The 56,218-nt window shown below is 46.2% G+C and overlaps 1 protein-coding gene and 1 long non-coding RNA gene across 4 annotated transcripts; one reads left to right on the top strand and one right to left on the bottom strand.

Moving 5' to 3' along the window:
- Window positions 1–5,900: 5,900 nt before the first annotated feature.
- On the bottom strand, window positions 5,901–41,992 carry Clrn1 (clarin 1). 3 transcript variants are annotated; one of them, XM_040754391.1, is made up of 3 exons: window positions 41,740–41,992; window positions 19,595–19,774; window positions 5,901–6,506 (listed from the first exon to the last, which is right to left on the bottom strand). In XM_040754391.1, exons 1-3 carry the CDS (start codon window positions 41,990–41,992, stop codon window positions 6,241–6,243), a joined length of 699 nt encoding a protein of 232 aa, XP_040610325.1. In that variant the 3' UTR covers window positions 5,901–6,240. The 3 variants fall into 3 exon arrangements, with proteins under 3 accessions (XP_040610325.1, XP_040610327.1, XP_040610326.1); XM_040754393.1 differs by lacking the exon at window positions 41,740–41,992 and adding an exon at window positions 27,196–27,428; XM_040754392.1 differs by lacking the exon at window positions 19,595–19,774.
- Window positions 41,943–52,096, top strand: LOC121143168. The gene is made up of 2 exons (XR_005880309.1): window positions 41,943–42,070; window positions 51,632–52,096. It is a non-coding gene; the product is annotated as an uncharacterized LOC121143168 (long non-coding RNA).
- Window positions 52,097–56,218: the final 4,122 nt, after the last annotated feature.

Below are 56,218 nucleotides of genomic sequence, written 5' to 3'. Positions count from 1 at the left end.
GTCAGCCACTATCCTTAGTTGTGGAGGGAGATTTCATAACTCTTTTCTTGTATCCTTGACTCTAAAGCCAAAACCACGTGGTGGCAGCTGCCAACATCTAGTGCTATCTGAGGCTAGAACACGGCCTCCTCATTAAGATACATTTCCTTCAGCTCTGGTTTTGATGGTTCCCTTCACTGCCATCATCCCTTGGCTGTCCTGACCTGTAACTCATGGAATAGACCAAGCTGGCCTTGAACTTTGAAATCTGCCTGTTTGTTTTTTTTCCTTCCCCGAGTGCTGGGATTAAAGGTGGCCACCACCACACTTGGCCCTAAACTTTTCTTTAATTCCTTTTTTACAAGTTGGAAGCTTGACTGGGTGGGGTCTTACCCTGAGGCCACCAACTTCCTTTATTCCATTGAGCGCCAGGTCTGTCCGTCTCCTTGAACACGGGACTCAGCCCCTTTGCATTCCCTGGGTCTCTCTTCATCCCCAGCTACGCTCCTTTTCATTACAGATCTGTGCAAGTGTGACCACCAAGCAACACGGTCAGCGCCTGGGATTGAAAGCATGGACTTCCATTCACCAAGGCTGAACTGTCTACAGCTGCTGCTGAGTGCCAGATCTACCAACAGTAGAGACCAACACTCACCCCCAGACATGACGTCATTCCTCTGGGTAACCAGCCAGAGACCTGGTGGCTGGTCAACTACACTGAACTACTTCCTCCATGGAAAGAATAAAGCTCTGTCCTTACTGGAGTAGATACTTATTCTGTTTGCCTTTCTGGCATGTAATGCTTTTGTCAAAACCACCATCTGTGGACTTCCAGAAAGACTTACTGACTGTTGTGGTATTCCACACGGTATTGTTTCTGACCAAGGAACTCACTTCACAGCCAGAGACGTGTAACAGTGGAATCCACTGGCCTTACCGTGTTCCCTACTACCTTGCAGCAGCTGGCCTGACAGGGAAGTGGAATGGCTTCTGAAGACACAGTCACAGCACCAGTTAGGTGGTGGCAGCCTGCAGGCCTGGGGCAGGGTTCTCCACAAGGTGGTATGTTCTTTAAAATCAGCATCCAATATATGGTATGGTTTCTCTCATAGCCAGGATCCATGGGCTCAGGAATCAAAGGGTGGGAAAGGGAATAATTTCACTCACTATCACCCCTAGTGACACACCACAAAAAATTTTTGTTTCCTGTTTCCATGATCTTACATTCTGCGGGCTTAGAAGTTTTGGTCCCAGAGCGGGGAGCACTCTGGCCAGGAGCCACAACAAGCATTTCATGGAACTGGAAGCTCACACTTCCCCCTGGCCGCTTGGGTTTCTGATGCCGGTAAACCAACAGACTAAGAAAGGAATAACAGTGTTAAGAGGGATGATTGACCCAGATTGCCATGCAGATATCGGATTGCTTCTCCACAATGGCGGCAAGAAAGATTATGTCTGGAGTGCAGGAAATCCCTTAGGGTGTCTCTTGGTGCTACCGTGTTCTGTTATTGGAGTCAATGGGAGACAACTGCAGCCTAATCCAGGCAGAATGACAAACGGCACAGACCCATCGGGAATGGAGGTATGGGCCACTCTCTAGCAAAAGAGCCAAGATTAGTTGAGGTGCTTTATGAAGATGAAGAAAATACTGGATGGGTAGTAAAGGAAGGTGCCCCTCAACATGACACATACAAGGATGTCAACTGACATGAGTTTTTCTGTCATGTTTTGTTAGAATACATTTGTACAAATATTTGTATTTTCTTTCCTCAATTCATCATGTGATATAACACCAATTAAGAGGATACCAATGATTATCATATCTAAGTTTGAGATACTAAAAGAATGGCCCACCTATTCTAAATTTATAATGTATTTGAGGTTGCATGAGGGATAGTTATATGATGTTAGGTATAATTGCAATCTGGTTAAATATGTAGTACATTTGCGATTTTCCCATGGGACAGTTACATCATGGATAGACATAATTATAACGTGATTATTGTTTTCATTTGGGAATTAATCATAACACAAGGAAATACGATTTTGTGTCCAGTTGGCAAGGAGTGAATTTGTGATTGCAACTCTTGGTTGTCAACTCAAGTACATCTTGAACTAACTCAAACCCCAAAATGCTTCCTCTTGCCTAGCTATCAAGTGCATTCCTTCACTGGTATTGAGCCTGCTTCTTTATTATTTCAGTGATTGCAGAAGACCAGTTGAGGCAGCCAGCCTCATGAGCTGAACAATTACTGGATTCTTTGACCTACTGTGCATAGGCAGCCATATTGGATTAGCTAGTGTGTGTGTGTGTGTGTGTGTGTGTGTGTGTGTGTGTGTGAATGTGTGCACAGGGCCGCACATGAGAGAGAGAGAGAGAGAGAGAGAGAGAGAGAGAGAGAGAGAGAGAGAGAGAGATTCATTCTAAATTCTGTTACTCTAGAGAACCCTGACTAATACACCAGGTGTCCCGTGGACTAGTTTCAAACAAGTGAAGGAAGAAGTTGAGAAGTCAGGTGATAGCCAGTGTGAGAGGAAGAGTCTGGGCATAAACATAGCTTCTGTCTCACTTTATCAAGCTGGTTCACTTTTAATTAAGTTCCCAAGAGAAAGATCTGTATTTCAGAGGGAATGCAGTCTCTGTGACCCTTGGAACTGATTTAAGTGCAGTCAGGAGGCCTGCTCTCACCTGTCAGGCAGGGCATGTCACTGAAGCTCCGTCAATACCTCAGGAGCCATTTGACTCATCGGAGTCAGCGTCACCATGTTCCTCTGAGTGTTGCATGGAGCTGTAGCACTGGGAAGGACTGGTGTTGTTGAAATGTAGGCCCAAAATAGTACCACTCTTTCAAAATCCCAAGGCCTTGTCAATGGTGGAATGAGACAGAAATCAAAGAAAATGGAAGGGTCAAATGGCAGGAGAGTGACCCAGTCCAGGGATGTTAGCCATTGTTAGAAACAAAGTTTTAGAGCTCAGCCTTCCTGACAGCATGGTTCCAGAGCCGTATCAGTCCCAATGAACACACAGGAGGCTATATTAATCATAAAGCTGTTGGCCATTTGCTTGGTTTCTTACTGGCTATCTCTGACTTAAGTATTTAATCCATAATGGCTAATTTAAGTATTTCTCTTACCGGAGGAAAGGGTCCGGACCTCTTACGCCTATGGCGGCTACATCATGTCTGCCTGTGTTTCTCTTTCCCAGAATCCTCCTCGACTCCTAGCCCCACCTATCTTGCTTCCCTATTGGCCAACAGTGCTTTATTGACATATACACAGGACTCAGGGAGGTTAGCCATTGTTAGAAACTGTCAATTCTCTGGAGCAGAAAGGACTGAGACTAGCAGAGATTAATTCAAGAAAAAATTACCAAGTGCCTCATACAGGCTCTGGGATTCTGAACTGGCTACAAGTTGATACATTCGAACGTCTAGGTTACATTGTATTATATGTGGTGACTTAGTTCTGAGTAGATGTTGTATAGGGGCAAGGTTTGGATTTGATAAGGTGTATCACATCTTTTTCTAAAAAAAAATAGTGACCCCCCAAAAAAGTACTAAAGCAATTTACAAGGGTGTGGTTCATAAACATAATATAAGCCAGCAAGAGAGAAGAATAGAAGACAGAATAGGCCTGGTGGCTCAGGCTGTGATCCCAGTTGAAGAAACTGAGGCAAACATGATAATGAATGAATGGTGAATAATAAAGAGGCCAAGGGCTCAGAGTGGGGTTAAGAATGAAATTAGTCCTTCGTATACAAAGTGCACCCTTGCAATCCTAAACCCCGGCTTTGCATCTTCAGTTACTAAGATAGAGTGGAACTCATTCATTACCGCAAGCAGTGGCTGTGAGAGCAGTTATCTGGGAAAAGTAACCCTGGAAGTAACCTAGTCATACTGGACCCTCATTCTGCTCACCCGGGACCCTTTCCTAGATACTTACCGATACCTTCTCCCGGGCAGTGGCACAGTCTTCATATTTGCTATCTGGTAACCATGAGGTGGGTGGGTCCTAATCTTGGCAGGATGCTTGCCAGCCCAGGGCCAGCAGGGGGCCCTGAGTCCTCATGAGAATTCTGGCCACCAACTATGAGAGGCCTAGCTCAGCAAAAATGAGTGCCAGCTTCAAGGCCTTTGATCCCTACAAAGGAGCAGACGAAAGAGTTTCACGCCAGGCTCCCCGGTCTCAAGGCCACCTCAGGCATTCATTTCATCTGTTGGAAGAGGGGGCAAACAGAGAGTGTGAACTGTGTTTACACTGATTGTGTGTGTGTGTGTGTGAGAGAGAGGGGGGGGGATTTTCATGAACACTCTGGTGCCTTTAAGGCCTGGTTCCTGCTCCTGTCCAGGCAGAGGAACTACCGCTAATCAGTCTGTGAGATTCTCATTAGATTTCTGTGCCTGTCCCAAGCCTTCCTTTTAAAGAACAGAGAGCAAGCAAACACTTGTTTTCTAGCAATAACTGCCCCCCCCCAGAAACCCAACTTGGTGCTACAGGACTTTTTCCAGGCCTCTGAGCTAGGAAGGGGGGAAGGAGATCCTTGGGGGGGAGGGGGCATTCACTCCATCCTCCAACCCTGAGGTACCCCCCACCCCCACGCGTGCTCCTGTGTGCACACGCACACACACACACACACACACACACACACACACACACAACTTCCCCTCCTAATACAGCTTTGTGCTTAAGGGTTTCAGCTGATGAATCCCAGACTTTTTTGCATTACTAGCCCATCACCAAAGCAAGCACCTGCTCCTGGACAGACTTGCTGGAGGACATACTTTCAGGTGTGGTGAATTAAGGTACAAGGACTCCGTCATGAAAACACGGAGTGTGTTCCGATGTCTGTGCATGAACAACACTCAACCACCAGAGCTGGTTATTTCAGGCGTACAGTAGCTCTTTCCTTGTAGAATATTCCAAGATGAAAGTGTGTGTGGGGGTCGTGGAGGCTAGAGATCAACTTGGGTGTCTTTCTCAATCACCCGACCTTACTTTGGGGTCTCTCGATGATCTCAGAGCTCACGGATGAGGCTTGACTGGCTAGCCACTGAGCACCTAGATCTCTGCCTTCTCAGTGCTGGGATCACAGGCCTGCGCCATGGGGCTTTTCTGTGCTGGGGACCTGAACTCAGGCGCTCTTGCTTCTGAGGCCAGCACTCTTACCTGAGCCTCTTCCTAGCTCCCAGGTTTCTTTTACTGAGCGTTTCCAACCCCTTTATGAGCCCTCGTGTTTGTAGCCCCGGCACAGTGGCATCTTCTCTGTTCTTTGCTCTCTCCTGAACAAAGGCCACTTTCAGGTTCACTTTGCAGCCTTTGGTCACCAGCAGATTAATTTGGCAGATAAGTCAAGGGAAAATAATCTTCTTGGACCATGCTTCATGACGGCCGTGGCACACTGATACCACCTCAGTCCTGGGTTTATGTGCCTTTCATAATCTGGAGTTCATTAGTGCTGAAGACAGTAAGCTAGAAACAGTCTCTAGGGGGTCACTCTCACCAAGTGGTCATTTTTCACCTGCTTGTGTGGTTGCAGCAAGGCAGCATTCAGATGCAGAAGGGAAGAACATTTGACCTGGCCTCCCTCCCTCCCTCCTTCCCTCCCTCCCTTCCTCTCTCCCTCCCCCTTCCCTCCCTCCCTTCCTCTCTCCCTCCCCCTTCCCTCCCTCCCTTCCTCTCTCCCTCCCTCCTTCCCTCCCTCCTTCCCTCCCTCCCTCCCTCCTTGTCCCCCCTTCCTTCATTCCTTTCCTAGCTGGTTTGCTTGCTTATAATGATTTTCTAGTTTTGACATCACAATAACAAACACCACGCCTTAAACAAACTTTTACCATGAACCCTTTCAAAGATTCAGTGTGTTGTCACTTTAGGACATCAGTTTTATCTCTGTTTTCTGGAATCTGTGACAGCAAATGCGTGGACGATTAGAAATAGCGTCTGTTTTATTAAAATATGTTCCGAATGCCTGTGGAGTTCTCCTTGGCAGGCCGTGTGTCTTACCCTTCAGTGAGTACATCTGTCCATTGCCCGCCGCCTCGTGCTACCTGTGCAAGCAGTTTCCCAGCAGGCAAAACAGCTTTCTGAAACCACCCTCTGCCTCCATTATTGTTTTCCCTGCCAGAATCCTTACCACACAGTCTGTAAGCATAACTGGGGGGGGGAGCAGTGCTTGGTGCTTAAGAAGTCTAAACACACTGATGAAATTAACCATAGCTAAATGTGGCCAGAGCACACCCCCTCCCTGACTGAGAAACAATGTGCTTCTCAGTACATTAAGTCTGCAGCCACACTGGCAGTCCCCGTGTCTTTAGATTTCGCAAAGGGGAACTGAAACCCAGCAAGCCGTATCAGGAGCCCGTTCAAAACGTGAACAAAAAAGCAAATGAAAACAACCCAGAACGAGGCGGTGTAGCTTTCGTCTTGCGTTTTGTAGGCGTAGGTCCCTTCTCTAAAGTTTGCGATTTTCTCCGAGAGGTGGTGGATCTTCACTTCGGAGGCAAACAGTATCATGACGAGACAGCCGCAGGAGCCTGCAGCACGAAGAACAAACAGGACAATTAGAACCTGACTGTAGGGGTCAAAGAGGGCATCGAGGAGCAAACCAAAGACTGTACACCACCGCCAGCCTCATTTGTACTCTTCTCCGAAACAATACTGTTGGAAAACTGCAATCCTGAGCTTGAGTCTCCAACCCCGCGCCCGCCTGCCCGCCCACCCGCCGGGTAGCACTTGGGGTGTGACTGTGAATGAGGAAGACTCTGCAGGGAGGGGGGACACTGGTGGCTTGAATACGGCAGCTGGAATCAAGCTGACCTCACTGCAGCCTGGATTGCTGCTGGACACCTTCAAAGCCCAAGGACAAACCCGACTGCCAAGCAGCCTCTGTGGCTTCAAGAGAACGCATTTCTCTGTACCTCACGGGTGATGATGGGATACGTGTCAGTTACGCAAACCCCTATGAAAAGGCCCGGGGCACCCCATAGGAGGGTACCATGACCCCTCCAACAGTCAACTGGCCACCGCTGGCCAGACAAGTACCGGGGCAAAGGTAGCTGTGGATAAAACGTTGGTGACCAAGAGCGTGTCTGCTCTCTCGACAGTCAGATTCAGGTTCTCAGCCTGGCGGGGGCTGCCCTTAACGGAGTCAGTGTGGGTCGGGTGAGATGAGGGTAGAAGTTTCTGCTTCACTCCCTCACAAAACTGAAACGTGGGCGCAGGGTCTTCTGGTCCAGGTGGCATCCGAAACGGAAGCCACGGGGCAGGGGAGAGCTCTCTGGTTAAAGTACTTACTGTATAAGGGTGAAGACAGGGTTCAGATATGCTCCCCTCCGCCCCACAACCCACATAAATGCAGGGTGGGCATGGTGGTTACCCTGTAATTCCAGCTTAGATGGTAAAGACAGGGCCTCCCCAGAGCAAGCTTGCCAACGAGACTGGTCTTATCCATGAGCCTTGGATTTAAAGGGAGAGGCCCTGCCTCAAGGCATAAGATGGAAGCCAGACCAGAGCTGATTCCCATCATCAGCCTGGAGCCTCCACACACGTGGTCATTCAAAAAAACTGGAAGCCATGGAACTATTACAAAACAAGAAAGGCAAAAATCTGGATTGCACACACTTGAAGCCACCAGGCTATCCCTGGGTTCGAGTCTCTAAATTTCAATGTGTGAAGACATTTTGTCTATTTTGCTTATCTCTCTTCTGTGACTTCTGTCACTTATCACTGACTACAGCCCCACATAAAGGGCGTGGCTACATGCTGTGTGAGCCCTCTGCAGAAGAGGGCCACTCCGTTCTAGCTGGGTTCTAGAAGCTGGCCAGGGGTCATCTGTAGTGGCTTGGTTTTGCTCTTTTGGGTCTTTTGGGGGACCCACCACCCAGCTCCCAGATAAATCACACGTGGAGTCTTTTTCTTATGAGTGCCAGGCCTTAGCTTGGCTTGTTTCTAGGCAGCTTTTCTTGTCTTAAATTAACCCATCTGCTTTTTCCCTCTGGGCTTTTATCTTTCTTCTGTATATCTTACTTTCCTTCTTACTCCATGGTCGGCTGGTGGCCCCTGGCATCCTCCTCCCCTTGATCTCTCTTTGCCCCTCTTCGTCCCCCTTTCTCCTTCTATTTACCCCCTTTGCCCCCCAGCCCCGCCTATCCTTGCTCCGGCCTCACTATTGGACATTCAGTGCTTGATTAGACCAATCAGGTGTCTTAGGCGGGCACAGTAACACAGCTTCACAGAGTCTAAACAAGCACAGCTTAAACAAACTCACAGACCTTAACACAACACTCTACCACAGAGAGGAGGCACTCTTCACCATCCAGCCGCCTCTCCGGAAACTGCTGCCCAGCCTCCCTCACACCAAGAAAAACCTTACAGCGTCCAAAACAATAATGAAGTATCTTAATGCCTCAAATAAGATGATTGTCAATTTAGCATAGGACTCTTTTTATTCTTTGATTTGTTGCTTCAGATACTACGGGACAGCGACATAGTGCTCTCAGTTCCTATTCATTCATTCATTCATTCATTCATTATTTTGTTTTTCAGTTAGACATATTGTAAGCCAGGCTCACGGATAGCAATGAAGATCTGGGCTCGAAAGAAAACATAGACGGTCTCTGCTCTCAAAGACAACACTACGAGTTAGGTAGCATAGCAGCGATGAGAAGCTCATTGCGTGAGTGTCACAGCAGGGAATGCATGGCACCGTTGCTGAGGGCATAGGCAGCATCCTCAGAGGTTATCTACAGGAGAAGTTAGCTCACAAAGGGAGGTAGACTGTGTAGGAGGGACCCAGTGAGTGTGAGCACAGGCCCCCATTCCTTCTCCAAAAGCAGGCCTGGATTGCTGCCCAGAGAGAGATGGATAGCCCATTTCGAGGAAAGGGAGCAGGTATGAGTAGGAAGGGGAAGTCATGTTGCTTTGGGATTTCACAGAGACACATCTGCCATCTGATCATGTGCGAGGCTGAGGCAGGAGGATTTCTGAAAAAGAAAAAGAAAAGCTTAAAAAGGCAGGCAGACAGACGAGAGAGAGAGAGAGAGAGAGAGAGAGAGAGAGAGAGAGAGAGAGAGAGAGAGAGAGATCTTCTACCCAGGGCTGGCCCCATCAAACTGGTGCTCATCAAACAACAACACAAATAGGCGGATGGTATCGTTTTCTTGACACTTCACGTCCGCCCGCCTCAGCCTGGCCACTGAGAAGATTCCTTTGTGAGGTTTGTCAGCCAAACTATTTTTGTATTCCAGGCTTCACACCAGAGCTCTCCCCTTGCAAACCATATTATTCCTTTATTGTTAGATGCTAACAAAAAGGCTGAGATGCTGTTTTCTCTTTATCCTTTATTTGAAAATTATAGAGAAAGTGTCATTGCTGTTACCATAAGAGCTTTCTTTGTCTGAGGAGATAGTGAGTTTCAGACAGGAGAGAAACACTATTTCCCCAGTGTCTGAAGGGAAAATTCAAGCTCAGTTTCCTTTTCGAGTTGTTAAGTATTTTAAAGGGATCCTTGGTGAAAGGGACAGCATTTTAGTGAGCTTGCATTCAGAGCCCTCCAGTCAAGTCACCTGCACATCCCGGGACACAAACAGTAACTCATCACGGAGATCACAAGCAACTGGGACCAGAGTCTGCCATCATTAATAGAGCAGTCTGGGGCTCCCCTCGAGATTCCGGGTCTGACCACAGTCAATGCTGTCATCTTGAAGTTGAGCCCCGACAACCTGCCTGCCACTGCTAAAGGGAAACATCTCGGTGTGAACCGGAGATATGGTTGCTTCTCTTTGTCCGTCTCCGCAAGAGGGACGCGCGACCGAGGATAGCTGTTTACGAGTTATCAACCAAAAGATGCAGATGAAGGCTTTCCATTCGCTGTGTGGCCCAGCTGCTTGGGCTGTGGGAAATAGGTGGACCGAGAGGGGAGAGAGATAGTGAGAACAGGGCTTGTCACGTTACCAAAGCGATTCTTGGTCCCAGCAACGAAGGCCCCCACATCCTGTGCCCTGTTTAGAGGGGCGTGGTTTGCTCCTCTTTTGAAAGCCCCTCCTCCCTGACAGCAGGAGATGCTTGAACTCAATAGAGCATATCCACCTGGAGAACGTGCCCGAGTTATGGGCTGGCAACACTGCGGGACCCTGGAGCTCCTGCCCCCGTAGATCCGAGACCATATCCAGGGCTGCATGGTCATGCGGCCAGGGCTAGTCCTCCCAAGAGCTTGTTGGTGGCTGCTGGTACCCACCGCTGAGCACTGTGAGTGTCTCATGAATAGCCATTTGGTGTGCATGGTGTGCAGCTGAATGACACCCCTCAATATATACTCAAAGCCTTTCCTGAGTGAGCCGAAGGCAAACAGGGAAGAGATGTAGACCATGGTGCTTTTGCCACTTACTCCTGTGTGGAGTTCACAGCAGTCAGGATTTCTAAATTGAAACCGTTCCTAGGTCCTTCTGGAGGGATGATTCTTGGGGCAGAAAAAAATCAGCATATTGTATATAACAGTTTGCTTCACTTTAAACTTAGAATTTTGAACGCATGGCGTATGGTTTGTATGCTCACAAATGTCAGAATTAGGCCTGCATGTCTCTCTCCTCTTTTATCCCAGTGAACATCCAATTCCCTAGCTCAGCTGGAGCTACTGGGACAGATCCCCCACGCGTCTGCCCATCTGATCCTCGCTGCTGTACTCAGGACACAGAACGAACCAGGCTTTAGAAGCCCGCTGAGCCGCACTCACAAGCAGGCACAGGGTCCCCATTTGCAGCCCAGTGTCACAATCCACGACCACAGCCGCTTTTCCCTCCATCTGTCTGATGTCCCCACCATCTGGGTGGCGCTGCTGTTTCGTTCCCCGCCTTTAATGGCTTTGATCACTGGGTTAATTTCTGACTGAATAAGATAGCTGAGTTACAGGGCTGTCACACCATGGATGATCAGACATTAGCAAACATTTGTGATGGGCCAGGCGCTGCACGCTAGCGACTGTCTGGCAGCCACCTGCAAGTGCTGAGTTAGGTGTCTGTCCCCTCAGGTCTGACAACACAGGGAATGTAGGGTTTCTGTTGCTGCGACAAAACACCATGACCAAAAATCAGGTTGGAGACTGTCATTAGAGGGAGTCAGAGCAGGAACGCAAGCAGGGCTGGAACCTGAACACCTGAGCTGATGCAGAGGCCATGGAGGAGTGCTGTTTTTGGCTAGCTCCACCTGCCTTTTTATAAAACACAGGACAGGACCGGCAGCCCAGGAATGGCACCACCCACAATGGGCTGGGCCCTTCCCTATTGATAACTAATTGAGAAAATGCCTGGATCTCATGGAGACATTTCTTCTACTGATGACTCTTGCTTGTATCAAGTTGACATAAAAAACAAAACCAAAACCAAAAAACAACCAGTACAATAGGTCACAGCCAGTAAGAAAGTTGCTTTTGCTGTCCTCCTTGGCCCTGAGCTTAACTACGCTTTTGGGTGGGAACACCTGCCAGGGTGTGTGGGCCTTCAGTGCCCTGCGGGATGAGGTCTTCATGGGGGAAGAAATTCTGAAATTATCCCATTAGCACTAAGCTCATATTTTGCAAGATAATGAATTAGAATGCCAGTTCCTTTGACAGTAACAACCAACATCTTCAGGACGAAAACAATTTCTCAAGTCTCTCTTAGGTGGCAAATGGTAGAGGCAGAACGGCAGTCATTTACTTCTTCAGAATATGGAAAGACGCAAAATAAGCGTCATAGGTGGGATGTCGCTCTCCTGTGACTTCACACAGTCTCACTCATTGAAGGTGAAGTCCCAGTAACGATTTCAGTCCCAGGTCGAAGCTTTCTGAGTCCACACTGCTTCAGAGAGCAGCGGTCACCACCTAGAAAGCGTGTCAAGAGACGAGGAAATGGAGCCGACACCAGGAGTGTAATTGGAGGTTATGTAGCAAGCAATTTGGTTAGGTGGTTCGACAGAACAGAGATACGGGCAAAAGAGCGGATGTCAGCTATGCTAAGCTTCCCCTGTCTTCTGTAACAGGTAGCTAAACCACCCATGCTTCCCCAGAGTTCTGCACATGTCATCGTATAGAGTAGGGCCCAGAACTCGCAATGCTTAATGTAAATAGTGTTTTAAAGAAGAGTGCCGTTGTTGCTGGTAGATACAAAGAGCTGGTTTGTTTCCATTCATTATTACAAATAATGTATAGTTACCGCACTGTTTTGGGCATTAAGGATACATGACCAAACCAACCAAGATTTAAGGCAACTTTCCCTCCCAGGCCCTCGGTACAGGGGAGAGAGGCAATAACAAAGTGAGTGAGTACGCTCTGTAGTTGAGCAGAGAAGGAAATAAAGCAGGCAGGAAGGATAGAAAGGTAGAAGGATAGGAGAGCTTATGAAGACACGTGTCCAGTACATCCTGCAGGAAGGTGGGGAGGGCAGGGAGAGAGGGAGAATATGTGGGAGGAAGGGTGTTTCAGACAGGGCAACCGTGTGTGGAAACGGATCCGGTGTGTTAAACAAAGAGAGGAGGAAGCCAAGAGTGGCGGGAGTCAGCCATAGTCGGCCAAGCATTTCCCGGTGCCCACAGCTGGGGATGCTTTGGGGGCTGAGGTAAGGACCTGGGCTCTTGATGCTCAAGCAAACAGAAAGGAGGACATGCTTTCCCAACAGAACAAGAGTCCCAGAAATTCCGAGAGAAAATAAGATGAATACATCCTTGCCTGTGGCCCTCGCCATTGGTGATCAGAAAGCAAATTCTCCTCACAGGGCTGCCCCTCACTTCTCTCCCGCATTTGAAAACAGGTTTCCACGCCCACTGCCATCATGGGGTCTGCCACCGCTTTCTCTTCCCTTGTTCGGTTCTGTTCTGTTCTGTTCTGTTCTGAGGTCTTCGCAGAACCCAATGGGATATCTTCAGTCCCGGCTTTTCCACAGCTAGACATCCCTGAATCTTTCTCAGAGCCCCCCCCAAAAGTCTCCTCCATGAAGACTGAAATAGAAAGAGGTGAAAATTGTTTTCAGTCTTCCAATTGCAGAGTAATATGTCCTACAAGAATTCCACATCGTAGAGAGGCGAGGGTAGCATTAATTCTGAAACCGTGTGTAATGTAAGAATCCTTCTTTTTTTTTTTTTTGCTGTTCTTTATTTTTCTCATCTTCAAGTTTCACATACAAACATGTTTATTTTCATTCTGTGCTATAGCTGTAACCATAATTAATTGGGCCGGTGTTAGGAGCATGCCTTCTAAAGAAAGACACAAATTGTCTCTGTTTTTCTTGCTTGGGGTAACTCCAGACACATGCCATCCATCCAACTGCAGTAAGCCCAGATCTAGGTGCCACAAAGGCCTGAGGAGTGCCATGCCAACCGCAGAGAGTGTCCCTACACCATCAGGGGTTCCTGCCGAAGGTCCCTGGCAAGTCTCCCGCACCCCAGTCTGGCCAAGGCTCTCTCCACTCTCACTTGAGCAGCCCTGAGAATCAAGTACGGGTGAATGCAATGTGCTCAAATATCTATGTGCCTACGTGGGAGCCTGGGGTCCGTCACCTCCTCTGTGGCTCCTTCTTTCTCTCCACCTGGAGCTTGGAAACAACTTCCCATCCTCCCCGGCCCCCCACCCCGTATTAGCAGTCTTTCTCCATTATTTACCCCCAGCTTCTCTCACAGGAGGCCACCTCTATTAGAAGCTCTCTGGTGACTGCTGTCTTGAAACATTCTTCTCCTCGAAGCCTTTGAGCACCACAACTTCCCAGGTTCCCTCCTCTCTGCATTCCTTTGCTAGACCCTTCCTCCTCAACCCCCAAAGCCACTCACCATGCTCTTCAGGGGCTAGCCCTGACCAATTGTTTCCTCAGCACATCCTCCCCGCGAGCGACCCCACCCAGTTTCATTCTACACACTTTCTGTACCCCGGCGACACTTAAACTTAAGTCTTCCATCTAGACCTGTTCTCTGAACTCTAGATTCATACATCCGCTGTCTCCATAACACCTGTGCTTGGATGTCTCAGAGCATCGCAGAACTGACACACCCCAAATGGAACATTTGATTTCTAGAACTAAGTGCCTTGCTCTAAACTGTAACTCTCAGACCCCCCTTTGCCTGTCTACCTTACTGAAGGCCACTGCCAATTATTTCATTGTCTAAGCTACCTGCAAAGTGTTTTGGATCTGCTTTCAGAATTTCTTTTTTTTTTTTAACTCTATCCATCTCCAAGGCAGTAGCATTTTTTTTCAGTCAGGCATTTCTTAAAGAAGTAAATCTATCAGATACCTTAACATTTTCAAAAGCTCGCTGCAATTAAAATCCACTCTAAAATGCTTAACAGAGATTTTTAGCTCCAGTATTAACTACATCATGTGATCTCTCAGGCTCCAATTAAACGTTTTAATTAAAGAACGTGCATTTCTCGCCATCTATCCCTCTGGCTGTGTGAGCTCGCTTTCTGTTCTTCTGCAGAGCTCTCCTTCCCCAGGGGAGGTGGGGGGTGGTCTCGTGTGCTCTTCCCCTGTTGCTTGGGATGCTATCCCAGGGTTCTTAGCAATGCAGCCGCTGGGAGTGGCCCCTTCTCAAAACTTAAAGCCTACCCCTACCCTCATTGTCAGTAACCTGTTTACCACCCTTAGGAGAATGGCCCTGCGGAGTGATTTAGTTATTTGCACACACCTTTGCTTGCCTTTCCCAGCAGACTGCAGGCTCCCCAAAATGAAGACCTCACTGTGGAGTCACCAGCGAGCGCCCTTTACGAGTACTCTGCCTGCGGAGTAAACTAAGTGAGTGCACCTGTGGCACACACGGGCTGCAAATTAAAATCACTTTATTTGAGAAAGCTAAGCCCAAATCCAAACCAGTGCCCAAGCCCCGACCCCATAGCCTCCAGCTTAATTGGCATGGCAGGGAGCCGGCTTCAGGGGTTTTAGAAAAGCTCCTCAGGGGATTCTCCTGACTTGGGTGGGGCCGAATGGACTATGGGGCCCATTAAGTTATTACCTAAATCTTACAATGGGGAAAAAGGCTTCTTAAAAGTAGTTTGTAAATGACTAGAGGAGAAAGAAAATTCAACTGATTTGCAGCAATGATAGTGGCCAGGAATGTCACACAGAGATGGCACTCAAATCACCCTGGAATTTCCAAGGAGTGGAAAGCGGTATGAGGGGTCTTGGGCGGTGAGCATCAGTGGGCTGCTGTGGTGGCGGCAGCCATGGATACGGTTTTTCCCTTTCTGTCTTCTTGGTTCTGAAGAACTGACAAACTCCAGACAGAGAACTGGAAGGAAACATTCTCTCTCTCTCTCTCTCTCTCTCTCTCTCTCTCTCTCTCTCTCTCTCTCTCTCTCTCTCTCTCTCTCTCTGTCTCTCTCTCTCTGTCTGTCTCTCTGTCTCTCTCTCTCTCCTCCCCTCTCCTCTGCTCTCCCTTCCCTCTCTCTCCCTTCCTCATGGCTCTGGACACAAATTGTGGGTCCCCACCTAGCTAGGACATCTGAAAGATGGCCCCATCGTGACTTCAGTGTGGAGAGGAAAGCTGGAGTGAGCGAGGAGGAGAGAGGAAAAGAGGCGGTCCAGGAAGCGCTGGCAGTGTCTGTAAGCACAGACTCCCGAGCTGTGCACAATGGTGAGGAAAAAGGGAAGACCCCAGTGAAGGCAGAAGCCCTGGGGTGTCTCCTAAGGGAGTGTGACTCACCTAAAATCAGTGACCCACAAATGCAGTCGCGGTCTGTGAATATTCATGTTGACTCCCGTATACAGGGTTTGTGATAATAATAATAATAATGATGATGATAAACCAACTCCAAAACCTTACCTTGACACACCAGGGTTTAGAACTGGGGTCTGAATGACTACTACAAATGTAGTTAAACATTTCCCCAACTCTAGGGACTCCTGCGTTCCCCGTATGGATTTAAAGGGAATGAGGTGGCCTATGCTTCAAGGGTGACCTATTTACCCCCAAAGGCCGCCACTTGCCAGTCTGTCTGACCTTCCCTGCGAACGCATGGGCTTTGCAAGGAATTGCTCAGGACACACTCCTGCCTTCTCCCCACCCCCTCTCCCCTCCTTAATTCACCACTCTTTGTCAAATACTGCCTTTGCAAGTAAGGGGTAGCATGAGCCGGGCGCTGATTGTCGTGGTGTGTGTTATTCATGTGTCCAGGTTCTCCTTTGCATCACAGGTGCCTGGAGGCCAGGAGAAGATCTGGGACTTGGATTAAACCCTGCATTCTTGGAGTCATCCTGCTTTCCAGACACTGCTAGTGAGGCTGTCAGTCAGAACTGCCGGTTTGTCTCCAAATGGGCCACCCTTCTGAATGTCACCCAGAGACAGTAGCACTGGGTGCCCCGGGTCTGTTAGGAAGATTCAGCGTCTTCCCGGCAATCAGCTGTCCTGCCCTCTGCTTTGCGAGGCTGGGTCAAGATCTCCAAACTAGTTTTGCCTCGTCAGCTTTTTTAGTTAACCCCTGCTCACAATAGGGAAAGCCTGCTCTTTCCACTGCCGCCACGGGAGCAGCATCCCCCCCCCCCCCCCCATACCCTTGGCAGCAGTTGGGACTTTCGACATCATCATTCCACATTTCCAGAAACCTCGGCTGTGTTCCAAAGGGAGGCAGTGGCAGCCCCTCCAGGTCTGAGACCCAGTGCTCTAAGGAGTCTTTCTAGTTCAGGTGAGTTAAAAAAAAAAGTCTTCAGTGCCTCCCCCAACCCCAGGAACGGTAGGCGCGTCCAGAAATTACCCTCTGAGCGGCCTCAGTGAATTCCCTCTAGCTCCCTGGCTCCCAGCCTGTGTGGGTCAAGACCCCTTGGGGTGGGGGGGCGTCAAACAATCCTTTCATAGGGGTCACCCAAGACCATTAGAAAACACGGATATTTATACTATGATTCATAATGGCAGCAAAAATCAGAGTTATGAAGTAGCAACGAAAATAATTTTATGGTGGGGGCGGGCGGAGAGGGGGTTCCGCCGCAGCAAGAGAACCATACTAAAGGGCCGAAGTACGGGAAGGCAGGACCGCCGCTCTAGCTGCACCTTGGGCTTGCCGCAGAGGGCTTCACCTGCAGGGCAGACCGGATGTGGGTCCACCCCGGCAGCTCCCATGCAGCCACCCTGGGGCTGTGGTCTCAGAGTTTGCTCTGCTGATGGAGCTCCCAGGTGATGTGGGTGCTGTCCACCTGGGGATCCCACCTGAGCCACTGCCCTGCTCTAAGTCTAGAGGGCTCAGAGGTGAAGGGCCCTGGCTGCCCTTCCAGCCGTCCTGAGTTCAATTCCCAGTCACCGCACGGTGGCGGCTCGCAACCGTCTGTAGTGAGATCTGACGCCTCTTCTGGCCTGCAGGTGTTCCCGCAGATAGAGCACTCACACACATGAAATACATCTTGAAAAAAAAATTAAATCTCTGTTGAGATCATTCGTAGATTGTCTACTTCCTGGCTGCTCACAGACCCAACTTGTAGTCTACCAGTGTGGCTTGGGATGCTTAGCGGGTGACATGATCCCCAAATGTTTAACCCGTGGCCTTCCCGGGAGACTGAGGTGCTGTCTCCGCTTGCACATCCCACCTTGAGCTGTACCTTTGTCACCCAGGTCCAAAGCTAGTCCTTCGCCACACTCCTGCCTGCTGCTCTCTGGTACAGGTCCTCCTGCCTCTATGGGCTGCACTGTCAACTTTATCCCAGCAGGGTTCTTATTACTCCCACCTGCGGCATGTAGGCGATCCAGCTAACATCAGCCTTCCAGGCTTGCTTTCCAAAGTCAACAAATGCTTGTGAATTTGTGTTTTTTTTAAAAATATGTACAGAAAACTTCATGCTGGCTGCTTTTGCCAGAGATTAATGAGAACTCACTCCTTGGGCTGCCCTCAAAGAGTACCCATTACTGTAATAAAGTTGTGTTATATATGTATAAGACATGTGGAGGAAGTATTAGCAGAATCCCTACTGGGCAGTGATCCTTTTCGTTGGGTGGATATCTTGGTTAGTAAGGTATGAATGGGGACCACCTTAAGTGTGTGTGTGTGTGTGTGTGTGTGTGTGTGTGTGTGTGTGTGTGTGTGTGTGTGTATACTGTCTTCTGAAACCCACTAGCCCCTGTTGACTACAGGGCTGTTTTCCAGGCAGTCACCTGTACAAGTCCTCGCTGGAGTTGGCTTGTATGGGAGAAGAGAGTAGTGTTAAGAGGAATGAGTCTGTGCTGGCTGTCTCAGAGCTGGCTGCTAAGGGCAACTTCAAAGGAGAAAGAAATTGTCCAACAGGGGCCTTCATTAGATTTTTGGCTGTCATGAGCTGTAATGGCCCAGAAACCAGAAATCATCAATAGAACATAATAGGATGTTGAACTGATCTGTAAGTTTAGAATGGTGTAAAATCAGGGACTTCCTATGGAAAGATAGTCACATATGAATTATGTAAATAGATTTCATTTTCTGTCTTTTTTTCCTCCTTCAAAAAAATAAGTTATAGGCACCTTGTGGCACTGACTAGATTTTACATCTTTTTCATTAACCCAGTGATAAAGTGAAATGTGTTTACCAAAATACCAACATTAGTCTCCATGAAGCACTGACAACCCTGAATACAGTTATTCATCTGTGATGAAAATTTCTTATTTTTCTTATTACAAATAAATAAATGCACACTAGTGGACATTTAGAAATATTGATCACCAGGCCAGGCAGTGGGGGGCGCACACCTTTAATCCCAGTACTCGGGAGGCAGAGGCAGGCAGATCTCACTGAGTTTAAGGCCAGCCTGGTCTACAAATCAAGTTCTAGGACAGCCAGGATTGTTACACAGAGAAACCCTATCTTGAAAAACAAAACAACGAAACAAAAAAGAAAGAAAAGAAATATTGATAACCATGAGCAAAAATAAGACCATCCATAGTTTCAATCCACAGAGATAACTACAGCTAACAAAGTCTCCCCACACATCTCCACAGAGATAACTACAGCTAACAAAGTCTCCCCACACATCTCCACAGAGATGACTACAGCTAACAAAGTCTCCCCACACATCTCCACAGAGATGACTACAGCTAACAAAGTCTCCCCACACATCTCCACAGAGATGACTACAGCTAACAAAGTCTCCCCACACATCTCCACAGAGATGACTACAGCTAACAAAGTCTCCCCACACATCTCCACAGAGATGACTACAGCTAACAAAGTCTCCCCACACATCTCCACAGAGATGACTACAGCTAACAAAGTCTCCCCACACATCTCCACAGAGATGACTACAGCTAACAAAGTCTCCCCACACATCTCCCACACATAAACATAACCCCTATTGGTGTGCAAGTGAGAAAGAGTATATATCTAAATAAGCAATTCCATCAACATATTATGTGTATATTTTCTGTATTCATGGTCCAACAGGTTCATAGTATTTGTAAAATCTTACTGCTGTTTTAATTTTGATACAAACAGCTTCAAAATTATAATGTGAAGACTATATACATCCATATAGACTACTGTAATGTACACAATGAATTCCATATTGTTAGATAGTTATAGTATTTCTCTATTAATTGATGTCATGTATAATACTACAGGAGTATCACTGAATGCATGACATAACTACATTTAGGCAGAGCGTCTTTTGACATGTTGAAAGGCGTTTTGTCTTTGCGGGTAGAATTTTATACTTGCCTGAAATGAAGCTCACGAGATACAGCCCTAAAGGGCCATGTATAGCTTCAAAGGGCTTGCCAAAAGCATTGTACATGAAGAAGGCTGTCCCCACCATGGTTAAGACGACAAGAATCATGGAGAATAGAATGATGTTGACATGGATGCTCACGGGGATGGCTTGGAGCAAATCTGGGAAGACTGAGGATAAACCAAGGATTAGAAGAGTTTTATGATCAGTATTCTGCAGGTGTAGCTTAACATTTAAATCTCCATTCTTTTACACGCTCTCAAAAAATCACTAAAAATCATTTTGATGAATACATTTTTATCCTCACCGTTTTTACAAGAGATTTACACAAAGATTTAAGGATGGGATCATTTCATAGGATTCACCAGTAAAATATGGCACTTGGGGAGTACAGGAAATTCTTCAGTCCTTGATTATATTCAGGTGCTAGATTAATAACTCAAAACTGTACATGTTGATGACCCAAGCTTCAATGACAGTTCTCAACACTTTTAAAACATCTATCTAACCAGGTGGTGGTGGTTGGTGGCGCACACCTTTAGTCCCAGCACTCAGGAGGCAGAGGCAGGCGGATCTCTGTGAGTTCAAGGCCAGTCTGGTCTACAGTGTGAGTTCCAGGACAGCAAGAGCTGTTACACAGAGAAATCCTGTCTCAAAAAACCAAAAAAAGTCTATCTAAATTTTATAATAATATTTAAAATTTGGATGCACCTGGGAGATTTCAATTATCAGGAGGTTTTTATACCACTTTTGTTTGTTATAACATAAAAAGTGGTTCCTAGGCCACAACAATAGTCGAGAATTGGGAATTTTCAATCAGCTTCAATATTTTGATGTAGCACAAAGCCGTGGGAAGATTATTTCTGGTGCGACAAGAAATGTTTTTTTTTTCATTTAGTAAACACGACGAATCTATTTCTAGATCTTGCATTCAGGGCAAGTTATTCTTGTCTGCTCAGGGATGAAAAACCTTACGGATGTCAGCTACGGCGTTGCATCGGCACCCTGGCCTCCTACAAATCTGGGCAGCAAAGGGAAGCGCAGCCCAGACATCTAGCCAGCACCTAACTTACTTACTGAGCACCTACTATGCGTCTGTCACCCATCGCTCTGGGGGCTGGAGCCATAAAACAAGACAAAGACCTAGATGTCTCCCACGGGGCTTAGAACCTGAGTTTGCAGACGACTGGAAAGGGAGCAAGAACTTTCGATTGCTTGTTTCCAAGGTGTTCCCTAAGGTTTCGCCCTTCACATAGGTATCAGCATCACTTCCCCTTTAAGAGGTAGCGTTGTTTCCTCTGCGCCCTTCAAGAGTAACTACATCATGTAGCTTAGCTGTCCTTTACTGTCCTATGATGAAAGACTGCATCTGCTACGTCCAAAACAATTAGTCCTGACCTGCGTGTTAGTCAGGGTGTAGGGAAAGGGAGCCCCTTGTGCACTTCTCTCGGGAGTAAAAAAAAGATGAAGAATGATGTAGAAAGACATCCTTGAGCCTGGGAAATATCTATAAAGCACTGAAACGGCCACACCCTTTAGCTCAACACCGCTCCTTATTTACAGGAGCCTCTCTCAGGCCTATTCAGGCATGTGGGTCCGGTGAAGTATGAGAAGTGTAGTCGCTGCTGAATCTTTGGTGACAGCAAAAGCTTTGGAAGAGTTTGTGTGTCTAACAATAGTGCACCCAATCTCATACAATGGAATTGCACAGAGATCAGAGCAATTCTATAGGAACAGATGTGGAATTATCATCAAAATGTGATGTTAGAGGGAAAGAAACAAACCACATAGAGAGAAACGGGCATTGTCCTGCCTCGGGGGAGAGGGGCGGGGGCAGGAGCGCAGACGGCTGTGTTTATCATGATTGTTTAAGTACTATGCTCTCCTGATTGAATTCTCTAGACAGCTGAGATAGGTATATCATTAAAAACTGAGGCACAATGGGCTGGGGGACACCTCAGTGAGTAAGAACATTTGCTCTGTAAACATGAGGGCCTGAGTTCAAGTCCCCAGAGCCCATGTAAAGAGCAGGGCATAGATGCACATACTAAGCATTGAAAGTCCACGTCACAGTCACTATGCACCTGGAGCCACGCCCAAATGGGTGTGGTCACTAACACAAATACACTGGCAAGGCTAGATGCCACTACACTGGCCAGCCAACCTAGTAAAAATGGTGAGCCTCCCCTCAGAGAAGGAGAGCCCGCATTTTCTTAACCTCTTTCTTTGTTTCTTTCTTTGTTTCCTTCTTTCTTTCCTACATTTATTCTAACAGGGTCTCACTATGTATTCTTAGCTCGTCTGGAACTGGGCCTGGAAATCACTCTGTAGATCAGGATGTCCTCAAACTCACAGCGATCCACCTGCTTTTGGCTCTCGAGTGCTAGGATTGAAGGCCTCTACCACCATGCCAGCAGAGACCCCATCTTAACGGAACAGATGCCAGGGAAGTGAGGATGAAGGCAGTCAGCATCCTTCTCTGGCTTCAGCATCTGCACAGATACTCACACCCATAAAAGCGCCTGTATACACACAAATATACACATGATACACATACAGATACACCTGTATACACACATCCATACACACGATACACACACACAGATACACACACAGAGATACCTGTATGCACACACAGACACACATGATACACGCACAGGATACACACACAGATACACCTGTATGCACACACAGATACACAGACACACACGATACACGCACACACACATGATACACACACAGATACACCTGTATACAAACACAGACACACACACATGAGACACACACAGAGATACACCTGTATACACACACAGAGATACAACTGCGCACACACACACATGAAACACACAGATACACCTGTATACACACACACACCCAGATACACCTGTATACATACACAGAGATACACCTACAACACACACATACACACGGCACTGAGTCTATGAAATGCCCAGGATTTGTAATTAGTGTGCTGGCTATGTGTGTGTTCAGTTCAAACTGACCTCATGTCAGCAACACAGTGGTCCAATCTGCCCTCCTCCCTGGGACATGGACATGTCAGACTTCCAGGGGAAAAGCTGGTCTTCTGCTACCACAACCTACCCTCTGGGGATTCTAATTGTGGAGACAATTCAAGCAACCCACCCTGCTATTCCCACACTTGCTTCAACCAGCTCTTGACTTGTTTCTTTGTTTTTTAACCAGCGGTTATTAAAAGCCAGCTCCTATCCACCTCTCTGGAAGCCTCATTGTGTGGCTAGGGTAGGTGTGTTAATCCTCTTCAAAACTGTAACAGCTGGGTCCGAGAGCCAGACCAGAGCCACGACAGGTTTCTAATGGCCCCTGCCAGTTTACTGGAGGTGGCTGGAGCTAGCAAACAGCTCTCAGGTAGAACCACAGCTCAGGGGCAACCAATCAACAGGCACCCCCTTGACCCTCTGCTGGCTCAGAAGATGACCACAGCCCCCTGTTAACTACAGATGGCTTTCCCTACCCTGCCGCTGAAAAATCCCTAACCACTAGGCATCCCACCAATCAGCCCCCACCAATCAGCCGGAAGACTAATCTTTCCTCCACCAATCAGCCCCTCCCATTAATCTCCCCTCCCTGGAGTACCCCTCACTCCGATTAGAAGGAGCTTTTGACCTTTGAGTAGTCACCACACCACGTGCTACCCCAACATGTTGGAATGAAGTGTTCTTGTTTATTACACACATGTTGTTGGTCTTTTGGGGGGGTGGGCGGGGCTTCTCTCAGACCCTATCAACAACTGACTTGGAACAAACACAGACAGAAGGCTTCACTGGAAATACACTACCACGAAGAGCACTCGGATTCTTGGGAAGGGTTTTAAGATTCCCATCCTGTGAGAAAACGGGAACGAAACCAGGACACGGCCACTCCAAGGTGTGGTTGGGGAGGAGACTACAGCCAGACAACTAGAAGAGTCCAGAGCATGGAGGAAAAGTACCAGAGTGACCACAACCAGTGGTATGAACTGAGCCATGACAGGAGGGGGCCAGGGAGAGTGAGAGAGGAGGAGAGTTGAGCAGGGGGAGAGAGAGAGAGAGAGGAGGAGAGTTGAGCAGGGGGAGAGAGAGAGAGAGGATGAGAGTTGAGCAGGAGAGGACAGAGAACTAAGAGAGAATACCGTGTACTTGGTTGGGTTATATAGGGATCAGAAACCGGAGGAAGGGAAGGGAAACCCATAGGTTGGAGAGTTTGGGGTAGGGGACCCAGTTAGAAGAGCTCACAGGAGCCACAGTCACTGAGTAAGCCTGGAGGACAAGCAGACACTTTGGTATGCTAACAGACAATTGGCCACTTGAGTTTCTTTTGGATCTGCAAATAAACCACCCAGCGGGGTGCAAAGGCTTACATTTTATGAGGTTTCCTATGCTTTGATAATAATAGTCCACCCTCCACGCACCCTACTCATGATTACCAAAGGTTTCCACAAAGTAATTCATGAGTGTTAAGAATAAAAGCCAACAATCACATTGCATTTGCTATACTATCAGATGGTGCATACACTTCACTCTTTTTGTGTTTTGTTTAATTGTGTGTGTGTGTGTGTGTGTGTGTGTGTGTGTGTGTGTGTGTGTGTGTGTAAACCAGAGAACAGTTTTTTGAAAGTTGGCTCTAGCTGCCTGTTTTAGCACTTAACTCCCATCCACTTGGTAACAGCTAACTGAGAGGTTTCTGGAGGCCTGGATGTCTTGTTGGGTTAAGGATAGCTCTTCCTCCATATAGCTAAATATTTGAATATTTTGCTCTATGGTAATATTAACCCTGAAAGAACAGAAGACCACAGGAGACTGTGTGTTTATTTGTTACTCATGCGGCTCTGGAACCAGGCTGGCTGGAAGGCTGCACTCTACATATGGTGTCAGCATGTAGGATCGAATTTCCACGTAGAATGACAAAAGCTTAAAAGGGATTTTAGAAACAAAAGAATGGAGAGAAGCACAGCTTCTTGGTAGCAGCATTTTCTTAGGTTGGTTCTGTTTTGCTAGCAACAAGCAGAGACTCACTCGGCTTGATTAAGGGAATCTTCCTGACTCAGCATAAGCAAAACAAACAAAAACCCAGCAAGGTTCTTTTAAGAGACTCTGCTAATGATTGAAAGATATGTTCTGTTATATATAATTTGAGTATGTTAACGTTAAAACCTTTCTTTTATTTAGACAGAAAAGAGGAGATGATGGGGAAGTCCTGTGTATATGTCAATAAAGCACTGTTGGCCAATAGGGAAACAAGATAGGTAGGACTAGGAGTTGAGGAGGATTCTGGGAAGGAGAAACACAGGGAGTCACAATGTAGCCTCCAGAGGAGTAAAAGGTCCAGACCCTTTCTCCGGTAAGAGAAATACTTGGATTAACCATTATGGGTTAAATACTTTTAAGTCAGAGCTAGCCAGTAAGAAACAAGCAAATGGCCAACAGCTTCATAATTAATATAGCATCCTGTATGTTCATTTGGGACTGATTCGGCTCTGGGACCAGGCTGGCGGGAAGGCTTCACCTCTACAGGAGATGACTTCCTAGTTGCACACTGCCCAGTGTCATTAAAGTGGCCCACTCTTTCATGGCCTGTTCCCAGCTTCAGCCAGGGACAAGCCATATTAACACTGATCAGAAAATGTGTTTTTCACCAGCGCTGGCTCTTCCGCAATGCACAGGCATTGATTTTTAGGTCCTTAGCCTTGGTTTTAAGATAACATTAAAGTTAACATGGGAAAAATATATCCCTTTTTGACTCTGTAAGTTTTTAAATTTTACACTATTATGATTGTTGCCGTTGTGTACATGCCACAGCATGTGTTTGGAGGTCAGAAGACAACTTTGTTGAGCGGATCCCTCCTGTGGGTTCCTGGAATCAAGCTCAGATCTCCAGGCTTGCGCAGCAAACTCCACTGAGCCACCTTGCCAAGCCTCTGCAAGGCTTAACAAATGTATTCAGTTTATAAGACTGCTGCTACAATTAAGATGTTCTACCCACCCCAAACCTTCCCCCATTCTCTTACTCCAACTTCTCAGCTTCTGCAGGTAGAACTCCAGGAAAAAAAAGAAAGCCTCGTGCTCGCTGAAATGAAAGAGCCGTTTACTTAACCACTAGGAATGCAAGGGCCCAGCTAACCCACCATCTTTTCAGCAGGGCTTTAAAAGCTGTAGCCATTTAATAGAAGTGTAAGCTATCTCATTGCTCTAATTAGTGTTTCCCAAATGTCTGATGAGGTGGACTTGGTGAGCTTGCTTTTGATATTTGCGTTGGTTTTGGTGATATGTATGTTCATACTTTTTGTATGTTTTTCATTAGATTGTTTGTGATTGAGCTTTGAATAAGCTTTATGCACTCTGGGTATAAGTTTCTTATCAGACAAGAAAATCAAATATTTTCTCCATGTCTGGAGCCTGTCTCTGTGTCTTTTGAAGAACTATTTTTTTATTTTTATGAAGTCCAGTTTATCAATTCTTTTTCTTTTATGTGTCAGGTTTTAGATGTCAAATCTAATAAGCCTTTGACAATGAAAGGTCGCAAATATTTTCTGATGTTTCTTTCTTGAAATTTGTAGTGTGTGTGTGTGTGTGTGTGTGTGTGTGTGTGTGTGTGTGTATGAAGACAGGGGAAAACCTTGGGTATTGTTTCTCAGGCACTGCCTGCCTATTTTGTATTTTGCAGTAGGTCTCTCTACCCTAGCTGAGAACTCTTCAGTTATGGTAGGTGGGTGTTGTGTGACAAAACTTTTGGTGGGAAAATACAGCACACCTGTGTGTACTCACCTTAGACACACTAAAGTATGGAGACCACCAAAGTCCAACCAATGAGTTGGACAAATGAGTTTTATTGTGGTTACTCACAAGAGTATGGGTGCTGGTTTACTTATAGGAACAGAAATGACTGAAGGACAGCTAGCTGCATCTTTAAAGCCCATCCCAGCATGGGCAACAGCTCAGACGAGTTGGAGAACCTGGAACTCCTGCATAGCCTAGGGGCAGCTCAGCGGGTTGGAGTGTCCTTGCCTAGTGGCTCTGGTACAAACTTCTTTCAGGCCGCAGAGCTGGTTTGTGCTTCTCACAGGTAACTGAACAGAGTCATCTCTGCAGCTTTTATTGCTTACTCTGGAAGGGAGGGGCCTAGTGAAACTTGTCAATTTCAGGAACTTCCTGGAGCTTGTTTGAATTGTTTACCTTCCTACTTAAGGAGCTTTCCTGAAGGGTGCAATGTTCTAGGATACTGATATATATCAGTGGGTTTGCCAGCTGGCCACATATCTGATTGTTTTCCTTTCTCCAACCCAGGGATTATAAACTAAGCCTACCACATCTAGTTTATTTAGTGCATATATTCTGGGGATGAGAGCCAGGTCCTCGCACTTGCATGGAAAGTACTTTGCTGACCTAACCATCTCCCCCAACCCCTTGGTATCTATTTTGAGATTTTTATACACAGCATAGTTTGGGGCCAAGGTTATTTTGCTTGTCTGCACATGGCTGTACCTGGCTGTTCCAGAACCTAGCATGACTCAGATTATCAGTGTTCGCCATTCTGATTCTTAGGAGCTCACCTCAGAGAATGCACAAACACACACCTCTGTGCAGGCGCTGATGTGTCTTCATTCACACTCGCCAACACTGAAGTCAATTAGATAGCCTCAGTGGGCAGATGGCTGAGCAAGGTGTGCATATCCATGTAATAAACTGTAAGTCAGGAACAAAGAGAAGCAGACAGCTGGGGCACACAGTAGCACAGATGGATCTGGAAAGATAACCAGTAACTGGTCTTTGGGCTCACCCTTCTGACAGCAGAATGAAGGCCTCTAAGTTCCTGGAAAGACAGGGTGGGGAAGAAAATCCAGGCTGCAGGACTGACATGCCAAGAAAAGCTGTCATATCCCTGCTCCAGGAGCCCACTGTTTCACAACAGAGCTGGGTAAGTCGTTGGTTAATGATTTGCAATGCGAACACAGAAACAGGGAGGCTCTGTGTATGAAATCTGCTCTCATGCAATCATGCCACAGGGTCTGTGTCCCTTGGATTCCTGTCTCTTGCCCAGATGGGGACACTTCAGGCCTTGAATCTCTGCACACACAAACCTGTGAAGGCCTTTGCAGTCTTCCCTGCTCCTGTCCCTGTCAGGTGTTCCCACCTGACTTTTAATTTGTTTGTTTGTTTGAGACATGGCCTCTATGTAGTGTAGGCTAACCCTTATACCTATTGAGTAACCCAGGCTAGTCTTGAATTCAAAATCATCCTGCTCAGCCTCCCAAATCCTGGAACTACAGGCCTGCGTTAACATACCTAGTGTCCCATATCTAGTGGTACATATCTCTCTAGCTTGAAAAATTTTTATCCTATAGGTAAAGTTGTGTTTTCAATAAATCAAACTGAAAAAGAGATGAAAAGCGTTTGTTTTTTACTAAATGCTACATGTGTTCCTTTATTGCTTGTCACTAATTCATGTTTTATTTGATACCCCCAAATATATGGCTTTCATTCCAATTGCTTCAAAATCTATTTTAGTTCTAGCTGCTGGATTTTTTTGTTGTTGTTGTTATATTTTACTCGGAGCCTTCATTATCCCTTTACTCGATCTGTCATGTTTCTTACTCTGGTAGTTTAAAAACAGGACTTAGTAAATTTAATATGAGTTTATGTATAATATAACATTGCTCAGGAGTGTCAAGTGACTGAAATATAGTGAATCACCAAAGCAAAAGCTGGTGCTGGTGATGCTAACAGACAGGGAGGAAGGGCAAGGTTGAGCCGAGCATCACTCTGGGGTCATGAAGCTTTGGGTCTAATAAAGTTTTGCCTTTACTACCTGTGAGATCTCTAAACATCTCAGCCTCCATATCTGTAAATTCAGATAGTGAAATCAGCAATCTCACAGAGATAGGGTGTGGGGACACCAGACCTTGAACAGAGACCCACTTCCCCTTCGGCCTGGGAGCAGGCAGCTGTGAGATAATGTTTACTGAAAACAATTCAGTGCTATAAAGCTCTTGATAGGGCTCAGATAAGGGCTCGCTCACTGAAAAACCATGACTTTGACACCCCCTACGGGGCTAGATGCTTCTTCATGCTCCCTGCTGTGTCTCCCCCGATTCTGGGACCAGAGATTAAACCACCAGCCAGGAGGGTGAGAAGTCTGGGAGAGTTGTTGGAGAATTGTATGGAGATGGATGGCATCCTTAAAAAGGGAAGCGTTTTTTCTTGGGGAGTTCTCCTAAGCTGACTTGGGAAGCATAAAGTTTTCTTAAAGCAACCAACTGGTCTCTGTGTCATCTATCCCGACCACCTCGCTACATTCTCGGATGCAGGCTGCACAGCAGGTGCGGCAATAGGGAACTGAATAGTGGTTACCAGAGGCTGGGCTGGGGAGAGATTGGTCAATGGAGTTCCAGTTAGGCAGGAGAAGTATGCTCTGTTGCACAGTAGGGTGACTCTGGTTACAAAATTGCATTGCATATTTCAAGGTATCAAAGAGAAGATTCTGAGTGTATCTCCTTACCCTGATTTGATCACTATGACACACACACACACACACACACACACACACACACACACACACACACACGTATTGAGGCACCTCACTGTGCTCAGTGACTATGTACTATTGTGTGTCAAAGGGAAGGACGAAAGAAAAGAAGGAAGGAAGAAATGTCACAGCGCTTATGAAAACTACAAATGAGATTGCTGATGTAGAAGCTCTTTGGGAATGTGCAGTAATTGCCTAAATATTTCTTTAACCTGATGAGAGCAGCAGGAGGGTTGCACTTCTGACAAGAGTGGCATGTGATCACGCAGTGCAGAGTGTCTGCATGCTCTAGTCTGAGGACCAACCCCCCGGGACTGGGCAGGGGCCGTGCGGTGATCGCATTACATGCTTTATGCTGGGACCAAAGCCCCTCCTCCCACTGCAATCCTTGGATTACATGAAATCAACTAAGATGACCTTTCCACTTTGTAGTACAGATTCCTCCCCCCCCCCTTTTTTTTCTCTATCATCAGGTAGGTGGCTGCTGCTATTTTAAAATGCTGGAGTCTTTGCTCCCTCGTTACTTATTTGATACCTGTCACCCACTTTCCTCATCCTCCGACAGACCGATCCCTTTCTTGTTTCTTCTTCCTGTGTGTAAGACTTGGGGCGCTCTTTGCAATGGCTTGTCTGAAATGATCTTCGTATTGATAGCATACTGCTAGAGGGGACCCCTGCGGGACTATTTGGAGGGACGAGGGGCTTTTCAGAGAAGACTAGCAGATGTGAGTCAAAATGGTGGCTCTGTTTCAGCTCAGGCCGTGAGAGAACGTGTCTCAGGTCTTCAGCTAACTTCTGCAAATTAGGTGGCTTCACTGACTCAGCCAGGTTGGGGTGAGCGACCAGAAGCCATTCTAGCAGAGCCGGACGGAGTTGGCTCTTTGGCCCAAGCTACAAGGACCTATTTACATGTAGCTGGTGGGCAGATGTGTGAAGAAAGAATGCCTCCTCTTTCCCAGTGCAGATTTATCCACCAGCTTCATCAAGGGCATGCACAGTTTAATGGCTGGAAGCCAAGGGCCCCAACTTGCTTTTGATCAGAAACATTCCCTAAATGTGGAATGCTAAACATTGCTTCCCGCCCTGTCTGGAACTGAGCTTTGACCTCTCAGACTCACTTGCTGTCACCTGTCCTGGCTGCCATCACTCCAGCAACCCTCAACTAGGAGAGGATATTTCACTCACCCGGGGCAGCTGTTAAACCCACCCATCCCTGCAGCCTCTGCCCCACCGAGCCAGATCCAATAACCCTGGGACAGAGCCTGGCGTCATCAGTTGTTCTAAAGGCTCCCCGGGTGCTGCTGAGCCGCGGTCAGGTTCACAGACCACTGATCTAACAGTTTTGGTCTGGTTGGCCCTCTTGCCTTCATCTGCCAGATGTGAAATGCAGATAATGCCACTTGAGAGACTCTGGGAACAGGGGCGGCCTCTGATCAGGATGTCAGCAACGACAGCAACTTCTGCCCAGACGAAAGCCTCAGAGGCAGAATCAGAGGGTCTGCCTTTCTTCTCAACTTGTCTTTCTCGACATAAAAGTCATTTTTATTTTTAAAGACCGATTGTGCTTCATGGAGCTCAGCCATTCATTTCCTTGAAAGAGAGCAAGAGGAGGAGAGACGGCTTTCTCTCTACAGAAACACTCTTGATCTGACTTTCCCCCCAGCCCATCAGCAGCCAGTCATTATGAAAATCTGACAGAAGAGATGTTCCCTGGCGTAAGCCCCATGCATTCGGTCTTGCTTAGTATCACCACAAGCTCACAGCCAGGTATTGAGCCAAGCTCCTGGTGGCTTGACAGAATGAAATCTGCGACCCTGAACTTCAAAGGCGCCCGGATGGTGTGACAGAGCCTTACCCGACCCACTCTCAGCTGAGGTGCGTCCGCCTGGCTCAAGCCTCCTTGCAGGCAGGTCCACTGGTGAGTCTTAGTCACCCATGGTGGCTTGCAGGGGACAGCTGACGTGACGTAGCGTGTGTCTCTGGTAACAGAGCGCAGCTAACGTCTCTGAATCCACAGGGGTGTGACCGCGCCGGGGCAGTAACTTCTGAGAACGGCTTTGCCACCTTTATGACATGCTGAGGTGGAGCAGAGCACCACCCCTGAATAAATCAGTCCGCCAGGTACCAAGCTTGCTTCTTCAATTCCATCATACCTGTAAAGAAAGTGTATCCCACCTGCCACAACCAGCCTGGGCACTTAGCTGCGTATCTATGGGAAGCAAGGTTTTCCATTGTTTGGTGCCCGGTTTCTTAATATGGGGTCACATGACGGGATGCTGGTGACTTAAAAGGTCTGGCAACAATAAAGAGTTTCTGAATGAGTAGAAATTAATTCAGAGTCACGTGTGTAGCGAACCTGAGGTGTTTCAGGTGGAACTCCAGGTTACACGGCGTGACTTTCCATTTCAGTTTCCGGTCTTCCCAAGGAGCACACCTTTCATGGTACACACGGTTACGTCACACAAGGACAGTGTCCACTGCCTTGGAACACCTGGCCGCAGCCCAGGCTATCTTATGTTACAAATCGCAGTGCTTTCACCGTCCATACAGGGTTTATCTGCTTTAATAAGCACATGACGGCTTAATTATGGGAAGCAAAGTGTTTTTAGTATTCTCCTACCGTCTAAGTGTCAAACTAGTCTTTGGATCGGATTGTGTTAGAATGTTTCATTTTAAAAGTTGCTAGCTGAGTTTCTGACCTGCAAAAGTGTGTGTAACTACATTTTGGCTTGGATTGGGCTTGAGTTTCCGACAATTTCCTGAAATAGCTGTACACATCCTTCCTCCACTTTGTACTACAGGTGTGTACAAAGTAGCAGTCTCAGCAATGACAATCATAAAATCACAATATAGATCAACTTTGAACAATGTTTGAAATGCTCTGTGTCCTGATGTATTAAGTTCAGCCAAGACTTACTCCTTTATGTAAAAATAAATGATCACACCCATCTTATTCTTATGCAAATTTGCTTTCAGCATCAATAAATGACAAAATTATATATGTACCAACTAATTGTTTTAAACTAAGGTTCTTTACGATCCATCATCTGCAAAAACGCTGGAATTGTGTAACTATATTATCTATCTATGTCCCCAGGGTCCAGGATCACACAAAACTCTTTTTTCATCCAAAAGGAATTATGCATAAAATTTTCAAGAAGCCTTAGTAACATATGTGTGATTTTTTATAAAATATGATTATAGCTTTATAAAATACAGATTTTTCTAAGGTACAATGAAATTTTATTTATTTCATTTTTTTTTAAATAAGACTTTAAGCCAGGCATAATGGGTTAATAGGCGCAAGTCTTTAACCCCAGAACTGCTGAGGTAGAGGCAGGCGGATCTCATTGAGTTCCAGACCAACTGTAGTGAGTTCCAGGACAACCAGGTCTACACAGTGAGACCCTGTCTCGGAAACGAAGGAGACTTGCATTTGATGCTCTAAGTCTGTCTTGTTGGCCCTAGTTTTTATCATGAGTCATGATAACTGAGTTGTGAAACTATAGACTCATCAGGGAAGTCTTCCATTTCGCTAATTGCCTTAGTCATTGCTTTAGTTACAGCAATGGGTTAGTGGTCACATCATAAAGACTCCCGTTAGCTAAACAGAGTGTCCTCCGATGTCTTTGCCTTAAACCTAAACTTGTAAACATGTAATTCATAGCTCGAAGACTCGGCTGACCTGTTCAATCTCCATTATCAAGCAGGACTGACTATTTTATCTTCCAAAGGTCAAAAAACCAGCGTCTGGATACTTAGAGATTGAATTAAAGTAAGGAACAGATTTAAGAGTCAGTTCTTGTGAGGTTTCCTCTTTACATTAAAGAAGATGCTGAGTGATCTGAACAGCTGCCCCGTTTGGACCCCAGAACTACAGAAAAACAACCAACACAGGCTAAAACAAAACAAAACAAACAAAACCAAAAGACCAAAAAACTACCCTCTGGGTATTTTTGATGCTCCTCTTACTAAAATATGAGGAAAGAGTCCTGTTTATCATCTGCACATGAACTGGAATTCAGGTCTGTCATATACCGGTTCCTTAGATGATTAGGGGAACTTTTTGTGATCTTCCAGAGCTTCCAGATGCCGTATTTGACCAAGAGAACTAACATGGTCATAGTAGGTAGCTAGATGGGTATTAGGCTTTGAGGACGGACACCTTCCCTCCTAGTAAACTTTGAACACCACCCCGTTTCTCTGAGGATCCTAGAAAGAGAAGCCCTGCTTCAGGATTCAAATCACCATATGAGAAAGTGAACGTGTCTGGCCTTTGCTGAGGCCTACCAAGTGAAAGCTACTTCTTCCTGGCCCTCAGCAGAGGCCTGGTGTTCTGAACTTCTCCAGAGGTATGTCCATTATATACTGCTATCTCCTCCCTTAAGGAAGCAGGGTGTGTCAATCACCACCAGGAAATCTGATTCTACTGAAGACATGCTAAAGGGTTAACTATCTCCCTAATGGGAGAATGCACTTCCCCTTCCAGAAGATGCGAGCATGGTTTCTCTCTTCTTTCTTTCTTTCTTTCTTCCTTCCTTCCTTCCTTCCTTCCTTTCTTTCTCTCTCTCTCTTTCTTCCTCCCTTTCTTTCTTTCAGATAATAGGCCAAAGCACGCTCCTCCCACTGGCACTCTGGTCTTTGTCAGGGTTTCTTTGAAGCTCTGCCCACACTTTCCACCACCCTGGTGCTTGCTCTCTTGAAACCATGACCTTTTCTCCTCTCTCTCTTTCCTCAGGGTAAATGCCAAGATTTATACCTTGCTTGCCCTGCTTTTTCCCCCTAAAATTCTCATAAAACTGACCTTAAATATTAAATCTGGGTTCATAATGAAGCAAAGAAAAATAAAACCACCTGTTTCCTTTCGCTGCCTTTAGTATATTATCCACTCAATAAAAATTAACTGTACTGAACCCCATGTTAAGCTGTTCTGGTTATATCAGTTGCTGTTTAAGAAACTTATCCAGCCAGCTGGTAGAGGTGTACACCTGTGATCCCAGCACTTGGGTCTCCTGCAAGAGCATACAAGTGCTGGGTGACTCACCAGGGTTCCTGCTAAGACATCTATTTAGGATCACGATTCCGTTAACTGACAGGAGCCAGGCACAGAAAGACAAGTGCTCGGTGGTGCCACTCGTATGCAGAATATAAGGAAGTTGGCTCCTGCGGCGGTTTGGATGAGAACAGCCCCCGCAGGCTCATAAGTTTGAATGCTCAGAACCCAGTTGGTGGATCTGTTTAGGAAGGATTAGGAGGTGTGGCCTTCTTGGAGGAGGTGTGTTGCTTGGTGGTTGGTTTTGAGGTTTCGAAAGCCCATGCCGGGCCCAGAGTCTCTTCCTCTCCCTATCTGCTGCCTGTGGATCAGGATATAAAACTCTCAGCTCTAACCCCGGTGCCGCCCCTGCCTGCCTGCTTGCCACCATGACGATGAGGAACTAATCTAACACTGCAACCCAGCCCCAGTTAAATGATTTCTTTAGAAGAGTTGCCTTGGGCATGGTGTCTCTTCACAGCAATAGAACAGTGACTAAGACGGCCCTGGAGGAGAATGGCGGTTACCAGAGGCTGAGAAGAGTGAGGGGTCAATGTCTGTGAGACAGTTAGGTGGGATCAGGAAGCCCCTGTGCTGCTGAAGTAATGATAGATGGAATGATGCCCTGGAGATTGTACAAAGCTCCGAAAGGGATTTGGTAAGTTTTCCCAATACAGAAGTGGCAAATGTTTGGAGAGATGGGTATGGTTATCTCAATTTAAACATCACACATATTAAAGGGCTGGACTGATTCCAGTTCCGGGAGATTCAACTGCATATTCTGATCTCCACAAATACCAGCCATGCACACATGCACATACATGCATTCAGAGAAAGCTCTCATAGATACAAAAAAAGAAAAGTCTAGAAAAGTTACACATATCAAACATCAGTTGGCACTTTAAATATGTACCATTTATAGGTCCTACTTCAAAAATAAATTTTAATCCAGGTGTGGTGGCACACGCCTCTAATCCCAGCCCTTAGGAAGCAGAGGCAGGCAAATCTCTATGAGTATGAGTCCAGCCTGGTCTACATAGCTAAAGATAGTGAATCATTCCTTTATTCTTAGCACTCAGGAAGTAGAGGTCGGCATGTCTCTATGAGTTTGGGGCCAGCCTGGTCTACACAGTGAATTCCAAGCTTGTATAGTGAGACACTGTCCTACCTCACCTCCACAAGGAAAAACAAACAAAAGCAGCAACCCCTCCCCCCACAAAGCATTACCTTGTCATCCAGGCTTTCCTTCCAGCTATTCTGGGACAATAATTGCCCAGCTATTAGTGTGGAGGTGACTCAGAGGGAGGGTAGGCTGGTACCTAGCACTTTTATGCACTGGCCCACATGGCTGAAATTGTGATTCTTAGCAATGCTGGTTCTGTTGGTCTTTTGATAAGGAAATGGGAGAAGGGAGCAGTGACGGTCAGGGGAAGATCGATGTTTGCCTTTTAAAAGGTATTTTCCTGACATTTCTCAGGGTTTACAGAATAGCAGGTAGAACCTCTTCTGGGTAAAGAATACCTTTGAAATGTTAAGCAGACTGATCTTTTTTTGTCGCTTTTAGTATGAGAAATTAGATTGGGGGGGATTCTTCATGGAGGACAGGCTAGGAATCTGCAGAGAAAAACAAAGTAATGCAGGAGCCCCTCCCCCCTCTCAGCCTTCACTGTCCCTTGGCCGGGCTCAGGTGTTTGGGAGATGAGGAGGCAGCTGGCTGTTCTCAGAAACCCAGCAGCCCTGTTGCTGCTGAACTCCAAAGCACCTGTTTCTTCATTGGATCCTTCTTCAGCCTGTCACTTTCAACACACACACACACACACACACACACCATACACAGACAGACACACAGACACACACACACACCATACACAGACACACACACACACACACACACAAAGCCCGAAGAGTGGCCAAAAAAGGCAAGAAAGTCTCCTCAATAGAGACAGGAGCCTGGGTTCTGACACACGCCTCAGAACACTTCATGAGACACAGCCAGAAGAGGGGCTCACAGAACTTGCTACCTCCCAAAACGGTGGCTGAAATCTGCCAGTCAGGGAAGACAGTGACAGAGACTAGACAGGCTGGACACGAGGACCTCTTCCAAACCAGCAGATAACCGAGTACATCATGGAACGTTCGAGTTGAAGGAGATGTTCAGAAACCAGTCCTACCTACATCTCACGACAGAAGAAAAGCATACGGACGCATGGTCAGAGCGCCAAGAGGCTGAGCCTCAGCCCGCAGAGAGTCGTCCAGTCTAGGCTGCTTGATCCAGTAGAGGCACTCATTGATCACGTGTGAGTCCTCCTTTGTGTCACTACTCTCTGCTTCATGCCCCTGTTTGGGGGCAGGGCTTTCTTGAGCAGCACCCACTCCTGGGGATTAACCTCTCTGGGAACAGAGCAGAAATGCACATGCTCATAGTCACACACACGGTAGATGTTGAGAACAGTAGGGGCAAGGTTTAGGAAGGGCAGGAGGCTGCTTGGCCGGGAGAAATCAAAGGTGGCTCCTTCTCACATGTCTGCTCCATTCACTGTTTCAATGGAAAAGAAGGAAGGTGTCTATTTGCCCGACGATTTCACGGGTGAATGAGTCTAGGTAAAAGTGTCTCCAGACTAAAGGACAGGAGGCCTGTGCGTTGCGGGTAAATGGTTCCTTCCTCCCAGCAGGAGGACTTAGACAAGCCACACAGGCTTCTCGCACAGACCCATCTCCTCTTGCCGGCACCCACACAAGCCATGTGCCGAGGAAGGGAGGGAACGGGAAATGTTTCATTAGCAGGGCATTAAAGCCTTCAGCTCTTTCAGGAAAATCATTGGAGAGGGTAGGGAGCCTGGATGGGACGGGTCCGCTGAAGACAAGATGGGCCTCACTTGGAAGAGACAGAGTGCCAACTCTCGTTCATGGTCACAATGACCCCCAAGTCTCAACTATTCTATACCACAATGTGTTCAGGAAGTCACCTCTTGTTCACAGAAGGAATTTAAGCACCCACCCTGTATTCTGGGCCGAATACCTCAGTTGGTACAGGACCTCTGCTTTTCTAAAATATGAAGTACACCAGCTTTGTCGAAGCTTTTATAAATTTCAGTCTCAGTGACCAAATTTAAATGCTTCTCAAAGCATGACTGAAGTTGGGAGCTGAGATACATGACTGATTAAATTCTATTTTTTACATATCAAAAAAACCCAACTCCATATGTTTTACCAGCTCATTGAACTGTGTTGGCAAAGAACAGATCACTATATCTAGGAATGATTGATACTATATGATTCTTGAATATCATATTTTGATAATGTTATGCAGTGTTTCAAACCAACAATATAGGATGCATATACACACATACACAGAGAGAGTCAGACAGACAGACAGACAGACAGACAGACAGACAGATAGATAGCGCTCAAAACTGGCAGTTTCTGTCTTGATGGCTGCATTTGATATCTAAACATTATCATTAAAATTTTATAGACTGTGTCAACCAGTTGTGTTGCCTTCAAAGGCCAACATTCCGTCATTATAATAAATGAAATCATGGTCTGGGCAGCAGTGCTAGTGACCTCCAGCCAATGAACCACTGACCCAGAAGTAGATGAGAATCAGCCAGAGTAAATGAGGCAGAAGTTTTCCCAGCATAACTTTGCATGCTAACGGGGCAGATTCCTGTTATAATTAAAAGAGATAGAATGGTCAGCAGGGAACACTTAAGAGAAACAAACATTACCGTGCTGCCAAACTGCTCTTCTTGCTCATTCTTCCTTCTCGTGTTATACCATAAATATAGGCTTTAAAAGTGACACAAACACTGCACATAAAAATCACACACATAGACTTGTCCAGCACAGCCAATCAAAATGTCATCTAAAATATCGACATTGTCAATAGCCAGTTTATTCAGAGTAAATCTCCATCTAAATCTATTCTGTACAATGAAGCAGCATTAAAACAAGCATTTGAAATGTGGCCAGTCCTAGTTGGGTGTGCTGTGTCAACATGCACTAGAATTCAAAGACTGCACAAGATAAATAGATGTAGAACATTTCAACGATTTTTATATGGATTGTCTGTTATACAATAGTATTCTGGATGTCCTAATTAAAGAAAACAATATATTAAGTGGCTTTCAACTAATTTTTTTCTTTTTGTTTTTATTTCCTAATGTAGCTAGTAGGCCTTACATTGTAACTCTACTGGCCAAAGATGATCTAAGCAAGAAGTCAAGACAGTGGCTTCATGGTATAGCATTAGCTGACCATATACAAGGCCTAGAGTTTAATTCCCAGTACAAGAAAAAAAGTCTAGACAAGCAGAATACAGGTATAAACCCAATAGAATTGAAATATGAATCTATAGCAACTGATGGTTACATGACTACTAGCCACAGAGCTATTGATACTTTGATACGTTATCGTTTCCGTATCTCCTATACAAGAAAGCTTCTCTAAATATCTGCTTGGTAACTTTCTCAAGGAACACCGAGAAAGGGGGATGCCCTGGGAATGGTTGTGTTTAAATTTTTACTTAGGCTGTGGAAACAGCAGAGCAGAATCACACCTCTGCAGTTTCTGGAGACCGTAGGGTTGCTCAGTGGGAGCTTCTATTGAGATGCCAGGGCTAAGCCACTTACTGTCCTATGTTAACAGGACTTCCACTTCTTTTTAGCAAGTTGATGAAACACCATTGACTGGGTACCGATGGTACCTTGAACGATACCATGTGGCCCACACACTACACTGTGATGGGGTAGGAGTGTGAACTTTGTAAGCACAGTGTGTTTAAATGTATTAAAGGGTTTTTTTTTTTTAGAATTCTGTGGGGGTTATTCATTGTACAGTTTTCCTAACTTTCTTTTGAGAGATCCTAACTCAACATTTTTAGACCCCTAGCAACTAGCCCGGCACAGAGTAACTTGTTCTTCTGCCCTCTCCTAAGAAACCAGTGACCTCAAGATAAACTTAAAAGATAACACTCCCTGATCCAGGAACTAGCTCACGACATTCCTGATGCATCAGGTGCCTTGCTCAGTGTTTAGCTGTACAATGCCCCCAAGAATGCTTGCTCCAGATAACCTATAACCTTCCCACTAAGGTATGAGCTATCACCTAACTTCCCCATCCTTTATGGTATTTGCCTAATTTCCCCGTTCTTTATGGTTTTTCCCTTTTAACTCCCCCCCCACTGCAGCTACTGGGGGTCGAACTCCTCTGCCCCTGCGAGGGTCATGAGCTCGGCCCCAGTGTACTGGTTCCCCGAATAAACCTCCTGTTCTTGCAGCAAGAACGGTCTCTCTTGAGTTATTGGGGCATCGGCTTATCCCGAGACTTGAGTGAGGGTCTCCCTCCCTCTGGGGGTCTTTCATTTTCATGTTATACTGAAAGATATTTTAATTTCATTTATCATTGTATTTCTTGCTCAGGCAGAAAAAAATTACACCATTAGAATATTTCTCTGGGAGTCAAAATAAATGAAGTTTTAACATGTGTATTTCCACATGTTTGTTTGTGTTTACTTCATATGGGTTTCCTACAGTATGGAAAGTGCTGTCATCACAGAGAAAACAAAACTGTAAGCTTTTCTCCACCATGCTGGGGAGAAATGTACAGGCTAGCAAGAAAGCCAACGCAATTTGCTGGGGTGGGCAGTGGGCATGTAAAAACCCTGCCTCCCACTCGCTGATCCTCGTAGTATGCAAGCGAATGGGGACTTGATTAGAATAACTTCCCAGGGAAGCCCAGCTCAGGAGACAGCCACGGGAATGCTACACCGAACCACAAGAAGAGCACACGCGCCTGTGGGCGCCGAGGCAGAGCAAGACAAAGCAAACGGAGCATCTAGCATGCCCCGGGTGCTGAGAAGACAGCGTGTGGCTGTGTGGAGCCACACGCGCTGCTGCTGCGGAAGCCTCGTTTACCTCTCTCGTCCGTTCACTGTCATAAACACGAGGCCTCCGGAACAGTCCTTGCCATTCCCTGCTTTTGTCTGAATCCCTTTGTGAGAAGCTTTACCCAGCCTTTGGCAGCTGGTGACTCACGGGGAAATCTTCTCAGTCATCTGTTTTCCTCTTTCATGTTTCTAAAACACGGTTGCTAGTCACACAGTACTGTGCTTAATCCCCCCTCCTTTGCCCACCTCCAAGGAAGCTGTGCCACCGTCACAGCCCAGCTGTCCTAACGAACTAAAGCCACTGGGACAAAGTGGCTGTGTCCACTTCATCGAATCTAGTTGATGACAATATCGTGAGAAGCTGAAGAGGAATTCTTAGGGATTTTTTTCTGGAGCCCTGGGACAATTCCTCACTCTGTAGCCCAGAGCTGAAATTTAATTAGACACTGCATATGCTAATAATAAATTCAATTTATTTCACCTTCTACCTATACCAGAAGAGAAAAGAAGCTCAGGCAAAATAGTGATTCATCTTAAGTACCCCAACTGGGAGTCCCCTTCCTGAAGAGTGATTTATGCAGTAATCTACTGACTGCCTTCCTAAGATTGCTCCAAACCAGCCCTTCGAAATAATAATAACTTCTGCATGTGTGTAATGAGAGATACAACAAATGACTTCTTATTAATTTTCATTTAATGAGTCGCCCATTGTCATGATAATTTTTAAAGCTTCTCTTCTCAAGATAAACATGTTATAAAGACTGTGGATAACACTTCCATTTTGCAAAAAAATCATGACAGACAATCTCCCCTGTTCCTTACCTGAGCTGAAGGTCAATCCCTTGCAGGATTTGTGTGTGACTGGCATGCATTTCTTTGAAAGTTATCTCAGCAGACGATTTTTAAATTTTTGTAGCAAGTAATTTCAAGTTGGTTAAACATGAAAACAGGACGTTTGTCAACAGCAAGAGTTTCAGCAGCGCTGGGCAGAGCAAGAAGCAGACAGGGGCAGAGGGAAAAGCCAGTAAACCCGGATCCTTCTATAAAGGACAAAAGCCAGTAAACCCGGATCCTTCTATAAAGGACAAAAGCCAGTAAACCCAGATCCTTTTATAACGGACAAAAGGCACGGGGATCATTCCATACAGTGGTCCCGTTTTACTCTTTCTATTTAACAAAGACATCATGCCATCTTGCGTGGTTGGTAAAACTTGGGAATCTTAAGGGTTATACTTTCATTTTCAAAAATATAGAGTTTCGGGGAAAGGGGGAGCGCCATGGTATGCATGGAGGTCAGAGGCCGACTTGGGGAACTTGGTTTTCTGTTCCCATCATGCAGGTGCCAAGGATCAAACTCAGGTCATCAGTCTTGGCATCACATACCTTAATTCTGGAGTCATCCCGTCAGCCCCTTTAAAAGACTGTGCTGTCAAAACGCTCAACTTCATAATAACTAACTGTATGTGACCATAATAAAAATGGCAAGGATGAAAATTTTAATAAAGAATGAAAACAAAATAAAAACACAAGTTGCTTAAAGTCCTAGGTATTTCAGATGGCTCACACACAGTGGTGTGAATAGTCCCCCAATATGCAGGTAAGATCCTCGACATCTTTGCAACAGCTGCAGGACTGTCCAGAAAGCATTAAACAATTCAGATGCAATGGTTACTTACATGAGAACCGGAAAGGCCTTGCTCCTAACCCGCATTGCCTCGTGCCTTCTCCGTGGAAAAGCCCATACTGCATCTCGCCCATGAACTTGCTCAGCTCCTCCCCCGAGGCATTGACGAGCAGAGCCCCCGTTTTGCAGAGGATCGTGGCTTTAATCCACAGTGGCGTCCCCACTGCCGTTACTACTCCGAGAGCACAGAGGAAGCTCAACACACCAGCCATGCAAAAAATGATTTTCTTCTGCTGGTTTGGCATGATGAGAAATGGCTTTGGCGAGGAGGAAGGAACTGCCCCTTCAGCGGCATTTATTACAGGAGCCGAAGGGACTAGCTGGTAAGGCAATGTCCTTCCCCACGGTGGCTCCACCAGGCAGAAGGCCAGTCTGTGAACTGTCCTTCCTCCCCCACGGTGGGCTTTTGTCCCCTTCTGCTGCTTCTCTTTAAATAGGAACCCTCGGGCTAAGAATTTGTAGAACAAAACTCTTTCAAACTGCCCTCAAGGTCCCCCCCCCTCACGTCACTTACGAAGAAAGGTCTAGGGTAACAGATGGAGTCCTCTGTGTAACTTGAGAGAAGTCTCTCTTACCCAGCTTGTTGTCTGATTGGGTGAGCTGAAACCTTCAGAAACATGCTTGGCTCCTACAGTAAGTCTGCAGCAACGCAAGACGTTCACGTACTGATGAGACTTTATTTCTGGGTTTTGTTTGCTTTTAGCAGTGGGAGAATGGGAGCTTTGGCACAGGTAATAGTAATTAGCTGATTCTGAAAACGCTTAACTTTAGTTAGAGGAAACACGGCCTGGCATTGAGTCAGGTGTAGACACAAAGACCCCAGAGCTGCACAGACCATGTCCTCCTCACTCCGTTTTCTGTGGGATCTACTTAGAGAAAATTTGATTCACATTCTTCCTGTGAATCAGAGAAAGGTGGAGATGCAGTTGCAAATGAGTACATTCACAAATACTTTCACCTGAAACATTTGCCTGCATCAGTACAACAGCGAGGGAACACGGTTCCAAGGCACAGTGGTCCGAGATGAGAGCATTGACGCAGAAAGAAGCGTTGGGTCAGACGTATCCACCACTCGTCATCAGTCTCCCAGAGAAAACAACCATGCGAGGGACAAGAGACTTGCCTGAGCAGTATCATGTAGTAACGTTTATTTGGTTTCGGAATTAAGACCTGAAAACTCAAATGTGGAGTTCAGTGACAGCCTCTTAGCTGTTCCTGGGGGCAGGGGACATATATAATAGGCCCCCTCTGTCTCCTTGTCTCTGGCTCTGTCTCCATATGCAAGAAAAAGAGATTGTTTACTGAGTATCTCATGCTATGCTGGGCTCTTTTAGTACAAGTTTGACACTCGCTCTTTGAAGCAGCTCATCAAAGTTGCATTATTAACTCTTACAAGTATTATAGCGAGACTGTGCTACTGCCCCATTGTACAGATAGAGAAATCGAGGCCAGGAGACTTAAACAACTTATGGAACTTACTAGCAGAGTTCCGTGGTTCATATGTTATTCTAAGCAAAGCTCTCACCTTGAAAGGGGGACGGGGCATGTTACCCTTCAGCTGGGGGTAGGTCGGAACTAACAGGGCAGGGTAGTCCAGTGTTGCTTACACAGCTTTGGACTCTGGAGGACGCAGGCATAACTTCCTGGTTAGCCTGGCCAACCTGTCTGTGCTAGTTAGTGTCTATTCTCTTGCTCCACCTGTAAGACGATAGCTTAGAGATGAGTCTCTGCACGATGCATAGTTTGAAGGGAATTTTGGGGTTCCAGCCTTGAGTCAGAGGTCAGCAGTTCTAGCACACTATGCTCTCTCAGGAGTTGCTGGTCCCTGACTGTTGAGGATAGACAACTGTGAGGACTAGTTACGGCAGAGCCACATTCCTTCAACATCCAGCCCAGCATCAGAGCGGACATACAGAATCCACGAGGGCGCTACAAACAGGGTTTTAAAGCGTAAGCGAGGCCTTCTCTTGTATGTGATCAGACACATATCAAAAAGCTCCTCTCAGACAATCGGATCCTACGGTGAATTCTCTGCCGGTGCCAATCCTCATAGCCAAGCAAGGGAAGCACGGTCATCCCAGGTAGCACTCGCCGGGGAGATGTGCTCCACGCATGCCAGAAACATTCCTGTGAGAGTATCCAGATATAATCCAATTCATTTGATCAACATATTTAGTAACTGAGGTGAGGGGGGACAAACAAACAGAAAACCGGAACACTGTCTGGGGAGGGGTCTCCGCCCCTCCCCATTTATCGCTTAACACAGCGAGCCTTTTTAAAGTGAAAAAACGGGGGGGGGGGCATGGTCTGTGAGTGTGATGACCTCATCCGGTGTGACTTTGGGCAGCCAATTGTTTTTCTTAGTGAACGAACGCTTGAAGCCTCGCCTGAGTAGCTTCCTGTCAGCACCATCTTGTAACCTCTCAGGTCATCTGCTTGGGCCACTCCCCCTCCTGCTGGGACATGATCTGTGCTCCTCCACAGAATTCCCCTAAAGCTTGGGAGAAGAAATTTCAGCTTGATCAATTGTATTAATACCTCCCTAGGAAGAATGTGGCAAGAGATTTGTTAGCATAGGACAGTGGTTTAATTAACCAAAGCCCTGCCAAAGGAGTCTAAGGTCTACGAACAGGGAAGACTCTGACCTCAGGTGGAGAAAGCAATTTGGTTGTTTAAACCTTTTAAGATGGCCCCGTTCTACAGAGAAAAGAACCCTGTCTGAAGAGACACAGGGAAATAGATACAACACAGTGAGTTAATTCAGTTAATTCCTCACCCCCAAATCATGTCCTTCCTACTTACTTGTTAAAATCTCCTCTCTTTGATACAACGACAGTAAAACTTTTGTCACTGCTGAACTCATTTAGATGCTTACCTGAAGTCAGCCTTGATTCTAGTCAAGGGTGTTTGGTTTGCCTGCTCAATGGACTCACTTGCAGAAATGTTTAAAACACCGAGTCTGCACCTCTGCCGAGGCTCGGACGGGCTTGCTTTTCCTGTGGCCTTAGCACTGAATCACCCGACTACCGCAGTGTGCGGCCAGGGCTGACCACACCACTCGTTCGCTCCCCACATAACTCGCCTCTGATTGTTAGCCAGGCTTCTCAGCCCCGGAACACGCAGAGGGCTGCCCTCATCCTGGTTGCTAGGGAGGATTATTGCCATGGTAAATTAACGAACAAGCACTGAGATCTAGAGCTCCCCACGCCCTTCAGCACCGTGTGCATGGCTCCCCCACCTGTCCGCAGGAGTAGGGCGAGATGGATCTAACCCAGTTACCATCTAGATGTCAGTAGTGATGGATCCTGGTCACGGAAGGCCGCTCCCCCCTGGGGACCCACACCCAGCTCACCTCTTCCCTGTGCAGCTTCCTTTCAGACTTGAATGTCAGTCACCCACAGACTGCATAGTAGTGTGTGATCCGCCCCCTGAGGATGAGATAATGGGACCTGGCAGTCATTATGCTGACAGCCTTCTTTTGAAATTTCATCTTAAGTGGCTTGAATGACAGTGATGACACTGTCTTCCTTACAGTCTCTCTGAGAATTTGAGTCATTAATGTCAGCAAGTTTTCACCAAGAATCCTACTGAAACCTTCACTTCTTTTCATCTTAACATTCGGTGACATTAAGAAAATGGAACCAGGCCTAGCCTGCTCCCCTGCGGTCCTTTTCAGGTGCTGGAAGATAATATAATTTTTCAGAGCGACTAGAGAGGAAGGAGAATGATTGTAGGTCATTTTTGATCCCAAAACAAGCATCGATGCCTCTTTTCTTGATAATTCAGCTGCCTTCTTCTTCTTCTTCTTCTTCTTCTTCTTCTTCTTCTTCTTCTTCTTCTTCTTCTTCTTCTTCTTCTTCTTCTTCTTCTTCCTCTTCCTATTCCTCCTCCTCCTCTTCTTCTTCTTCCTATTATTATTATTATTATTATTGTTGTTATTACAGTTCTGAGAGAGAGGAAAGAGAGAAGAGAGAAAGAGAGAAGGGAAGACAAGAAAACAAGGATTGGATGCTCACCATGATTGTTTCCTATCCCTCAGCCACACCTAGAGTATGAGACACAGCACAGCCTGGGTTGCAGAAGAAAGATGTTGGGTTCCTCATTAAACTGATAATTTTCTCTGACAATCCCTTTGTAGATTTATGAACATGGTGGCCTGGTCCACACTGGTGACACTCACATCATTTCTAAGCAGGATAACTATGCTCACTGGCATGGAGTAGCAATGGGGAGGGAGCTAGAAGGCTGCAAGGGTGGCCTTGAAATTGCTCTCTCTCCCAGCCTTATACTGAGCACTCCCTGGAGCACCCCCACTCCAGCTCTGGGAAGCACATCATGGATGTTAATACTCTCCGGGGATAAAATGTGTCCTCTTGCTTATTTGCCTTCTTTCTTTTTTATTTTTTATTACTTTAATTTTAAATAGCTTGCTTCACATGTCAATCCCAGTTCCCTCTCCCTCCCCTCCTCCCGAACCAACCCCCCCCAGCCTCCCACCCTATCCCCACTTCCTTCCACATAGGGGCTATCTAGAGTCTGTCATTTCACTCAGGACAGGGTCCAGGCACTCCCCTAAGAGTTCAGGCTGAGAGAGCATCCCTCTTTGTGTTATGGACACATGAAGTCCGTTTGTATGCCAGGGATAAACACTGATCCACTTCCCAGGGCCCCATAGGTTGCCCAGGCCTCCTCACTGACTCTCACACTCAGGGGGTCTGGATCAGTCCCATGCTGGCCTCGCAGCTGTCGGTCTGGGGTCCAAGAGCTCTCCCCTGTTAAGATCAGCTGTCTCTGCTGGTTTTGCCAGCCCATTCTTTGCCAATTTGCTCATCGCTCCTTTCTCTCCCTCACTGGGTTCTTCTTTCTTGTCCTAACCAAATATCTACAGAAGCATATCACACTACCTCGGTACCCTGCACGGAAGGCTCTTCCGATGACTAATTTGTTGATTGATGCAAAGTTCTGCATTTTATCTGATTTGTCATTGCTACCAACAGTTTCTACTTTCTTCCATGTGGCTCATGATGGCCTAGGACCTCTGTAAGAGAAATTCAACGTGGCTCTGAGAAGCATGCTATTATAAGACAGGAGGCCTTTGTAAATCTATCCTATTTTTCTCATCTTTAAAGCAAACCCTAGCAAGTTTGATTGACATTCCTTGACTAATTCAAGTTGCTGGTGATCTTCAAGTCGCATTGTAATTTTCTAATGACTGTAAGGGGGGGAAAACACTTCATAGAAAGAATTGATTGATTTATTAGAGGGAAAATTACCACATGTGCTAGTCCTTGATTGCAGCTAATATTTGTAGAGCTAATTGCCTGAACCAGAGGATTAAAAGGATTGAGGGAAGGGAAGAGAAGGAAAGAAAGTTCTCCTGGAATACTGATGAGTCCACAGTGGGTTCAGGCTGGGAGGGAAAACCCAAGGGGAGGTGTTCTCGGGGCTCCTGGTGGGGGCATGGAGAAAGAAGCAGACACAACATGCCTGCCACAGAAAAGCAGCAGGGACGGAGGGAGGGAAGGTGCCTGCCTCCCTGTGGTCTTCCAAAGAAATCCCACGGCACCGTCAGCCTTGTCTTGGTTTCTTGTTGGAATGTCATGACAAGGTTATGTTGGCATGTAAAACCATAACCCAAGATTGGAGATGCCACCCACCATGAGTACATCCATTTAGAGAGCTCAAGATCATGGGTGAGATCCTTACCCTGCAAGCAAAAGGGAACAGTGACAACAGAAGCAACCCCTCAACCTGGGGAAATGCCTGAGTGAGTTAGTTACATCGAGGTAGGAACAGTCACTTAGCCTAAGGAGCCATTGTGGTTTGAGACGCTTCTGTACAGGGAAATAGGTAATAATCTTCTGTCTTATTTAGGATTACTGTTGCTATGAAAAGACACCATGACCAAAGCAACTCTTATAAGAGAAAGCATTTAATTGGGACTGGATTGCAGTTTCAGAGGTTTAGTCCATTATCATCATGGGGGGGGGGGATCATGGCAGGATGAAGGCAGACATGAGGCTGGAGAAGTATCTGAGCGTAATCTGGATCCACAGGCAGAAGGAAGAGAAAGCCACTGGTCCTGGCTTTGGCTTTTGAAACCTCAAAGTCCACCTCCCATGACACATGTCCTTCAACGAGGTGACACCTCCTAATTCTTCTCAAGTAATATCACTCCCCGATGAGTCAGTATTCAAATCTATGAGCCTATGAGGCCATCCCTATTCAAACCAGCTTGATTCTTCTATGATAAAACCTTGGGTAGATGTGCCAAAACTACCACATAGTTTGATTCTGTCATTGATAACTATTAAATAATGATAATTTCCTAAATGGGTTAATATCAAAATTATAGTAGCAATATTAACAAAGTTAATGCTTGTAGACCCTACTATGGGTCAGCTCTGTTCCAAGTGTGTAAGGTCAGTCAGATCATTTCTTCTCAGGTTCACCTAGGCAATTATCGGCTTTCTCCTTCCTTCTCTGAGAAGATGTGCCAGGCAATAGACCAATTCGATCTTCAGTCAGATCACAAGCATTCCTAAAATATTCCTGTGGTGAAGAATAATACAATCTGGTAGATTTATGTCTTGCTAACCCCCACCCAAAACAAGGAAAATTGAGTTGTGAGACATGGCTACAAATCTTTAGACTAATTCATAAATGTATGTTTATCAGTGAGCCGGACAGAAGCACAGACAATATCTTACTCAAAAATATAACTGTATTAAAAAAAAACTGTAATAGAGTACTATGGGTAGAGAGAGCTAAAAATAGTAGCACACCAAACAAGGAGTTGAGCTCGTCTTTAGTAGTTCACATAGGCGTACTAAAGCAACAAGATGCATTCGGGCTTTTAAAATGTGATCATTTGCAGAAATCTGGGCTGGCTGGCTGAAATGAGTAAAGGCAATTAGACCGGAAGCTTGGCAGGGCCCGGCAGTGCAAACTGGCAGTGCAAACTGACGGTGGCAGGTGCTACTACAGCAGCATAAGACTCACCTGTGTGTGTCGGCATAGCCCTGGGCTCTTTCTGCAAGGACTGTTCCCATTGTTCTTTTCTCCCAGATCCTCCCACCTGCCCAACTCCACCCCCTCCCCTTAGAAATAAACAGAAAACCAGCCAACCGCCCACCCAAACAAACAAAACCCTAGGAAACTCACGCGCGCACACACACACACACACACACACACACACACACACACACAAAACACAAGATCGGAAAACGTGACATCCAAGTGTGATTGCTTTCTAAGGAACCTGTCTGGTCTTGGGCCCAGGCTACCAGGTGGACCGGGGAGGGCTGCTGGGTGTCATGGGTGTCAGCACCCCGTGTTGTTAAAACGTTTAGGTTTATCCAGTAAGGAGACACAGACCGCGACTCAACGATCCCACGTGGAGTTTATTGGTGGACGGGGAGGGAAAAGGGGAGCAGAGAGAGAGAGATAAGAGAGAGAGAGAGAGAGAGAGTAAGAGCAAGAGCAAAAGAGTAAGAGAGAGTAAGAGAGGAAGAAGAGTAAGAGAGCGTAAATGGGCAGGGGTCAGTCCCTTAAAGGGGTCCTTTGCACCTGCCTGGTTCTCACGGAGCTCTGGGCTGGCCAGAGTGTTGCCTGAGCGCATCCTGCCAGGTAACAGGGCAGGCCAGAGTAATGCCTGAACCTTTCACCCCGCCCATCACCTCTCCTAGTACTGCAAGAGCTTCCAAACATGCTGGCCTTGCATTCAGGTCTTCCTTCCTCAGGAGTCTGTCTATGCGCTCCTCTCCTGTTGTCACCACCCAATAGCTGTCTGCTACCCCACCCTCCAATCCCTGAGGGATAGGCATCCTTCCCTGCTGAAGTTCCCAGGATTGAGTTCATGGACTGCTACAAAATTTAGGGAGGATTTAAGCATAACCTAGAGCACAGAGAGGCAGCTGGTTCATTTTTACAAAAGCAGGCAACACCCTGGCCCTACTGGCGAGCTGTGGCAAAGACCAGGTAATAATTGTCTGTTTGCATACGAGGACCTGGGACTTGACTACCTCTCGGGGCTATAACTTTAGTTCCTCTCCCTGCCTCTGGGCCTCTTTCTCCTTCCTCCCTGGTGTCTTTAGCAAATCTGCAAGCAGCATTACTTTCCCTGTCAGATAAATCTGCCTCCTTTTGCCCCAGACTCCTAGGATAGACAGAAAGAAATCAAGTTTGAAAAGATGAGAAAACATACGTGGATGAATCTTTCAAATTTCTTCCTTCTACCATATTTGTGCTACTGCTGTCTCTTTTTTCCCCCGCAGTTTAAGAAGTGTGAACAAATATTTTGCCCACCCATGAGAAGCGGGCAGAGTGTGCATTTGTGTGCCTTAGAAAAACATCGCTATCATTTTAGATGATAAAATGCAGCCATTCAGGCAGTAAAGTGTCCAAACTAAGCATTTTGAGCCCCGTGGCTAAGATAATTTAATTAAGCACCAGTAAAGCGATATGACATTTCTATATGGAACGCCATTTCCAGGAAGTTCAGGTTTAAATGATTACGAATCCTTTATTTGAGGCTGCAATGTGGTTCAAGTACTTGCCTACCTTGTGTGATGCCCCAGGTTTGCTCCTTGGCCCCGGAAAAAAACAGTAACTTCTTTGTGTGCTCATGCTCATTTGAGAAAAGACATAAGGACAGACTGGAGACAGAGTTGCCCAAGAGTCGTGGATGTATTCTTCTGAAGTCTCTCCTAGGCAAGTGGCCGTGGATGGGGAGAGATGGGGAGCACTGGGCAGCCCGGACTCCGTCTGAGCTTCGTATAGGATTGCCTTAGCTGGGGCCACAACTCTGAAATCTGCCCCCATAGCACACAAGTCACCTGGGCATCAGTTACTTTGCTTGTCACTGTGATAACAACATGTGACAAAGGTAACTTAAGGGAGGGTGGGTTTATATCATCTCAGTTCAGAGGGCCTAGTCCATGACTGGGGGGAGGGGGATGTGTACAGGGGAGGGCATGGCAACCAGGTGTGGGTCTGGGCCTCCTCACGTGTTAAACACAGAGAGACAGGGACAAGATAGACTACAGCCTTCAAAAGTTCTGCTTCTAAAAGGTTCCAAAGCTTTCCAACACATCACTACCAGCTAGGGACATGTGTCTTCAAGGGGCGTTTCACTCTTAAGCTTCAACAACCAGCGATCCAATCAGGCACGAGTGTATCTTTTAAATCAGTGTAAAAAGCCTGGCCCTGAGCCACACACACACTACTGAGAATAGAAGTAAATACAGCCAGCCGGAGATCTTCACGGGGGATCGGATTTAAACTGACGTGGTCTTAGTGATGGTTCCTATGGCGGTGATAAAACACCACGATCAAAAGCAACTTGGGATGAAGTGATTTATTTTGCTTATACTTCCATATCACAGTCTATCTGAAAAAGAAGTCAGGGCAGGCACTGGAGCAGAAACTGAAGCGTTTAAGTCATGGAGGAGCACTGCTCACTGGCTCATTCCTTGTGGTTTGCTCAAGCCTGCTTTCTTATAGAACTGAATACCGCCAGCCCAGGGGTGGCACTGCTCACAGTGGGCTGGGCCCACTCACATCAGTCATCAATCAAGAAAATGCCCCACAGGCTGATCCAGTGGGGGCATTTTCTCATTTGAGTTTCTCTCTTTCCAAAATGACTCTAGCTTATATCAAGTTGACATGAAAGTAGCCGGACACATATGAAGACTGCATGGGAAGAAAAAATGGTGACCTTTTTTATCAAAAGAGATATTCACCAAGCTTCATTCAATGCGTTTCCATCTACTAGAATGAATCGGATCTCTTAGGTAGGGTTTCTGTTGCTGTGAAGAGACACCGTGACCATGGCAGCTCTTACAAAGGAAAGCATTTTAATTTTGTGTTGTTTACAATTTCAGATGTTTAGTCCATTATCCTCATAGCAGGACACGGCGGCATACCATGGAGACGGTGCTGGAGAAGGAGCTGAGAGTTCTACATCTTGATCCACAGACGACAGGAAGTGGACTGGCTACCACACTGAGTCAGCTTGAGCAAAGGAGACCTCAAAGCCCACCCCCACAGTGACACACTTCCTCCAGCAAGGCCACACCTACTCCAGCAAAGCCACACCTCCTGATGGTGCCACTCCCTTTGGGGGCCGTTTTCTTTCAAAGCACCACATTAGTCTAGCCACTGACATCTTCTTCTTGATTATATAAGATGTATTCTATCATTATGAAAACATTATTTTAGTAAGCATTTTATAAATGATGAGCCATTTGAAATTTAAAATGTGGAAATTTAAACAGAAGTTTGCTATAGACCTTTATGTAAGCCCTAAAATATAAAGTATCTAGAAAGAAATAAACACAAGAAAAATCTTTGCAACCTTGAATTAGGTAAAAGACAAAAGGAGTATGGTTAGGACCGGTTAGTACACACCTGTAATCCTACCACTTGGGAGGCTGAGTGAGAGGGATGTGTATTCAAAGACAGCCTAGGACACTGGTGAATCCTTAACTCAACCAGCAACGTAAATCTAGGAGAGGCTGTCAGAGTGGAGGAGGTTGGCACTGTGTCTTCAGCTGGTGATTAAAAATTCTGGTCGGCAGAGTCTTGGGCTGTTGGGTTGCTCATGGGTGATGGGCGGAGCTGATGAGAACACAGGATTTTACACACAAGATTTACCAAACTGCATTGCTCTGACTTGATGTCTGCTGCCAGCTGCCTTCTGGATGACGATGTGGCTCCCCCCAGGAGGGAAAAGTGCCATCCAAGCCAAGGGAGTCCTTGGGAACTTTGGGAATTCTAAGCTGGCACTTTGACTTACCTTTTAGTTTATCATTGGCGGGTTGAAAGAGAACCATGCTGAGAACTGTAGAAAAATCAAGCTACTTAGGGCTAGACTCTGGAGTATGGTATACCTCCTTCCCCCACTACCTCTCCATCTTTTATAATGCCAGGAGGAAACTTTGAATTATATAAATGTGGTGGTTTGGGAGGAACATTTAATAAAGGGGCAACTTAGGAAGGTGTGAGTAGGATTAAGGCAAACTTCCAGGCATGGCACCATCCCTCTGAAAACAGAAAGGGACTGGGGAACCACAGTTCTTCAACCTGAACCTTCTTTCTTCCCTGCTCCCGGTGACAAACCTAACTAGAAACCCAAAGAAAGTCTTTTAGGGAAAAGGCAGAGTAGGGAAGGTACAAATGTTGTCTTGAGGGTTGGGGCTTTAGTTCAGGGGTAGAGGGTGTGCTGAAGCCTAAGGGCTCAGCACTGCGCTGATTACAAGTGTCAAAAGCAGCCGTCATTGCTTTTCCCTCATCTTCAGGACAAACACACCAAGTCTGCTGAGTCCCTCGTATGCGGCCCTTAGCATGATAGGGTAGTTTTCATCTCTTCCCGGTCTTCATGCATCGAACTGCTGAGCTGAAGCATAAAATAATGATAAATTTTTATAATTTTTGTCCCAAACTCAGATTTTTTTGCTTTTTTATCAATGCGGTGTATTCTAGTAACTAATTTTCATGGGTTGAATTATCTTGCATTCCAGTAGTAACTCCCAGTTGGTCATTATGTACAGTGTTTCTAACATGCTGCTGAATTTGTTTTGCTTATGCTTTGCTAATAACTCTAATACCAGATAGGCATAGTGACACACACCTTAAATGCCAGCATTTGGGAGGCAGAGGCACGTAGCTGTCTGTGAGCCTGAGGCTAGCTGGTCCACAGAGTGAGTTCCAGGACAGGCAGAGATGTGTAGTGAGACTTTGTCTTGGAAAAAAAATAAAACAAATGAAAGAACTCTTACATGAATATTTATAAGGCATACCAGTAGATGTGCAGCCTGCCTGCTTGCCTTCCTTCTGCCCTCTCCCCTCCCTCCCTCCCTCCCTCCCTCCCTCCCTCCCTCCTTCCCCTCCCTCCCCCTCCCTCCCTCCCCCTCCCTCCCTCCCTCCCTCCATCCCTCCCTCCCTCTTGATGCTGGGGGTTGAAAACAAGGACCTTGCTCAAGCTCAGTGAATACCCCTTCTCTGAAGCGTATCCTTAGCCTGGGTTCTTTGAGCCAAGGTCACTATATGACTCAGTCTGACCACAAACTCTGATCCTCCTGCACTGGTCCTGCAGCTTCTGGGATTATCGACATGTAACGCCACATCCAGGCAGTTTTCCTTTCTTGTGGTGCGTCTTTCTGAGTTTGGAACGGGGCTGTTGTTTCATGGGATAGCACAAGAAGCAGCCTTCCTCTTTGGTTATTTTGGGAAAGTTTGAGAAGGATTATTCTTGTTTGTTTAAATATTTGGGCCAAACTTGCTGCAGTGCTTTTCTTTTCCAGACTGCTATTTTTTTTAATCACGTATTCAGTTTCTTTTCTTTCTACAGATCTGTTCGCGTTATCGATTTCTTTGAAGTTTGGTCTCGATAGGTTTTGTGTTCCTGAAGACTTGTCCATTTCATCTAAGTAACTCCCCTTTGTTGGCCTCCAACTGTTCGTTTTCCCCTGTTATACTTTTTATTTCTGTAGAATATGCATTGATATACCCTTTTCCAAGGCAGGAATGATGGCACATACTTGTAGCAACTAGGGAAGCTGAGGCAGGAGGATCTCCCTGAGTCCAAAAGTTCTAGGCCAGTTCGGGCAACATAGAGAGACTTCCTGGTTTCAAAACAAAATGTCTACCTCCGTTTCTGAATCTAATCATTTAAACATTCCTATTGTTTCCAGTCTATGTAGCTAATATTTTATCAATCTCATTAATCTTCACAGCACCCTCAAGTAACAGCTTGGTTAAGTAGCCCTTGAATACAGAATCCTCACTAGTAGAAGCTGGAATGCACGTGCTGAAAATGGGAAGACATGGCGAATAGTCAGGGTTCTCTAGAGGAACAGACCCGACAGTCAGTACCTATTAAGGAGGATTGTTCAGTTGTCTAGCGTGGCGTGGCTTGGGTAGTCCAGTAATGGCATCTTCACAGCAGAGAGGCTGGGAATGGAGACTCAGTCTAGAAGACTGGACGCTGCAGCTCCTCCACCCTGGCACTGAGTGGGAGCCCCTTGTCTTCACTCCATGTGGGAAGGTGGGCGAAGCCGGGTTCTGATGGCAGTGAAGGATGACAGACAGTGGCATTTGCCATGGCAACAGCAGCAGCAGCAGAAGGCAGAGGAGCAGCAGGGCAGGGAAGCAAACAGTGGATAAGCAAGAGCTCTGTCCCCACACCTTCTTAGATGCTGCCACTCACACGTAAGGCGGTTTGCACCACTCCAGTTGACTTAATCAAGAAAATCCTTCATGGGCGTGCCAAGGAGCCTGCATCTTAGTTGACTCCAGAGTCCATCAGACTGGCAACCAATATTAGTAACCAGCATGGGGGCCTTATCCTAGGATTGTAAAGAGGGAACATTTTGAATGAGTGCCTGGTTTATAATGAATATTTAATAATGTTAGCTATTCTTTATATAATACTTCCTATTCATGCTAGAATTACTTGCTGAACTATAGAAATGCCTCTCTGGAAAGTTGTAACAGTAAGGATGTTTTAAGAAAACCACTAGCCGACAATTAGTACTTGCTACATATTAAATAATTTATTTTCACTTCAAGCTAAAAGTATTAAACATAAGACTTAAAATTTTAACATTTTCTTTTGCCCAAAGTACCACTCTGTCATGATGTTTTGTATCTTTTGATATAAGCTTTTTTTGTTTTGTTTTTACTGCAATCATACTTCAAAAAGAGTTAGATTTTTAAGGTGCCATTTTATTGTATTTTAGCGGTAATCATTCCCAACCAATGAACTCTCTGGAGGTATATTCACAAATTACTGTGAGCATTACGATTTATTGTAGTGCCGTAAAAGAGTGTGCCTCTTTTCTCTGAAATTTGTATTGGCTTTTATTGTGTGTATGCATTCAACCACGGCTTCACATGCAATCAAGGTTGTCTCTTCATGTCCCTGTGACATATTCCTTATTTTTAATTTGTAGAAGTAATATTATCTAGACCACAAGAGAGTACAGTTTCTGTAACTAACTCCCCAACTACAAGTTGATATACATACAAACACAAGCCTGGTGGCATTTCTAGGGCATTGAATACCAAGGAGAATATGTTTTTATTTTTCACTTTGGGGTTTGAATGTGCCTACATTTTTGGAGAAGGGCCAATAGAGAAGATTTATCAACCTAATTACTCACACCTTACACTTGGGCACTGTGTAGCATTATTTTGGTCTCGTGAAACTTTGCCCAACGACATCAAGCACACGGTAAACCGGAGACATCCCCTCTAAAAAGTGCAAGGCATCTACGAGGTGTCTTTACACACCAAAAGCTGTTGGGGTTTGAAAGAATCAGCTGAGTTCAGTGTGAGGACGGCGAAGCCTGGAGAAATGTGTGAGAGCGTCATCATCAGTAACTGCGCTGGGGAGGAGCGCGGGGCACGGGGTGGGGAGGAGCGCCGGGCACGGGGTGGGATCAGAGCTGTCTCTTTCATCTGCTGTC

This window comes from Mesocricetus auratus, unplaced genomic scaffold, assembly GCF_017639785.1.
Source record: "Mesocricetus auratus isolate SY011 unplaced genomic scaffold, BCM_Maur_2.0 Super-Scaffold_100011, whole genome shotgun sequence".
Lineage (NCBI taxonomy): Eukaryota > Metazoa > Chordata > Mammalia > Rodentia > Cricetidae > Mesocricetus > Mesocricetus auratus.
This window is presented reverse-complemented; position numbering and strand designations above follow the sequence as displayed.

Coding starts and splice junctions, on each gene's coding strand:
- Clrn1 (XM_040754391.1), bottom strand. CDS start 41,992: ATGCCAAACCAGCAGAAGAAAATCATTTTTTGCATGGCTGGTGTGTTG. Junction 19,775..41,739: donor AAGGCCTTTCCGGTTCTCAT/GTAAGTAACCAT, acceptor GTTTATCCTCAG/TCTTCCCAGATTTGCTCCAA. Junction 6,507..19,594: donor TCTCGTGAGCTTCATTTCAG/GCAAGTATAAAA, acceptor TTCGTGCTGCAG/GCTCCTGCGGCTGTCTCGTC.